This window comes from Papio anubis, chromosome 11 (genome assembly GCF_008728515.1).
Source record: "Papio anubis isolate 15944 chromosome 11, Panubis1.0, whole genome shotgun sequence".
Lineage (NCBI taxonomy): Eukaryota > Metazoa > Chordata > Mammalia > Primates > Cercopithecidae > Papio > Papio anubis.
Window position 1 is genome coordinate 67,437,148 of NC_044986.1, and position 71,711 is coordinate 67,508,858.

The 71,711-nt window shown below is 49.2% G+C and overlaps 2 long non-coding RNA genes across 3 annotated transcripts; both read left to right on the forward strand.

Moving 5' to 3' along the window:
* The first annotated feature begins 11,243 nt into the window (after positions 1 to 11,243).
* On the forward strand, positions 11,244 to 19,243 carry LOC108587616. Its single transcript, XR_004176970.1, has 3 exons — positions 11,244 to 12,487; positions 12,900 to 12,979; positions 15,855 to 19,243. It is a non-coding gene; the product is annotated as an uncharacterized LOC108587616 (long non-coding RNA).
* Positions 19,244 to 58,121: 38,878 nt separating this feature from the next.
* Positions 58,122 to 65,287, forward strand: LOC103887549. 2 transcript variants are annotated; one of them, XR_651689.4, is made up of 3 exons: positions 58,122 to 59,909; positions 63,972 to 64,060; positions 64,674 to 65,287. It is a non-coding gene; the product is annotated as an uncharacterized LOC103887549 (long non-coding RNA). The 2 variants fall into 2 exon arrangements; XR_002524329.2 differs by having other exon boundaries at positions 63,972 to 65,287.
* Positions 65,288 to 71,711: the final 6,424 nt, after the last annotated feature.

Genomic DNA, 71,711 nt, shown 5'->3' on the forward strand with positions numbered 1-71,711 from the left:
GGGGAGGGCTGCCTCTTGATACCTTCGGCAGCAATCAAAAGATCGTATGTGCTTACTGCAGCCAAATAATGTCCTTATTGGATGCTATTAAGGATACGGTTGCCATAGAAACCCAGGATCTCGACCCACCAGGTTCGGGTGCCAAACCTGGAACGTGCATTCTTCTGCAAGCTGCTGGAGGTCTGGGAGTGATGGGAGGAGAGAGGTGGCTGAGCTGGGAGGTTGTGTTGTGGTCTTCCATACCAGCCCCTCCATTAGATTGCAGCTGCCTACTCTATAAAGTCCTCCAGGATTAGCATATCTCCATGTTTTCCCCACTCTCCCCGATCTGGTAGCTGGCACACTACCCAGCTGGCCTGACTTAAGACCTCTTGGACTGTCTAACACATTCCTATCTATGTGACTCTGGGCAAATTGCTTAGCCTTTCTGTGCCCCATTTCTTCATCTCTAAAAAGGCGATAATAGTCCCTTTTTTTAGACTGATTATGAGAATTTAATGAGATAATGAATGTAAAGCGCTTAGCACAGTGTCTGGCCTGGGGTGAGTGCTTGATCAATGAGAGATATTATTACCATGGCAAGTGGAGGGTGGAGGGTCTGTCAGGGGACGGGAGCAAAATCTGGAGTCTGGTCTGATTCAGATCTGAGGCTTGCTTCTGCCTGGCTGTGTCCCTGGGCAAGTGGCAGTCTCTGTGATCCTTGGCTTGTCTTTTAGATGGAGATGAGGATGCTGATGGTACAAGCGGGATGACCATGCCTCTCAGTGTTCTAGACGGTTCCTGTCTACACCTATTTTCCAGCGTACTTATTCACAGCACACACAGACACTTGTTGGATGCTTGTTACCCACAAGGGGACCCAGGGTGTTAGGCTCAGAGGAGGTCCCAGGCTACCTGTCCCTTACTACCGATGTTGCTGCAGCCTCAGCTGTCTGGATTGGGCCAGGAAGTCACCTCATTAGCTCAGATTCCAGGTCCCCCAGGGCAACCTCATGCAGGCCTCTGCTCTGAGGTCAAAGGAACAAAAGGAGAGGCAAAGGCTGTTCACCCCCTGCCTGGCTCCAGACACCAGCTCCTGCAGGATATCATGGCCCCTTGACCCAGTCAACCCCAATTAGTGCCCTGGGAGAAAGACCTGGCAGTGGCCTCCCGGCCATGGCTTCCTGGGGCTCCCTGCGCACCTCATCCCATTCAGGTCTGGGTGTCAGCCCTGACCTAGAGGGCCTGGCTGTGCCCAAGGCCTTGCCCGTGCCCCAGTTCATTAGGACCTTTTGGACCAAGGATATTCAGATACATGCTGGCCTCATGATGGTTCACCATCTGGCCACCTGTCACTAACCAGAACCTCGGGCTCCTTATCTGTGAAATGGGTGAAATAATCCCTGCCTCACTTGTTGGATTGAATTTCATGATACACGAGAAAGGGCTTTGTAAACTCTAGAGTGATGTGCACCCCATGAGCTGTGGGTCTCATCGAGGGACTCCTAAAGCAGATGTCTGTGAGGCCAGCCCTGAAACTGTGCCAGTTTCTTTTTAGACCCTTGGCTTCTGTGATGACAGTCAAGTTTCCATGGGAACAACATAACTCCACCCATTCACACGTGTGTGAGCAGAGAGGTCCCTCAGAGGCCACGGAAGCTCATGTTGCTGTCTTGGCTCTGCTGTCAGCCTGCTAGGGGATTTAAGGCCAGTTGCCTCAGTTTCCCCATCTGTCGCAGGGCATGCTGATGCCAATTCTGTCTCTCCCACAGGTCCCTGTGAGTAACTGGAGAAGGGGTGAGGTTGCTCATTACATGGCAGAGAGAGGTGGGGAATACACGCAAGTACTCCTGAGCTGGAAGGACTTTCCCAGCTCTGGGGGCTTTGGCCAAGTTACCTCATCTCTCTATGCCTCAGTTTCCTCCATGGCCAAATGGCTTTGTAATATCTATCCTATAGGCTGTGAGGATTAGCAGTAAATTATGTGAAGTGCCTGGCTCACAGTCAGGACTTGGCAAGTGGTAACTACTGCTGTTATTATTATTTTCACACTGGCAAGGTTAAAACATTACCCAAGTGAGGGACATCATTTTTGTTTTTCACACAAGAGCTGTGCACCTGGGGGCTGATTTTATTTGAGTTTGGTGCGCTGGATAGGAAGCACAGAAAGCCTGGCCCGAGCTCTTAACTAATGTCCTACCTCCCTTGTCCCCACTGAGCAGGGAAGGCCTGAAGTTCAAGGTGATGCGGTCAGGGAGAGAAGGAGGTAGGAAGGCCAGCTCTAGGCTTCATGTTCCCTTTCCCCTAAACTGAGAATAAGTTTCCCTAGGAAAGTGGACCCGCATTCATGAGTAGACAGGTGAGCTGAGCGGACCCACTACCCTCAGTCAGTGACATTTTCTTTATTCATAGTGGTGGAATGTGGTGGTGGCTCCTCAGGGAGTTCCAGGGTCCTAGGAATTACCCCAAGGGACACATTAAATTTTCAGATGTAAGCGCTGGCAGTTCTCAGACCCTCACAAACCCCCTTCCCTGGGCCCCAGGGCAGGATGAGAAGGGGCAGAGGCAGAACAGGGCCTGTGACCTGTGGCCTGCTCAAGGTGTGAGTGCAGGGACTGGAACTAACTGAATTGGTCACAAGGGGATTACAGATGGGCAGGGGTTCCTTGGGGGCCTGGTGTTCAGGCTGGGCTGGTGGGGGCTATTTGAGAGGGGTCACAGGTTCAGAGAACCTCAATGACTGCCCCTCCTCTCTAAGCCACCCACCCTGCCCAAGTGGAACCCTGGAGTTGGAGGCTGACAGCAGGCAGGCTGGGGGAGAATGGCCCTAGAGTAGCGGCCTGCAGGCTACTGACGAGCTGCTGCCAAGGAGGCTCTGGCTGAGCCAGTGTGGCGGGGGCTGTGGGGGAAAGCAGGGCTCCTGGCCTTGGAAACTCTGTGCATCTTAGCAGGTTCTCCTGCACTTCTTAGCTGTAGGACCTTGGGCACTCAATCAAGTCAATCAACCTCTCTGCACCTCAGTTTCCTCATCTATAAAATGGGGGCCAGTAGCAACTACATCATGCCATATTAACTCTATAGAACTACAGTGAGTATTTGACAGAATCATGTGTATAAAATGCCTTGCACAATACGCAGCACAGAGCAACTTAGAGAAGTACTGTGAGGACTTAAAAAAAAAAGATCCTTTAAGAGCACCCAGGTCAGTGTTTGCCACAAAAGGGCCAAACCTATTGGCTTCAATACTCTAGGTTTGAAAGAATAAACCAGGCTTGTACTCTAATATAATTTTGGATATATTTTCCCTCCAAATCTCATGTTGAAATTTCATACCTAATGTTGGAGGTGGGGCCTAATGGGACCTGTTTGGGTTATGGGATGGGTGGTGGGTCCCTCCTGAATACCTCGGTGCCATCCTGGTAGTAATGAGTGGGTTTTCATGCTATTCGTTCCTGGGAGAACTCACTGGAAAGGAGCCTGGCACCTCCCTCTCCTCTGTCTTGCTTCCTTCCTCTCACCATGTGATGCCGACTCCCTTTCACTTTCTGTCATGAGTGGAAGCTTCCCGAGGCCTCATCAGGAGTAGGTGCTGGTGCCATACTTCTTATACAGCCTGCAGAACCATAAGCCAACTTTATCTATTTCATTATAAATTACTCAGCTGCAGGTGTTCCCTTATAGCAATACAAACAAACTAAGACAGGCTCCAAGGAAACCTGAGTGGGGAGGAGGGAGTGGGCAGGGGTTGAAGAGAGAGGCTGTGTGGAGAAGGATAGGCTTGCATGGCCTTTTCCTGGTCATGCCCAGATTTCTTCCCCTCCAACATGTCCAGGTTTTAGGAGGAGAGGGTGTCTTCTGCTGGCAGAGGTGTGGCAGATGGAAAGGACTACAATAAGGAAAGAGACAAGACCATTTCCAGCCATGTTAGAGTTACTGCGTTGCTGAGACTGGACTTGCCCTCTCCCCATAAATACCTACAGAACCAGACAAAATATGTGAAACAACTATTTTCAGACATTGACAGTAGGTAGCTGTTGACTGTGATTGTCGGGATGAAGGAAACAAATTAGGTGGACCCTGTGATCACTCCTGCCTGGAGGCACTATTCTGACTGCACTGTAAGGAGGAGGGGCCCAAGGAGAGCTGAGTGAACTCTCTCAGTTGAGGGGATGGATTGGCATTGGATCAGGCTGAGGCAGCTGGAATTTGTGGAGCAGAGAACGGATACAAGGAAGCTATGCACAGAAAGGATTTTGGAAATCTCCATAGGAATTCCCCAGATTCTGTTGCCAAGTCCTAAGACATGGCTATTTAGGGTAAAACTCCACAAGCCTAGCAAAGAGTGACTAGGGAGCTGTAAACTAAGCATTTCCCCACATTTATAAAGGCATGGAAGACCTTCAAGTTCTGACCAGTCAGACTGTAGAGTCCCCAGGAGGGTGATGTCTTAGTAATAGGCCTCAACAAGTTCAAGGGGCAGAGTACTCTAAACTCATCTTGAGTGAATTTAACAAGACTTTAGAGGATTAAAAGTCTTCTGTAAGTAGAGGATCTGTAAGTAACCTAACTGCATGTTAAAACAAAGTCCAACACTTTTTAAAAACTACAGCAAGATTAGCACTCTGCAACGTCCAACATTCAATAAAAAAAATAACAGCGTCCAGCATTCAATAAAAAATACTTGACACATATATGGGAACATTCTCAACTCATTTTATGAGGAAAGAAGTATCCTGATACCAAAACAGATAACAGATAAACGTGTTATAAGTGTAAGAAAAATTTAGACCAATATCCCTCAAGAAAATAGATTCAAAAATCCTTTACAAAATTTTAGCCAGTTGAATTTTAAATTCTGTTAAACGTCATAAGCAAGTGGGGCTTATCCCAGAAATGCAGGTTTGGTTCACCATCTGAAAAATCAATCTGTAAAATTAACCATATCAAGAAATTAAACTAGAAAAACCATATGATAATTTCAATAGATACAGAAAAAGCATTTGACAAAATTTCCATTCATCCATGATAAATATTCTTAGCAACCCAGGAATAGAAGAGAATTTCTTCAACCTAGTAAGGATGTAATATAATTAATAATGAGAAACTTATGCTTTCCCCATAAGATCAGGACAAGACAAGAATGTCCACTCATACAAATCCTATTTAACATTGTACTGGAAGATCTGCCAGTGCAATATGGCAAGAAAAAGAACTAAAAGCACCCAGATTGGAAAGGAATTTAAATAACTGTCTTTATTTGCAGATGACATAATTGTCTACATATAAAATCCAAACAGAATGTACCAAAAAACTACTAGAACATATGAATTTAGCAAGGCTTCAGGATAAAAGGTTAATATAAAAAATTTAATTGTATTTCTGTGTACTAGCAATGAACAATTAGAAAGTGTAATTTTTAAAAATCCATTTACAATAGCATGAAAATGTGAAACGCTTGGGGATCAATCCAACAAAATAGGTGTAAGATTTATGTGCTAAAAACTACAAAATAGATGAGAGAAATCAAAGAAGATCTAAATAAGTGGAGAGATATAAAATATTGTTTATGGATCAGAAGACTGAATATGGTTAAGCAGTTAATTTTTCCCATATTATTTATAAGTTTCATGTAATCCTAATACAAATTCCAGCATACTTTCTTATAAATATTGACAGGGTGATTCCAAAATGTATATGGAAATAAAATAACTTGAAATAGCCAAACCTATTTTAAAAAAGAACAAAGTTGGACAACCCATACTACCATTTTCAAAACTTGCCAAATAATCACCATAATCATGACAAATAGGTAAGTGAAATAAAATAGAGACCAGTATTAGACCCAGACATATGTGGTCAATTAATTTTTTTTTTTTTTTTGAGGCGGAGTCTCGCTCTGCCGCCCAGGCTGGAGTGCAGTGGCCGGATCTCAGCTCACTGCAAGCTCCGCCTCCCGAGCAGCTGGGACTACAGGCGCCCGCCACCTCGCCCGGCTAGTTTTCTGTCTTTTTTAGTAGAGACGGGGTTTCACCGTGTCAGCCAGGATGGTCTCGATCTCCTGACCTCGTGATCCACCCGTCTCGGCCTCCCAAAGTGCTGGGATGGTCAATTAATTTTTGACAAAAGTGCCAGGTGATTCAATGGAGAAGAGATCATCTTTTCAATAAATTATGCTGTAACAATTGGTCATCCATAAGCAAAAATGAAACACTGACTCCTACCTCACACCATACACAAAAATTAATTCCAAATGGATCACTGACCTAAATGCAATATGTGAAACTACAAAATTACTAGAAGATAATATGGGAGAAAATCTTTATGACCTTGAGTTAGGCAAAGATTTATTAGATTAGACACAGAAAGCACAAACAATAAGAGAACATTTTGATTAAATTGGAATTCATGAAATTTTAAACTTCTCGTCTTGGAAAGACTAGTAAGAAAGTGAAAAGATGGCTGTAGATTTGGAGAAAACATCTGTAAATGATAAAGAACTTGCACATAAAATATATAAAGAAACTTCACAACTCAATAATAAGAAAGTAAACAACATTTTTTAAAATGGGCAAAATATTTGGATATTCACTAAAGAAGGCACACAGATGGCAAATACATAAGTAAAAGATGTTTAACATCATTCGTTACCAGAGAAATGAAAATTAAACTGCAGTGAAATCCCACTATTCACTTATTAAAACAGCTAATTTTAAAACAACGACAAAAGCTGGAGAGAATGCCGAGTAACTGGTATTCTCATATTGCTAGTAGGGATGCAAAATAGTACAAATACTTTAGAAAGCAGATACAGCTTTTAAAAATAATGTTAAATAAATAACTTGTCATATGATCCAACAATCCTACTCCTAAATATTTACCCAAGAAAAATGAAAACATGTTCATGAAAAGACCTGCACATGAATTTTTACATCAGCATTATTTCTAGTCACTGAAACTAGAAACAATAAAATGGGTACGGTTCATTCTATATATTCATATAATGGAATACTACTCAGCAATGAAAAGGATTGGATTGATACATATGACAACACAGATAAATCTAAAAAATCATTATGTTGAATGAAAGAAGCCAAACCCCAAAGGGTACACATGTAAGATTCCATTTAGATGAAATTCTAGAATAGGCAACAACAAATCTAAAGCAGATCAGTGGTCACCTGTGGCCAAAGTCAGGAGGATTTCAAAGAGGCGGGAGGAAATCTGGGGGCTAAGGGAAACATTTTACCGCTTGGCTGTGATTTTGACCTTTGTTAGACTCATGAGCTGCCCACTTAAAATGGATGCCCTTGCTTAGATGTAGATTATACTTCAACAAAGTTGATTAACGTGAAAGGAAACGGCCACGGGTGAGCATCTACCAAGAGCCACGCACTGTGCAAGGTGCGTTCAAAGATATTCAAATATATCATCTTCGACATTGTAAGGATCTTATTAAAGCTGAGAAAGCTCAGGAGCAGAATTTGAGTGACTTTCTCAGGAGCACACAGCTGGAATGGCCGGGCTGAGCTCAAAACTGTGTTTCAGGACTGGGGATTGCCTCTCTCCATTGCTCAAAAGCCTCTTCACTTGGGGATAAAGGGTACGGGGGAGAAACTACAGTTTAGGTTCCTTGTGTTTACTTTCACCTCTGATGCATAAGCAGGAGTGACATATTATTAGCCCCCAAACACGGTGCCACATCCGGACAATGACACCAACGAAGCAGCAGGGAGAGGATGGGATCTTTGGCTGGTGCCAGGAAAGGGCATCACCAATGTTCCTGTAGAATTGTGGGGCATGTGCTGTCACTCTGGGACTCAGTTTCCCCATCTTTAAAATGACATTCTCCATCTTGGGTCTCCTGTCCTTACTTGGGGGCTGTTCTCGTCTCCACTTTTTCTCTCCCCTAGTATCCCCTCTATCACCTTATCTGCTGCTGGATTGGAAGTAAGGGAGGAGGCAAGCAAGGAAGGGTAGAATCCCTTCTACCCTTTGTTTCTCGGGTGCCTGGGGTGTAAGCCCGAAGCTGACGGTAAGAGGCTGTGACAGGACCTGGCCAGGGTGATGACTGCTGACTATGATGAGTCACCAGAGCACAGCCGCAGAGGCACTGGGGCCAGATGCTTTTTGGCGAGCAGGCACAAGAGGAGGGGCTCTCAGGTGGCTGGGGACCATAAAGGCCTTCTAACTGAGGCCCCAATTAATGCTGAAATCTCTCCAACATGTCAGACAAGCCTCTGCTTGATCAGCTCTAGAAACAGGGAGCTCACTCCTCTTGAAGCAGCCTGTTCCATGTGGGATAGATCGAGTGGGTAAATAGGTCTCCTCTTCGCATCTGTCAGGATCCCAGCAGAAAACAGACAGCCTTTGAGGAGTCCTTTAATACAGGCACTGTTTGCACAGGGTTGTAGGAGAGTGTGTGGACACTCCAGGAGTAGGGAGTGCCTGAGCTGGGACAATAAAAAATTCCAGGCTGACAAGCTTTTGGCTCCTGCGTAGACAGTGGGAAGCCACGAGGTGTTTTCAAGGGAGGGCATGCTACAATGAAGTCTGTTTTATAAAGATCACTACGACTTTACTGTAAAGGAGAGGCTGCCAGGAAGCAGGAGGTGGGGGCGGAGCAGAGGCTGCATGGGCAGGTCAGAAGGAAGATGGTGCGGGCAGGACTGGGACTGTGAAGGTGATGAGGAGGAGAGGAGGGATGTGAGAGCTTCTGAGGAGCCGAAGGATTTTGGTGAGAGATTACTTATGGGGCTTGGAGAGGGATTGGAGTGAGGCTCCAGTAAGAGGGAAGAAGGCTGGACCCAGATTGGAATATGATTTGGCAGAGAGAAGTGGTCTTTCTGAAGGGAGGGCTGGGGGAATGCCAAGGAGGACCCTCTCATAGACCAAGCCTCCTACATGGCTCACATCCTCAGACCCCTGGCTCTTGCCTCCAACACTGGACCCAGGAAGCTGTGCTTTGGGAGAATTAACCCAGTGGTATATTGGAGCTGGCTTACACCAGTTCACAAGGACCAATTATGCGCATCTCTTCTCCACAACGTGCTCGGTAATGTCATGTCGTTAGCTTGAAATTATCCATGGTAAGAATATTTACACCATGGGAATTGGCAAACACTACAAACCAGGGCATTTTCATTCCCCACCACCACAACCATGCCAGTTGTTAAACAAGTTTCCGTATACCACTGAAGTCAGAGAGCAGGAGCAGCTGTACCTAGTACCCCAGGCCGCTAGGTCCTTTTCCAGGCAAATATCTGCCCATCTGAGGCCAGACAAAGCTGCACTAGCTGCCTACCCAGAACAATGTCAGGGTAAACTGGTTTGTATGTTGGGAGCCACTGCAGCTGTGGAGAAGGGTGGGGGTTTTCCCGCAAACTTTTCAGGCTTTGGGACACTCTGTCTTCCCAGCCCTCCAGTGCATTCTCACATAGTCTTCGGATAGCTGGAAGAAGTTGGGGGAGGGCATTCTTGCCCTTTTACATTGGGAAAAATGAAAACTTCAGAGGTCAGGTGATTTGTGTGATATCACACAGGGACATTCAATCCTGTGTTTTAAAACCACCACCCTACTGAAGAAATTGCACCTTTCCAGCACCCCAGGTTTCCCTCCTGCCTATCCCTGACATTTCCCTCCCTATAAAATAAGCCACTATTCTGACTTCTATCACCTTACTTTAGTTTAGTCTGATTTAGAACTTTCTATAATTGGAATCATAAACTGTAGTATGCTGTCTCCTATGTCTCTTTCTTTCCCTCAGCACTGTCTGTGCGATTCATTTGTGATGTGGGCAGCAGCAGCTCATTTTCACTGCTGCATAGTATTCCACAATGTATCCACTCTCGTGTCTATTGACATGACTTATTTCCAGTTTTTAGCTATTATGCATAGTGTTGCTCTGAACATTCCAATACATATATTTTGAAGACCATATGCTTGCATTTATGTTAAATGTATATCCAGGAGTGGCATTGCTGGGTTTGGGATGGTTTAATGCAATTTTGATGCAACAGAGGGTTGTTGAATCCCTTTGGTATGTAAGTTGCTGAATGACACTCCCTGGGCTGGCTAAGATTTCTTCTCTCAAGGGCCTAGGGTGTGTGTGTGTGTGTTTGTGGAGAGGGAGTAGTAGACACATTCGGCAGAACTCAGATTGAATATGGAGGTGCTGCCAGAGAGGGGGAACAAAGCCTTGGGGGTTCATGGTGAAGGGATGGCCTCTCTGTGTGGGGAACCAGCAAATCAGGAGGATGTGGCCTTTGAAGGGCTTGGGAAAGACTTGAGTCCACAGAGGTGGAGGGAGGGTCTTCTAGGAAGGGGACTGCAGGGCAAGTGGGGGAGGTGGGGAAACAGGTACCTGGAGAAGAGCAGGTGTTCCCTCTTGACCAGAGGGCTGGATTCCGTGCGGGGACAGCAGCAGTTAGTGGTTGGGGCATGATCACTGATCACAAAGGTCTTGAACATAGGTCTGGGAGTTTAGGCTTTTGTCCTTAGGGCCCTGGGAAACCACTGAAGGCCTCCAAAAGGGGCAGTATGTGGGAGAAAATCTTGTGTGTCTATGTATGTATGTGGGGGTGCTGGATTCAGAGAGGGGAATCCACAAAGTTTAAACTCAGAAATGAGGAGAGAGGGGAGAGAAGGGGGAAATAAGACTGAGTGGAGGAAGGTGGCTCATATGAGGGAGAAGCCCTACGTGGGGACGAGAGCTCCTCTGTCCAAACCTCCTTTTCCAGATCCCCTCCCTCTGCAGGGGGACACATGAGCCTGAAGCACCTAGTGGCCCACCACAAGGCCACTTACCAGAGAAGCCAGTCAAGGCCCCTGCCACCCAGGATTGCGGCCTCCCTGAGGCAGGAGGAGGGACCGTGGGCAGCCTTCACTTCCTTCCAGTGTCCCATTCAATGCTCAGTCTGGGATTCCTTTGATGGTTGTTCCTTCCCTGAGGGAGCAAGGTCCCTGGACCCATTGCCAAGGTGGGGAAATTGAGGCAGAGCCATAAGAAGACCTGAGGAATGTGTGAGGAGTTGGAAGACCAGCTGTCATTTCTCTGCATCTTCCCACCAAGCTCAGGACCTCTTCCATGTGGGGAAGGAGAAGCAGGTGGTAAAGAGAGAGCTGAGAGATGAAGCCCCTCCTCGGAGACTTTGTGAAGGGCCTCCCCTGCCTCCTCACCTGCTGCTGTGCTCTGAGGCCTGAGGCCTCGCTGCAGGCACTCCACTGCTTTGCTGAAGGTGTCAATTCTAGGGTGCGGTGGGAGGGGGGTCAGTGGAGGGGAAGCTGGAGGGGCTGCATCAAAATCTGAAGGCGGGGCCCACATCCCAGTCCGTCTTCCCCTGGCTGGGGGACCCTGGTGAGTCCCCTGCTTTCTAGCCTCAGGTCCCCATCTGTTCACAGGGGGCAGCACTGACTGATCTTGGGAGACCTCGCCTCCCGCAGTCCCTTCCAGGCCTCCCTGGGGGTGGGCCTCAGGATGACTGCAGGGATGATGGATGGCAAGAGGCCATAAGGAGCCGAGAGCGCCAGACAAGTGTGAGGGAAATGAGTCGTCACCCCTCTACTTAGTGTACTTTTCAGCAGCCTGGCGATTTATTACTGGCATTATTATTAATGACATTAATAATGAGGCCAACGACACCATTCGTGGCTTGTACCACACTTTTGTTTTTCTCCGAAACACACTTCTCCATGGTCCTCACCCCTCTTTGTGAATGTGACATTTGACATCCAAATGGGTAAACTGAGGCAGAGAGCTGCTGTGTCTGATTAACCAAGGTCAGCGAGTGAGTCACTGGGGAGGGGAGGGCAGCTCTGCCAGTTCCAAGCCCAGTATTTTTAGCTCCAGACCAGGCTGCCTGCTTTCACCCCTCTTGTGTGATTCTAAGCTTTTCTTGTGTATTCCACCGGCACCTGGGCTTAACCTAAGGAGCACTGGGCTGACAAGTTTGAGTTGAAGCCACCTTCTCCACCTGCTAGCTACATGACCATGGGTAAGCTGCACCCCCCCCAGCCTCAGTTTCCCCATTTGCCACACTGGGGTGCCTAATCATCCCAGCAGGTGAGAGTTGAGGACGTTGGTGGAAGTAGCAGCTTGGGGTCCGGCACGTTGTCCAGGCTCCTGCGCTGCACCTAAGTGTCCCCCTCAGGTCAGAACTTGGCAGGTGGGGAGGAGGATATCTTTTTCTGCTTGGGCTGGCTGGAAAATCCTCTGTGGCCTCCAGTGCCAATTTTCCCAAAATTGCCCTTTGTGCGTGTTAGCGTGTGTGTGTGTTTCTGTGTGTGCACTATCTGGCTGAGGCCAGGGATGAAGTATTATTCTACAATAAAGGTCTCTAGGCAACAGGCGGTGGTATGACAGGCCAACATGTCACCACTGCCACCACCTCCCGCCCCTGCCACAAGCTGAATGATGAGAAAATCAAAGGCTGACCTTCTCCTCCGCAGCCTCCCTGGTCCCCAGCTCCTGTGGCTTTCAGGAAGGAGGAGCCTCCACGCTTGGCACCTGTGGTAACCCAACCCTGGCTGCCCATCCCAGCAGACGAGTGCCACAGATTTCAGTCCCTGACTTCCACTCCTCTGTGCCCATTTCTTCTTGCCCCTTCCCTACCCTGAGCACCACTGGCTGGGGCACCCATCCCTGCTGGCAGCCCTCCAGAACTACCTTCCCAGACTTGGGTGGAGGCCTTGCCTGGAGGGGCCCCTGCCAGCCTCTCTGTTCCTCAGGACTCGCCCTCCCAGTGGCGCATGCACCAGCTACTCTGTCATTGGAGGCTACCAATGGCCTCATCCTTCCTCCTGCCACTGGGCACTTCCCGTGCTATTCCCATCTCCCCACACTTCATCCCTCCACTCTTTATTATTTATCTCTCATTGCAAATGTCGTTTTTTCTTGGACACTTTTCCCGGCCCCTCTCTACAGGCCAGATCATTTCCCACTCCCCCTCTGATGTTCCGAGAGCTTTCGTGCTTCCTCAGAGCCCCATGGAAATCTGTTTGCATGTATGTATTTATTCAGTAATGGTTTCTTTAATGCCTGCCTCCCTCAGAGGGTAAGCTCTGTGCCAGCTCACTGTCTGCACAGGTGGAAGGAGTGCCCGGCGTTTAGCACAGTGCCCAGCCACGGGAGGTACTCATTTGGTCCACCAATGAGTGGGTCCATGAATGAATGTGGCCAGTATCGCTGCTTCTGCTCTTCAACTTGGAAACTGAGGAATAATGAGGTGGTATCACCTAGCCAAAATCCCACTTATCAGAACCAGAAAATCACACCTGGTGATACCTGGTTCTGCCCCCCATGTGGGGACAGGATCCTTATTCGGGGCAGCCAATCACATGCTTCAAATGACGGTGTTATACTCCCTTAAAGGGCAGCAAGGGAAGCCAGTAGGGGTCCTTATGTTGTTACAGACAATAGTCTGTGACGTAGAAATGTCCCTAACGCTTCTTCTGCCCTGTGCTAAATTACTGCGACCAGGAAGACACTAGAGCAGACATCTGGCAGCCCTGGCTAACTGAGAGGCCCATCTCTAAGCTCGGCAGAGCGGAGGCTGCGAGGACTCCACCCAGACTCACTTCTCCCTCTATGCCCATTCCTAATCCTTACATATCTTCCAGTGGTAGTACAGGCCCCACTTTCCCCCCAGGAAACCCTCAGTGCTTTCTCTGTCCTCTGAGTGCTGTAACCTGAGCAGTCTGGGGCTCTCCTGGAGCTCTATGAGCAGAAGGAGATGTAGGGACCCACTTGCCTGGCCCTCCTGAATTTGATACATGAATTTACGGAGGATCAGAGAGGCCAGGTGACCTACCAAAGTCACACAACTGACTCCCTTACTGGGTACAATCATGCAATTTTTAATATTTTGAGCATTTTAAAATTAAAAAAAATTTTTTTTTACCACTCTGAGGACAAGGGAAAATGAACAACCTCAGGAAATGTGGTAATAGACATCAAAATAATGCATACTTTTTAAAAAGAATGCATGCTTTTGACCCTCAGGATACAATTTGAGATGGGTGCAAAGATTTACGCACAAGGATGCTCATCACAGCCTTGTTTATGAGGGCAAAAAACTGGAAACAGCTTAAAGGCCCAACACACAGATTGGTTAAATAAATTATGGGGCATCCATGTGATGGAATACCATGCAGCCATTAAAAATGATGGCCCAGTAAAAGAGTATTTAACGACCTGGGGAAATGTTCACAAGATATTGTTAAAGAAGAAAAAATAGCAGGCTGCAGAACAGCATGTTCTATATGCCTCTGACTTTGCTAAAACAATTATTAAAAACACAAAGCCCAGGGCCCCTGAAGTTATTTATGATATTGTTTCACTGCCTCCAAGACATCAGCCTCATTAATTCCTTTCATGTGGCTCAGCAGAAAGCATGGGAATTTGATGTCTGAAGGCCTGATTCTGAGTCTGGGCTGTGCTCCTTTTTAACGGGATGACCTTGGAACTCCAGACCTCACTTTTCCTCATCTGTGAAATGGGGATAAGAGGCCTCCATTGGAATAATGTTGCACAAATGATGTTCAAGGATAGTGTATGCATGCACGAAAGATCTTGGCAAACTATACAGAGCTGTACAGATATTGAGAATAATGGGTATTTTTATTCCTTAATTAAACTTAGGACTCTGTGAGGGCCCCATGAGATGCGACATTCTTCCCTGTCACTCTGCAGCTAGTGCAGCGCCTCACACACTGCGGCGCACAGGAATGTGGGTGGGCCTGCCCCCCACCTCTAGCTCAGGCCTGTCCTTCTTCCTCTTTGGGTCATCTCTGCCTGCCCGGGGTTGGGCTTAGCATTGCCTGCACACAGAGGGAGAATGCAGCTGTGGGTGATGCTGTGGCTGGGGCTGTCTAGGGTGCTCCCAGCATCCCTGCCTCCCCAGCCCCTGCAGGACCAGGGGAGTGGCCCGATGTGGAGAGTGCACCAGGTGTGGCTCCAGGGCCAAGGCTCAGCCAGAAGGCAACAGGCCTTCAGCACCTAGTATGGACTTCATCTGACTCCTTAGGGAGTCTCAGGGCTGCAGGGGGGCTGCCTGCCTGCCACCTGTGGAGGACTTGGGTCAGGCTGAGGCTGGGCCTGCCCTGTCCTCTCCCTCCACTCCCTCGCAGTGGAGGATGGGCCAGCCACACCTCCTCTCTGCATTTTTGCTTCCTCCATTGCCCCACAGGCCCCTCCTGGAGGGGCTGGGGAAATTTTTACCCACTCTCTGAGGGAGGGAAGTGAGCCCCACTGAGGGGAGGTAGCCTGCTCTGAATCCTGTGGTCCCTGAGTTAGGCTGAGTCCCCAGGCCTAGCTCTGCCCCCTGGCCCTCTGGCCATACCCACCAGCCCCTTGGCGGAGGGAGGGACGTCAAGCCAACAGAGTCAGGAACGTGGGGGGCACTCAGGGAGCAGTCCTGTGCACTCATATTTTTGTTTTTGTTTTGTTTTGTTTTGTTTTTTGAGACGGAGTCTGGCTCTGTTGCCCAGGCTGGAGTGCAGTGGCCGGATCTCAGCTCACTGCAAGCCCTGCCTCCCGGGTTCACGCCATTCTCCTGCCTCAGCCTCCCGAGTAGCTGGGAGTACAGGCGCCCGCCACCTCGCCCGGCTAATTTTTTTTTGTATTTTAGTAGAGACGGGGTTTCACCGTGTTAGCCAGGATGGTCTCGATCTCCTGAACTCGTGATCCGCCCGTCTCGGCCTCCCAAAGTGCTGGGATTACAGGCTTGAGCCACCGCGCCCGGCCGCACTCATATTTTTGAATCATCGTTCTCTCCCCTCATACTTCGTATGCTTTTGCTCTGTGCAGCTCCAGGCTAGATAGAGGTTGGAATTGTCTGGGGGGAAAGCGGCAGAGGAAGAGACTGATACAATCTTTCAGGTGTACGGGAAGAAAATAATAAAAGTGGCACAATGTGGTGAGAAGATGCTGCAGAAGGTGCTGTTGGGCCTCACACATGACTCCCTTTGCCTGAAGATGGGCTCCTTTCCCACCTGCTGCTGGGTGACCAGCTCTTGCAACTCCAGCGACTTCCTTGGGGGCCAGAGCTGCTGCCCACAGAGAGCCGAAGGTGACAGTCTCTCCTGGTGTCAGTGCCTCCTACTTGGCCCCTTCCATAAACAGAACAACTTCACTGTGCCATGATTTACTCTCTAAACGCTCCCAGTGAGTCAGGTCAAGGCCAGGCCTTCCCTAAGACCTTCCCTTCCCTTCCTATCCTGCTCCCTCACCTCCCTCCCGTGAGGGCTTTACTGAAGAAGTGCTCCTTCGTAAAATCTTGTGCCCTGAATCCCTGCCTCAGGCTCTGCCTTGAGGGAGCGTGTCATGTCGACTCAAACCCTGACATGCCTTAGCTAAATATAACAGGCATAAACACTACACATGGAGGCTCTGCCCTAAATAGAACAGCTTCCAAGCACATTATTTTTAGCTTTAGAGAGAAAATAACTTGAACCTACCAGAAAACATACTAAAGACTGGACTGAAAGTGAAATCTAGAAATTTTCTGGTTGTACAAGCCTGGCTGGAGCTAACATACATTCATGGCAGATGCACACGTGACAAAGATTAGGTCTGTGCTGCACTCAGAGAGAACACAAACCAAACTTAGGCATGGCACATTCCAGGCAGTGTCTACTGGACTCCAGCCTGTGGCACAGGAAGTGCTGGTCAAGCCTGTGCCCAGCCTCTGACAGCCCCTTGCCGGGCCAGCACCCCAGAGTCCTTCCCAGATCTTGCTCCTAGAACCCACAGGGAATTCCCCTGGTCACAGGAAATGGCTGGTGGCTCAGGCAGCACCAAGAGCAATGTTTTTCCCCAATCTCTTCTCATCATCTTTCAAACCTCAGCCTCCTCCAGGAAGCCCACAGAAATGTTCCATCCTTTTAGCTTCTCCCTCCCTGACTGTCACCAGACTTCAACTGGCTCCATTATGAGCAGCTGGGAATAGAGGTTGGGACACTTTTTGGCCCCACCTGTGTGCACAGGATGGGCACACAGTAGAAAGGAAATGCTGGAGAAATACATACCTTCAGAGCGGGATGACTTGGGCCATCAGACATACCCTGAATTCTTAGCCATTCTTCAGGTCACAGGGCAGACATCCTCCCAAATCAGGCATCCTCCTCTGACCACATGTCCAGTGTCTGTTGGTCTGCAGGCTGGAGCTCTGTTAGTCCTGCTCTCTGCCCTATCCTAGTGCCCAGGACAGAGCCTGGTACACAGAAGTCAATCAATGCTTATGAAATGGAAGAACATCTTGAGAAGTGGCCGTCACTCAGACAAAGGGAGGATACTGCATGCAGACAGGCTTCTTGTCTTCCTCACCTATGCTGGGCCAATGGCATGTGGTGAGAAGACGCTGTAAGGTGAGCCTGCCAGGGCCTCAGGGTGGCAAGGGACAGAGGCTTGCTTAGGCTGCCGCAAGGGGCAAAGTTTATCGAGGATATCAAGATAAACCTTGTTCAGGATTCCACCTGAACAAGCCCAATAACAGCAGCTATCATTACTGTGATCATGGACTGTGCACCAGGCACCGGCTAAGCATTTTCTACACACTAGTTTACCATTGAAAAGAATACAAAGGAGCAGTTTTTAATGCTTGACATCTAACCCCCTTCCTGGTGGCCCTTCTGGGACACCAACCCATCCTTATTATGTCAAGTCCTTGGGAGAAGGGCAATTCCAGGTATTCACTGTCAGACACTAAGCGGGGGCAGATCTTTCCTCTTCCCACCCTAGAGACAGTCAGGAGGTGAGCCGATATCAGACACCCTTCCAGGACTTTGGATACCCAGGAGGTGAAGCTGGGATGGACGGAGTGGGTAGAGGTGACATCACAGCATTGGTAGGAGTCTTTGTGAGTTGGGGTTCCAGCAGGAAGCATGTGGCACACTCCTAGGGGCTATTGGAGGAGAATTCAATGAGAACAGTGAATTAGTGTATGAGCAAGGCTAAGGAAAACCACCACGGGTGATATAGTACCCTGAGGCTAACAGTGGGAGCTCTCACCACCCCAACCTGAGCGGCAAAGGGAAGGCATGGCCACACCTCTGTAGAGAGAAGCTGTAGGAGCAGCCGCACAGTGGAAGCTATGGCCTTGGTAGAGGGGCCCATCCAAGGAGCTCTTGCCCTTCCTTCTGTGTCCTGCCATGCTCTATCTTCCTAGGACACCTCCTAGGTAGTGGGTGGTGGCAGTGAGTGCACACTGTCTGGCATAAGGTCATTGCTAGTTTGCTGGTTTCTATTTCTTACATTTTCTTGGAAATCTGTTGATCATCCAAATTTCCCTGTAGCCTTTTAGGAGATCCTGTTTTGCTTGAGTTAGCTAGAGATGCTTTCTGTTGCTTACAACTACAAACTCTACAAGGCATTATATTAGTCTGTTCTTGCATTGCTCTAAGGAAATACCTGAGACTGGGTAATTTATAAAGAAAAGAGGTGTAATTGGCTCATGGTTCTGCAGGCTGTCCAGGAAGCGTAGCAGCTTCTGCTTCTGGGGAGGCCTCAGGAAGCTTTCCAATCATGGTGGAAGGCAGACAGGGAGTGAGGTGTCTCACATCGTGAGAGCAGGAGCAAGACAGAGAGAGGGAGGAGGTGCTACACACTTTTAAACAACCAGACCTTACGAGAACTCATGACAACAGCAAGAAGGATGGCGCTAAACCATTCATGAAAAACTGCTCCCATGATCCCATCACCTCCCACCAGGCCCTACCTCCAGCATTGGGGATTACATTTCAACATGAGATTTGGGTGGGGACACAGATCCAAACCATATCAGGCATCATGGTAGTTTTATTCCCTTTAACAAATAAGGAAACTGAGGCTCCCAGAAGTTTTGGTGTGGTCAGATCATACAGGCTGGCAGTGGCCTGCATGAGTCAGGTTGTAAAGGCTGTTCTGGCTGTGCTTAAAGCTCTTAGCATAGAGCAGCTGGGCACATGGGGGTCTAGAAGGCTGTTGGTCCCAGGCAGTGGAGGGCCTGGGTCACCTCATTGTCAGAGGCGTTTAAACCAGAGCAACTCCATCTCGAATAGGGCCTGGGTAAAATAAGGCTAAAACCTGCTGGGTTTCATTCCCAGTAAGTTAGCATTCTAAGTCACAGGATGAGAAAGGGGGTCAACACAAGATACAGGTCATAAAGATCTTCCTGATAAAACAGGTTGGAGTGAAGAACCTGGCTAAATCCTAATAAAACCAAGATGGCGACAACAGTGGCCTCTGGTTGTCCTCACTGCTACACTCCCACCAGCACCATGACAGTTTCCAAATGCCATGGCAACCTCAGGAAGTTACCCTATATAGTCTAAAAAGGGGAGAAACCCTCAGTTCCAGGAATTGCCCACTCCTTTCCCTGGAAACTCATGAATAATCCACCCCTTGTTTAGCACACAATCAAGAAATAACCATAAAAATGGGTAACCAGTAGCCGAGAGGGCTTAGCGCAGTCGCCATTCTTTTGTTCATTTACTTTCCTAATAAATTTGCTTTTAGTTTGCTGTATGGACCCGCCTAGAATTCTTTGTTGTGCAAGATCCAAGAGCCCTCTCTTGGGGTCTGGATCAGGCCCCTTTCTGGTAACACTTTCAGCAAGAGTTTAAGGATTACAGCTCAGCCACACCCACCTTGTCTTTGCTTCTCTCTGCGTTTGGCTGACCACTTTTCTTCCTGTCGCTAACTGACTGTCCAACCACTTGTGGCCCTGGAGCAGCTGGCAGGCAGAGTTATGCCATACCAAATAGGGCCTCGCTCATGGAACAGGCCAGAGCAGGGCTGGGTGGGGAAGGTGACTTGGCAGTTGAGTTTGAATAAACGAGTCACAGTGGTGTTGGGTGGGACTAATGCTGCTGCAAATTAGCGTGAAGGTGGAGGAAGAGCTTACAGGAGTCGGGAGGAAGGAGGATGCAGGTGGGCCCAAACCAGTCCCGCCTCGAGGGAAGGCCTGAGGCTGAGGGTGAGGAGCCCCCACACACCTGCCTTTCTCCCCTCCGGCTGGGACAGAGTGCCTCAGCCTGAAAGCTGTGATTTCCTCCCTCCCGGGGAGCCTCCCCAACCTCGTACACAGCCCCTAACCTCCCCATCGGGCCCCGACACCCCCATCAATCACTCGGCAAAAATCCCTGGCTTTCTTGCATAAGTATTAGGTGCTTTGTCAGAAATTACCTAAGTTATAATCCAATTACACAATAATTACATTGGGATGGCTTCGTAACTACGGCATTAATTAACTTTGATGGCTCTCATAAATTACTCAGGGGATTGATACAGTGGGAAGAGGGCGGGTGGAGCCCAGTGGGTGGGAAGGTGGGGCTGAGGAATCATTAGTCCTCCCTGAGTCAGGAGGCCCCTGGAGAGTGATGGGGGAGGAGAGAAGGATCCTTACCTGCCTCCACCAACCCCCAAGCACAGTGTCAGGACTGGATGTGACCTTCAAGGTCAATTATCCCAAACTTGCCTCCTCTGTCCAGTGCTTGAGCCCTTACCCTGGCAGTGTAGAAACTCTGGTATAAAAAGCCACTGACCCTTAAGGGGCATGCAGTGTAGGAAGAAACTTGGACTTCGGAGCTTTGCTTTCTCTGAACTTTAGCCTTGCCACTTGGAAATAGGCAGAAGCAGTCTCCTCACGTGATGTCGCGTGGCCTAAGTGTTCAGTGGACGCACACCCTCGAGCCTAGCTCCAGCCAATAGAAACAGGATGTGGGCCTCAGATGTAAAGCACGTGGATACTGTTACATTTTCCAGGGGCCCCATTAAAGACGTCAAAAGAAACAAACAGGTGAAATTAATTTCTAATAATATGTGCATTTAAACTAATATATCTAAAATATTATTTCAAAATATATTTAATGTAAAAAAAACATTAACAAGATATTTCTCATTCTCTTCTTATACTAAGCCTTTGAGACCTGGTGTGTCACTAAGCACCTCGCAGTCAAGCACCCAGGAGCCACATGAGGCTGGGGACAGGCAGATGAGTGCGTGCTTGGCATAAGCTTGACACTCACTACCTGCCAGTCCCCTGTCGTCATTGCTGAAGCCTATGGCCTGTCTGCTTATGGTCGTGCCTCTTCTCTAGGACAATCTTTCACACTGTGGCTGGGGAGGGTGGGGGTGCAGGCGGTAAGTGCTACCCAAATCTCCACCTGCCCAGGCAAAACAGTCCTGGATCCTCAAAGTCTTGTTGGTTGAGCACATCCAAACCATCACCAAATACAGTCTTTAAAACACAGACTGGATCCTACTTCCACTCCACCTCCACTACTGTGATCTGGGCCACCCCATTTCTCCCTGCATGACCAGGGGAGCCCCTGACCGGCCTCTGGGCTTCCAACCTTCCCCCTCCTACCCACTGCCCACCCTGCATCAACAGCAGCATCAGTGGGATGGCGCCATGGCCTCCTGTCAAGAAGAGACCATGGCAGGGGTTTGGGTGCAGATGGCTGAGCTGGGCGGTGATCCCTGGAGGTATCACGGAAGTATCTGGAGCGTGAGGAGGGAAAGGAGGAGGAGCTGATGGAAGAGTGTGTTATTGAGGCTGCCGCCATGAGCTGGGGGGTTTGCTTCTGCCAGGTCTCTCAATAAACATACAGAAGGCCTCCAGGGTTGCCCCCGAAGCAGCATGGGCACTGGAGCATTTATCCACGGGCTTGGTCCTGTGTTTGAGGGTGACTGTGCAGGAGCTTGTTCCCCTACATTTGGGGACTAAGCTCTGGTGCAGGCGCAGGGGCTCCCTAGGTGTCAGCCCTTAGGCTGAACAGGAAGGGTGTGCGGGTGTCCTGAGGATGGACCCCGTCAGCATGAGGCCCACCAGGCTGCAGCTGAGAGAGCAAGGCCGGGGTGCCGGGTGTCCGCCACACCTTTTATAATTGTTTCCTTCAGAGGCTTTCTGTTGACCTGAGAATGAAATTTAACCTCTTAAGGGCAGCCTTCGAGGCTCTGCCTAATCAGGCCTCTAAATACCTTCTCTCCTCACTCCTCACCACTGTCCCCACACCCCTATCCTTTGGCCTTCTGTCAGATTCCAGAAAATTCCAAGCTGTTTCCTGCCTCCAGGCCTCTGCACTTGCAGTTCCTTCTGCCTGCAATGCTTTCCCCAGCCTCTTCTCTCTGGCTTCTTCTCTCTGGATTTTCCTCCCAATATCACCTCCTGAGCGATGACATTTCCCCTGACCTTCCTACTTCCAGCTGCTGTGCCAGCCCTCACTCGCTAGCCACGATCTTTTCCACCATTCTTCTTCAATTACTGCACAGTTCTCAGTAATTCCAGAAATAACCTTATTCCAGGGCTTTAAAGCTCTGCATCACCAGGCCTATCTCCCACGAAGGCATGGCACTGGTCCCCGTTGTTCAGAGGTGTCCCCAGCACCTGGAGCTGGGCCTGGCATCCAGAATGAGCTCAGGAAGGACTGCCTGCTTGAGTGAGATCAGTAGGCCTCCTTCTGGCCGCTCCACCTTCCACTTTGGGTGCCTTCTGGGCGGTCTATGTGCCTCTCAGGCAGAGGGGAGCCTGGTCCTGGACCTGAGAGGAGGAGAGTGGGTCTGTCCCCTCCTTGTTCTGGGCACCGTGTCTCTATTTATGCAGCCTGAGGTCCCGCTGGAGCTTCAGCTGCACATCATCGTGATGACTGGCAGGGACTGGGCTTGGCCGTTACTGCCTCCTACTCTGGGCCTGGGGTTGGGGTTGCAGAGATTGAGGGTATCGAGGAGGGGCAGGAGATAGAGAGATGAGTGTACCCCACAGACTGGGTGGGGCAATCAGAGACAAGGGGCAGTTTGCTGAGAGCCAGCTGTGCGTGTGAGGCAGGAATTTCAGGAGTCCCTTGAACTTAGGAGTTGGAGGGTGGGGCTCACAGAGCCACTCCCCTCTGTAATCCAGAGGTCAGACCCCTTCTCAGCCTCTGCTCCCACTTCCATGAGAATAGCCTCTGCCTTCCCTCCATGGCCTAGTTGAAGGTTGAGCTTGGCACCCCTTTGACTTACCCCAAAGAGTCCCTTGTCCGGGGTGTCTGTGAGTTCCACGGACTTCCCTAGAGATGTAATGGAGGTGACAGCAGCCACCTCCTTCGGCCCACCAGGAAGACTATCATAAGAGAGACAGACAAGGCCCACTGTGGGTTGGTGTGTACAGCAGCTGGGTCTTTCCCTCACAGCTGGTGGGGTATGAACTTGCACAGCGACTTTAGAAAAACTGTCCTGTAAGTTGCACATACACAGACCATGAGCCAGGCCTTCCACTCCTGGGCACACGCTAACAGCAGCACTATGCAGAATTGTCAAAAATGGGAATGACCCACATACTCTTCCAGGTAGAATAGGTAAGTAAACCGTGAGCTGCTCAGCCAGCGGAATACTCTATGCGATGAGGATAAAAAAGCTGTAGCTACAGTGCAGTAACATGGCTGAATCTCACAGAAAAAATGCTGAGTGAAAGAAGCCAGACACGAAATAACACACCTGGATGATTCTGTTTCTGCGACATTAGAGGCAAAGACGATCTCTGCGGTGGTTGCTTTGTGGGGAGGTAGTTTCCTGAGAGAGGCATGCAAATCCCGCAGTGTCCTGTGTCTGACCTGGAAGTTTGCTCTGCACATCTTCACCTTGAGATGATCCGTTGAACAGTGGCAGTGTGATTGTGCACTTTGTCTTTTGTCTTTGTGTGTTATCCTTCAATAAGACATTCAAAAGAAAACCCCATGAGCTCTGTCTTCTCTAGCTGAAACTCCTCCTCTGTCTGGGCACCACTGGGTTCGATGGTCTTTTTTTTTTTTTTTTTTTTTTTGAGACGGAGTCTCGCTCTGTCGCCCAGGCTGGAGTGCAATGGCGCCATCTTGGCTCAATGCAAGCTCCGCCTCCCGGGTTCAAGCCATTCTCCTGCCTCAGCCTCCCGAGTAGATGGGACTACAGGAGCCTGACACCACGCCCGGCTAATTTTGGTGTATTTTTAGTAGCGATGGGGTTTCACCATGTTAGCCAGAATGGTCTCGATCTCCTGACCTCATGATCCGCCCACCTTGGCCTCCCAAAGTGCTGGGATTACAGGCATGAGCCACGGCGCCGGGCCCGTGGTCTGTTTTTATCTCCTCTGTCCCCACCAAGTGTCAGACTCTCAAGCTTCCTCTTCACAAGCCTGCTCCGGCCCTCCGCATTCCCCCAGGATCTGCCATTTCTTGCTGGCTAATTATGTAGAGCATTTTAGATTTGACCAGGATCCTGCCCCCGAATAACAAACTCAGATCCAGCATCAGGCACAGCCTACTAAGGGGCACTGTGAATAGGACGCAGGCTCTGTGAGAAGGCAGCTCAGGGACCATATTTTGTGATATTAACATGTTCCTCGGAGTCTCATTCCTCAACCCAAGAGGCAGACCAAGGTATTACTTTTCCAAATAAATACAGCGCGGTCCTCAAGAGGAATTCCCGGGGCGACTGTTGAGAAAGTAAAAGTGCCTCCTTCTCCTTTGTCTTGTTTTACAGAAAGGCAGACAGGATTGGGGAGGGAGGGCTGTGGGCATGGCACTGGCTGAGATAGGACCAGCGCCAGGATGCCTGTTCTGGGTACCTAGTGCTGCCTCCTCTCTAGCGCCTGGGTTCAGGGCGGGCGGTGGCCGGGTTGTGGCCGCATGCTGTTTCCTTTTCCGGAGTTTGCACCCCTGGCAGGAGGTCTGTTGGGCAGGAAATGCCCAAGCACCCACACCCAGGCTCATTTGTTTGAGGAGCTGAGCCTGCAGGCACACACTGTACATCTCAGACACTGTGGACACTTGGGCAAACAGGAGAGCTGGGGGAAGGGCACCCCGCCAGACACTGGGCACCCCAGATGCCATTAATTCAGGCCTCTACACCCTGGAGAGTTCCTGCAGCTAAACATGTTTTACATCAAACTGCGTTCTCCTCCCTCGAGATCCCACAGCAAAGTGGGATCCTGGGCCTCGCTGGTCCAGGGCGGCAAAGAAATAGGGAGGAGAGGAAATGAAATGAGGCAGCACACATGTTAGCCCTGGGATTAAGATGGGACCTCCTTCTCGGTCTCTTGTCACAGATTGCTAAATATTGTGGGCCTTCGGTATTGGCATGTGGCTAAATATTTAACAGCCTGATCTCCAGGAGGTGGAGGGGAAGCCCTGCTTTGTAATGTGTGGAGACTTCTGTGGTGTAAATGCTCCCACCACGGCCAGTTTCCAGCTACCAACCGTCAACTGGTTCTCAAAATTGCTGAAGTTTTAACAACCAGCTCTCTTGCACAGATGTAACCTGGCTCTAGCAAGTCCTGGGGAGGGGACTTGGCCTTTGAACCCTCCACAAGCTAGCAGGTTCTGGAATTTGTCTGTAAGGCCACAGTAAAATGTACAATAGAGGTTCCAACATATTCTCTTAGACCAAGGTGTATAGTGTGCCCCTGTGCTTCTCCCAAGGCTCTTCGGCTAAGTTTGCCTACGGCATGGAGGAGTTGCAAGTAGGGTTGAACTAAACATATGGAATATTCTCTTTTTCTTTCTCTCTCTCTCTCTCTCTCTCTCTTTCGACAGAGTCTCATTCTGCTGCCCAGGCTGGAGTGCAGTGGTGCGATCTCAGCTCACTGCAGCCTCTGCCTCCCAGGTTCAAGCAAATCCCAAGTAGCTGGGATCACAGGCATGCGCCACCATGCCCAGCTAAGTTTTGTATTTTTTAGTAGAGACAAGGTTTTGCCATGTTTGTCAAGCTGGTCTTGACCTCAGGCGGCTCAAGGGATCCACCCGCCTCGGCCTCCCAAAGTGCTGGGATTACAGGTGTGAGCCACGGTGCCCGGCTGCATGGAACATTCTTGTTCAGAAAAAGTACCAGCAGAATTAGAGAGCATACTAGTCATCATTATATCAGAAGTGCCTCTTTCAGATATTAAATTAAAACTGACTTTTTAAGAACATCCAGTGCTATTTTAACCCCTTCCAAAACAGAATGTACCACAGTTGGCCAGCGCAGTCCTCCCATGATTGTCTCACTGGATTCCCCAGCAGTGCCTTAGATTGTGACTAGTCGCACTTCACAGGCAATCTAGCGAGACTGTGCACTTTATCATCCAAACCAGAACCGTTTTGAGACTGTCAGGCAGTACTTGTTGTGCTAGGGCAACAGGTGTAAGCAGGCTCCTTCCCAGCCCCCATAGGTGAGGAGGCAGGCCCTGGCGAGGTTCGCTGACCTGCTCAAGGCCACGCAGCTGCAAGCAGGACTGAGTGCTCCTCTGGGCTGCACAGGGAAGCAGCGTCCTCGGGCTGACTAAGGGTAGGTGTGCGTGTTCCCCTGGATCTACAGACTCCTTTAGAGTCACAGGGGTTGTGGGCACTTTTCCCTCTGTGGAACCCAGCTCTTTGGAGCCTTTCCTGAGAGCCAGTTCTGAAGGGTGAAGGCCTGGAGTGCCCGTGGTGAGGATGCGAACAACGGGGTGCGCTGGCACAGGGAGGGGAAGGCAGCCTCCGCCTGCTCACCATTCTCTCTCTTTGTTGAGAGGCTCCGTCCACAGACTCTGGCACCAGTACAGGGTAGCCTGACTTTGGAAAGCTTGCTGGGCACTGCAAGGTTGTGGCGGGAGAGGGCAGGGAGAGGCTGCTGGTGCGTTTCCTTTCCTCTCTCTCCAACCCCATAGACCCGACATCACTACACCTGGCTTGGCCATCTGATTTGCAACAGGGGGAGTGGCTCCAGGAAGCGACATCTCCCAAGCCATTATTTGCCTCCCTCTTTGTGCTGGGTGGAGAAGGGGAAAAGATCCTTACTGTGGCCAGGAATGGACCACACCTGTCAGGCCACCCTCTATCCTTCCATTAATGGAACTCAGTCCTCATCCTGGAGGATCACAGCCAGGTGCCTCAGCACCTCCTCCAGGAAGCCGTCCCAGAGTCCTTCTTCCAAGGAAGAATAAAGCCTTCTTCCCTGCAGTCTCAATGCCTTTGTTGTGCCTAGTTACTGGACTGGGGTGTGTAAATGCCTCTCTGTCCTACTAGAGGGTGAACCTCTTATAGGCAGTCCCTCTACCTTGTCTAGTTCTCTCTCCTCCCAGAGCCCTGTGCAGAGAAGACATTCAGCAAATAGGCAGGCGGTAGACTGGCAGAGTGAGCAAGCCTAGGACTTGGTGTGGCCCACACCTGGGAGATTCCACTTTTAATAATCATTCATTTATTGAATACTTACAACCTGCTAGATGCAGTCTTAAGACATGACACATATTCCCAGCTTTCATCACTATGCAATATATTCATGTAACAAAAGTGCTCTTGTATCCCCTAAATCTATTTTTTTTAAAAAAGACTCCACACATATTAACTCAATTAACTCTAACAATAACCCTAGGGCAGAAGGTACTGTTATTTTTCCCACTTGTCAGATGGAAAAGCTGAGGTTCAGGAGGGTTAGGCATTTGCCTACCTCACGCAGTTTGGGGGGAATACAGTGCAAGGCTGTGGGATGCAGAGGCAGAATGCTTGTGTCTATAGCCAGGCTCTGCCATCTAGGGCAATTAACCTCTCTGTGCCTCAGTTTCCTTGTGAGTCAAATGGGACTATTAATAATTTATTTCCCATTCCCAGGAGGAAGGCCTCCTTCTCCCAGGGTTTGTGGGAGGATCAAAGAGGATAATGGATGTGGACGCTCTCTGTAAATTGCTGGATGTTGTACAAATGTCAGGCATTAATATGTGTTGACTTGAATACTCTGTCTCACAGCCCCTCTGGTCTTCAGAAGACATGGTTCTTCCAAAATCCAATCCCTTGGGATAAAAACTGGCATTTCCTAATCCCTTCCAAGCACAGAGGCAATTTGATGTCCACAAAAGACTTCTTGGGAGAATTCAATGGCCTGATGAAAAGGAAGTTGTGGGGTAGGTGTCTATCTTGCGAAAAACATTAACCAGGGCCCTGTCTTCAGTATGGTTGTCCCAGAGGGGATTTTCCCCCTCTTTTTCTTTGGAAAAAAAATTTAAGAATTACTAAATAATGAAAAGATTAGAAAAAGCAGACTGGCATAAACACGAAAATTAAAATATCCTATGATATCCCATTAGCAGAGAGAATTGTTCTCAGTTCTGGGTGAAGTTTCTGGATTGTTATGATACTAGATAGAGCCAAGCACCCAGAAATTCCCAGATCACAACTCCCCTTCTCCAACCCTGTGCAGAATTCTGATCGAGGAACTTGTATACAAGAAACAGTGGCCAGATGAGATTCCAATTGCTACTCTCTGAGTAGATTTATGAATAAATGTGGAACCCTGGTAAGGGTTAGGATGGAGAACATGGCCCAGGCCTGAAGCCTTTGAGGGGCTTTCTACCCCTTTCCCACAAAATCAAAGCCAGCAGCCTCTTTGGGGCAAGACCAACCTGCTCTCTGCAGCCTGGGACAGGGTGGAGGAAGTGCTCCGCTAGTGGCTGCTCAGTGCAGTGACCTTGCCCCCTAGTGAAGGTGGCCACCAAATATGCTGGGCTTGGACCATTCTCAATTAAACTCCTCCTCGCTTATGAGGTAGAGGAGAGGAGAGGGTGGAAAGAGGGGCCAAAGTGTGGAGACGGGTGGGAGTTCCCTCCACGAATAACTCCGGCTCACACTTTATAGATATCCATCCAAACTTTAATTATCTTTTGACAAAAATATATTTCTATATCATTTGTAATTAATTTTATTTTGAATGGTTAATGCATGCATGTGATAAATAAGTCTAACATTACAAAAGAGAACAGAATGGAAACTAAATTCCCCTCCCCTCCCTGTCTCTCCACCCTTCATTTGCCCTGAAGGGAACCCTACTATTAGCAGTTTTTTGAGTATTTCTAAAGACATCACGTCTAAAGACGTGATGGTGTGTATGCATCATTCTTCATGGCTCAAGGTATTCCACTGTGTGGAGGCACCCAGAATCATTTGACTAAAGCTTTATCATTAGGCAATCAGGCACTTCTTAAGAACACTTGATTAACATTTAGATACACAACCTGGAGGCATTTCTTCAGATTAATACTTAGGAGGAGGATCACTGGGTTGAAGATTATGCCTGTGTTAAAGAGTCTCAGGTTTGACTGTCCAATCGTTCCCACCTGGAGATGTGCCACTTCTCACTCATACCCACAATATACCATCATGATGCACTTTTCCCTGACACACAAACCAGCACTGGATTGAGCGAATCTTTGCTAATTTGCAAGGTGTTAAATTGCATCTTATTATTATTTGAGTTTGCATGTCATGAATTATTATTAGTGAATTATTATTAGTGAATAATTAGTGAAGTTGACAATTTAATTCCTAAATTTAGAAAATTTAGAAAATTTTCCTCAGTTTAGAAAAGTTTATTTGCTCTTTGGATTTGTGAATTCCTAGTTTATCTTTTCCCAGGGGTTTGAAGTGCTCTTTGTATTAAGACTGTTAACCCTTTGTCTCTCATATATGGTAAAAATGTTTTTTTCCAGTTTGTTATTTGCCTTTTGGCTTTGTCGCAGCATTCTTGGGAAGAATGTAATAGATTTTGGGGTATTTAAATAACTGATATAAAATGGTACTTTCCCCCTTTTCTGAGAATCAAACAGAAAAAATTAAATTGAAGGGAGACAAGCAAGATTTGACACTGACTTAGGAAGGACTTCAGTTACAGGGCTTTCCAGATTTTAAATAGAGTGAGTGATCCTGGGCCACTCACAGTCTGTCTCTGGGCTCCCAGCTCGACCCACCCAGCCCTGCTGCTCCCCACCATGATGCACAGCCACCTGAATAGCTTGTCCTCTGGTCATGCCTGAAGAGCGTTTAGGCCAGTGTTGGACTCACAGTACACCTTTAATAAATAGGAGCTGTGGCTGATTCTTCCATTCACTTGACGGATATTTCTTGAGTGGCAATTATGTCCCAGGCACTGTTCTGGGTCTTGGGATGCTGGAGTGAACAAGACAGACACAAGTCCCTGTCCTCTGGTGGAGCTGACATTGTAGAGAGGGGAGGGAAGTATTGCTGCTACTTGTTGTTAAGGGGTACTGGGTGGGGAAGGCTCAATTCTAGAAAGGACTTTAGAAATGACTTAGTTCAATCTCATGATGTGACCAGATGGGGAAACTGAGGCCCAGTGACAACGTGACTTGCCAAGGTTACCAAGCCAGACAGTAGTAAAGATAGAATTAGAATTGAGGTCAGTAAAGGCCGAGGGTACCTCCCAGGCACTGTTTTTGTACAGGTAGATGGGTTCATTGTTATGAATTAAACCATCTGACACAGAGCTACTTTGGTAGGGAGTGATGGTAAGATGTCAGCTGGCCAGAGATGAGGGGAGGTAGTGTTCTGGAGGGGCTGCAAGGCAGGATGGGGAGTGGGACACAGACAGACCCTGGCTCCCCTGCATTTGGAAGATGTTTGCTCACCTACCATCCTACTTGTAGGGACAGAGAGAGAGAGAGAGAGAGGACTCAAGTGTGGGGCAGAATGAGCTGCCGTGAGCCAGCTTCACCTGAGATGGTTGCACCATGAACCATGGGGCCCTGGGGACCAGCCCAGCTCAGCTGACCCTGCTGCAGAACTGTGGGCATGTCGTCTCCTACTGCCAAGCTGGCTGTGGGCCGTGACCCGTTGCTGCCCTCTTCACACTCAGGTGGGCTTCATGCCTTTAGCACTACAGGAGGCCACTCTTGTCAGGTCCTTGGTTCCCCACGCTTTAGGATGTGACCTGCTTGACTTGTGCCCCTGAGGCACTGAGTTGGAGCCTCCTCCCCAGGTGAACAGGGACCTGAGAGGCACCCAGCTAAGTTCCCTGACTATGCATCCTTAGGGCACTTGGTGAAGGGAGGTAGTTGTACCAGCAAGTACTCAATAAATAATACTCTTTGCCTAATGAATGAAAATGATGATAACAATGTCCAGTCAGGCATCCCAGCCCATGGAGATGTGAACATGAAGCGTCTAGTTTTCCCCCCAGTAACTGTCGATACCCTGTTAACACCCCCACCCGGGAGGATCGAGCTCCATTAACCATAGCCTCCTGACTTGTTTATTAAGTAGTCTTACTCCCATTCTCTAAAAGCCAGTTCTGTTTATTTAAATCCTGCAGGCTCCCATTTAATTCAAGGCTCTCGCTGTCCTACTCCCCGTCTTTCCCAGGAGGGAAAACGCTCCCTTCCTTTCTAGATTCCAGTCTCCTCTGATATTGGTGGGTGGTAGGGTTGGACAGGATGGGGCAGGCACTGGAGGGTTGGCTGCCTGGGCTTGTCTGGTGGCCGTGTGGGGAGCTGGGCCCCACACTGGTGGTCCTCTGGATGACCACGTGAGCCCTTGCTTTCCTCTCTTCTCAGCTGCAGCCTTGAACATCATCCTCTGGACAACAGGATGCCCCTGTCCACTATCTCCATCCTGGCATCATCATCATAAGAATCGTCATTTACTGAGTGTGCACTATGTGCCAAGTGCTGTTCACACCTCAGTGCTCATGCTGGTGACAACCCTGTGAGATAGTCCTAGTTTTTCCCCATTTCACAGGTGAGAAAATACACACTTAGGAGTTGTAGCAACTTGCTCAAGGCCTCTCAGAAGCAGCATTTATACCCAAGCCTGCCCACTTCTAAGGCCCAAGCTCCACAAAGCCTCTGTGGCTGAGCGTGGGGCTGGTTCTCCTTGTGGTGGGAGAGCTGGCTTTTATCAGGGGTCCCCCAGGAACGTGCTCTGTCCCCAAAGCCCCTCTTTCCCCAGGAGGGTCAGTTGAGATGAGACTCCCTATATGCTGAAACCCCTAGGGCAAGGAGCAGGGTTTCTAGGTTCTGGGCTAGGAATACCACTGGCACATTTAGGCCAGAACAAGAAAGAATCTCCTGATCAATGGTTCTTGTTGGATTTGAGGAAGGGGGTCCAGGGGGCTTTCTGGGCCATGTCTATGATGCCCTCTTGCTCCTCCTGGCCCAGGAACTCCCAGTGGGGCTGGGGCTGGGAGGTGTCCATGAATCAGGGGGCAGAGGAAAGGGAAAGCGTGTGGGGGGGCCGGGAAGGAGTGCTGAGACCCGCCTCACGGTAGGGCACACTGCTTCCTCGCAGGCCTTGCCCCATTAGCTCAGGGTTAATTACACCAGCGGGGCAGGGATGCGGTGGCAGGCAGAAAAGCCTTTCTGGGCATGTCCTGGCCTCACAGTTGACGTGTGGAAGCCGCACTTGTGTCTCCTGACCAGGATCCCTTTGTTATGGTGAGGCAGGGAGAATGAGACCTTTTTTCAAAGCAGACATGGGTCCCTCCTTCAGGGACTTTACCAACACCCCCTACGCCTACCGCAGGGCCTAGCTCAGACCCTCTGCTCAGACCCTGGCTACCCTCCCCCATCCCTGAATCACTCATGAGACCTCTTTGCACAGAAGTATCATGGTCACAGGGATGGGTGGACCCAGGAATGGATGGGTTCACCCTTGAGGCACAGGTTTTGCCTGTACTGAAAACATCCAGTTTGAGTTCCGCCTGCACCCTTTGAAGTAGGTAATGCTATGAGACACCTCAGGTCACTCAGCCACACCTCTCCCTCCTGGGCTGACCAGCTCTATGCAGGCTTGGTAGCCTCCTGATACAGTTTGGAGGCTTGGCCCTTCCAAATCTCATGTTGAAATGTGATCTCCAAATGTTGGAGGTGGGGTTAGTGGGAGGTGTTTGGGTCATGAGGGCAGATTCCACATGAATGGCTTGGTGCCCTCCCCTTGGTAATGAAGGAGTTCTCACTCTATTAGTTAACCTGAGAGCTGGTTGTTAAAAAAAACAATGTGGCACTTCCTTCCTCTCTCTTGCTCCCTTTCTAGTCATGTGATGCTGTCTCCTCTTCACTTTCTGCCGTGAGTAAAAGCTCCCTGAGGCCTCACTAGATGCAGATGCTGGTGCCATGCTTCTTGTACAGCCTGAAGAACCGTAAACCAAATAAACCCCTTTTTAAAATAAATTACCCAGCCTCAGGTATTCCTTTATAGCAACACAAAATAGACTGATGGACCCCTTCAGGTGCAACCCGACAGTGACTCACCTCATTCCAGGTTCGAATGAGGCCCCCTTGTCATGGTGTGAGACATCTGCAGGAATCTGTGTGGCACTTCTGCATGTGCAAATCAGAAATGTGTCAATATGTGTGCAGACACCTGTGTGTGTGTGCACATGTCTCTCCTGTTTCTCTCTGTCTCTGTGTGTGTGTGTGCACATGTCTCGTGTGTGTGTGTGTGTGTGTGTGTAAAGGGCAGTTAATGCCCACAGTCAACCCTTGACCAATGGGAGATGAAAACCAATGAATAAACACTTCCTGTGTTTATTGCCCTCGGGGACTGTCTTAGCTCAGGCTGCTATAACAAAATACCTTAGGCCAGGTAATTTACAAGAGAAAGTTACTGTTCACAGTTCTGGAGGCTGGGAAGTCCAAGATCAAGTGTGCCAACAGAATCAGTGTCTGGCAAGGGCTTGGTCTCTGCTTCAAAGATGACACTTGTTGCTGCGTCCTCATATGGTGGATGGGGTAAATAAGCTCCCTCAAGCTTTCATTAGGGCACTAATTTCATTTATGGGGGTGACCCCCATGACCTAATCACCTCTCGAAAGTCTCCCTTCTTAATACCACTTAATCCTTGGAGGGTAGGTTTCAACATATGAATTTTGTGAGGCGGAGGGGGTTGGACAAAAACATTTAAACTGTAGTATTCCTCCCCTGGTCCCCCAAAATTCATATCCCTCTCACAGGTAAAATACATTAATTCCATCCCAGTAGCCCCACAAGCAATAACTCATTTCAGCATCAGCTCAGAAGTCTAAAGTCCAGAATCTTATCTAAATATCACCTAAATTAGATATGGCTGAAACTTAAGGTACCTCTATCCTGAGGCAAATTGCTTTCCAGCTGTGAACCTGTGAAATTAAACAAATTACGTGCTTTCAAAATGCAACGGTGGGACAGGCATAGGATAGACATTTCCATTACAAAAAAGAAATAAGAAGGAAGAAGGGGTAACTGGTCCTAAGTAAGTCCAAAACCCAACAGGGAAAACAACATTAAATCTTAAAGCCTGCAAATAATGTCATAGACTTGTTGTCCTATTTCTGGACCAACTGAGGTAGGGGTTGGTCCCTGTAACTTTGGGTGGCTGCACTCCCATGGCTGTGCTAAGCACAGCCCACACTGCAGCTCTCATGGGTTGGAATAATATGTGTGTGGTTCTCCCAGGGTAGAATTACCTACTGGTGGCTCTACTGGCCTGTAGTCTAAGGGGCAGCTCTGCCCCCATGGGTTCACTGGGCATCACCCTAGTGGAGGCTCTCTGTGGTGGCCCTGCCCCTGTGGCAGTTCTTGGCCTGGGACCTGAGGTTCTCCAGGACATCCTTTGAAATCTAGGTGGAGGTAGTCCTGTCCCTACAGCTTGTTCACTCTGCACACTCCTGGAGACGGCACTGTGTTGATGCCACCATGGTTCCTCATCTGTGCCTACCAGAGCGTTGGCCCAAGCCACACCTGACCTCTCTGGAGCCACAGTTGGGTGGCCAAGGAGCACTGTGCAAGAATCTGGGGAGAAGAATCTTGAAACCATTCTGCCTTCAATGCCTGGACATTCTGGTAATGGGAGTGGCAGTCCTGAAGACTGCCAAAACATTTTGGGGATTGTTCATCCATCGTCTTGATGAATAGCATCTGGCCAACCTTCACTTCGCCACACACTGTTGGTGTTATCTCTCAAACACACTTTTACGTCCTTTACAACCTGGCCAGGTGAAGAATTTTCCAAATCTTTAAGTTCTGCTTCCCTTTTGACTATAAATTGCATCTTTAATTAATTTATATCTTCTTGTGTTTTTACTACAGTCAAGAGAAACCATGCCACATCCTCAATAACTTTGTTTAGAGATTTCTTCCACTGAATGTCTTGTTTCATTGCTCAGAAGTTTTACCTTCCACAAAGCACTAGGACAGGAACACAATACTACTAAATTCTTTGCCTTTTTGTAACAAGGATCACTTTTCCTCCAGTTTCCAATAACATATTCTTCATTTCTATCTGAGACTTCATCAGAATGGCCATTACCATCCATATTTCTATGAACATTCTGTTAATGATCACTTAGCTCCTTTCTAAGAAGACTGAAGCTTTCTCTTCAGTCCTTTTCCTCTTCTGAGCCTTCACCAGAATCACCCTTTCCAGTTCATTCATGGCAGTACTGGCCTTTTCCAGCATGTACTTCAAAACTCTTCCAGCTTCTATGCACTACTCAGTTCCAAAGCCACTTCCATTTGTTACAGTATCACCTCACTTCTGGTACCAATTTATGTCTTAGTCTGTTCCAGTTGCTGTAACAAAATTCCTTAGACTGAGTAATTTATAAACAACAGGAATCTATTTCTCACACTCTGGAGGCTAGGAAGTCTAAAATCAAAGTGCCTGCAGATTTGGTGTCCTGTGAGGAGGGCCTGTTCCTCATAGATGGTACCTATAGGTGTCTTCACATAGTTCCTCATAGATGGTACCTCTACGTGTCCTCATATAGTGGCAAACAAGCTCCCTCAAGCCACTTTTTATAAGGGCACTAATCCCATTCATGACCTAATCCCTCCTTAAAGCCCCACCTCTTAATACCATCACTGTGGGTGTTAGGTTTCAACATTTCAGTTTGGGGTGGGGGACATAAACATTCAGCCTATGTCAGGGACAATTCTGAAACACATTTATAAGTCTTCTCAGAGTGCCAATTACCTATCGTAGTTGCCAGTCTGGTAACACATCGTTGTATTTGCTCCCTCCTTCTCTATGTCGCTCACTATGCCTCTCACACCTGCTCCATGGGATGACCTTACCCAAACTACCTTTAAGCTAAAATTTTCCCCAGGTTCTGCTTCCAGGGGCACCCAGGCTAAGTGCCAGCCTGCCCTCAGAAAGCAGCCCCCCAGGAAGAAATCTGTAGCTAGGTCACCATTAGTCAGACAACAACAAGGAACTAATTGCTGCTGGTTAGTGGGGTGGTGAATACTCCTGGTTTGCAGGAGCATCACACACACTAAGATGTACAAGGAAATTACATGACAAGGCAGTCCAAATTTCCATTGCACCAGCGCATCTCTTCCAACTCAGGCTCATGGTTTCGTATGGAGTTCTCTAAGACCAACTGAAAGAGCGAGACAAAATTCCGGCTTGGTTCCCAAGTAATTAATGCAGCATGTCAGTGCTAGTCCTGCACTACAGTCCCACTCAAGTGGCTTGCAGGGCAGCATTGAGAGGAACTCCTCCCTTTGGCAGATTTGCATGCAGTGCATTTGGTCATCCACTCTGTGCAGGGAGACAGGCTTGTGGTACACATATACACAGTCTCTAGGTAAGTGACAAATAGCTTAGCTGATTGGTCAAGATCATAGAAGGGAGCAAGACTGGATGACTGGATACAAGGAAGGCTGGAGAAAGCCTGTGGATGGTCAATGGGAGTGAGCCCAAAGTGTGTGGATCTTTGAGTCTCACATTAGTGCCCCTTATAGAGAGGTCCTCAATAGCCCAGTGAACAGGATGACTGGTTCTATGGAGGAGTCCCTCTCCATGGCCACTCCAGGGAGAATACTAATTTTAGGCAAGGGCCAAGGGCTACCAGCCTACATCTGGAAGAGTCTGGGGACCAAGGGGACTACAATAGATGCATTTCCTTCGGAGTAGGACGTAGGAGGGTAAACTGAATTCACCCCCCGAGGCATCTCTCCCCATGTCACCAATTCCACCCTAGTTGTAAACACAGCCCTAGGGGACTGGTTTGGCCCCTGCTTTAGGGAGAGCTCTTTTCTACCCAACATAAAACTTACTCTTGCCTGCCCAGACTCCCAAAGTCCTGCCATAGTCCAGAAAGCCCTCAGTGATCCTCTCCTTCTTGGCCATGTGCTATTAATTAACTCATTCATTCATTCATTCATTCATTCACACAACAGATACTTATCAAGCTTCCATGCTCCACACCCTGCATAAAGGCTCTGAATATGCAGGAGTGAATGAAAATGGCTGTGACCCTACCCTTGTGGAGATTATTATAGTCTTTGGGGAGAGGTAGACATTAATCAAATGATCACACAAATAAATATAAAATTACCCTTGGGATTAGTGCTAGGAAGAAGTCCATGATTCTCTGAGGACGGATAGTCTGTGGGGCTCCCCTAGCCTATCAGGGAAGGTTTCCTTGAGGAGGTGATGACTCAGCCACCTGCTGAAGGATGAGTAGGGGTGTATTAGTCAGGGTTCTCTAGAGGGACAGCACTGATAGGATAGATGTATAGGTGAAGGGGAGTTTACTAAGGAGAATTGACTCACATGATCGCAAGGTGAGGTCCTACAATAGGCCGTCTGCAAGCTGAGGAGCAAGGAAGCCAGTACAAGTCCCAAAATCTCAAAAGTAGGGAAGCCAACAGTGCAGCCTTCAGTCTGTGGTCGAAGGTCCAAGAGTCCCAAAGCTGAAGAACTTGGAGTCTGATGTTTACGGGCAGGAAACATTCAGCACGGGAGAAAGATGTAGGCTGGAAGACAAAACCAGTCTAGAATTTTCAGGTTCTTCTGCCTGCTTTTATTCTGGCCACGCTGGTAGCTGATTAGATTATGCCCACCCAGACTGGGGGTGGGTCTGCCTTTCCCAATCCACTGAATCAAATGTTAATCTCCTTTGGCAACACCCTCACAGACACACCCAGGATCAATACTTTGCATCCTTCAATCCAGTCAAGTTGACACTCAATAGTAACCATCACAGGGGGTACCCAGGTGAAGTGGGGGAGGCAAAGAAAGAGATCTTGGTCCCAGATCTCTGCACCTGGATGCACTCCCTCCTGAAACTGCTTCTCACTGCTTCCAGACCTGTGTCCTGTGTCCCCACGCTTCTTCAGGAAACTGGGCTCAGAGAGGTTAGCACGTGGGGGTCACGATGAGATGGTCTCTGATGGAAAGTAAAATTTCTCTAATGGCAAAGATCATGGAAACAGAGACCCAGGGGGCAGAAAGCCGAGGGTAATACAGACTCTTCCCAGAAAGAGGGTCCCCAAGGGACCCTGAGTTACCCACACAAGGATAGTTTCCACATAGGGAGGCTTCTCCGGCATGAGTGGCTCCTTTTGCTATTCTTTGTAAGAATAGCAATGGTCCCATCTCTCTCTCTCACTCTGGTCACTCCAGATGGTTCCAAAGCCTTTCCCCATGGGCCTGACTACTTCACTGGTGCTAGTGATCTCCCACACTTTCCAGGAGTGCCCTTCGGGGAGCTCAGCCTGTGTCCTGTTGGGGAAGCAGGAGCCCAGCGGGGCTGCAGAGCCCATGGTTCTCCCTTCCAGGTCCCTGCTGCGTGGTGTGTGGACAGGCAGCATCTGGGGCCTGGCCATCCCCTGGTCCTGCCTCTGCCACTGTCTTGCTTTGTGACCTGGAGCCAGACCTGCCCCTTTTGCGGCCGCATGAGGGGAAAGTCAGTCCTGTTTCTCACTGTTGCCAGGTCTGCATGTATTTGGGTCTGAAAGACAGACAAGACAAGGGCAACCGTGTGTCAGGAGTAGGGCAGTTCTCAGCAGGGCAGGCTCCAGCTCTGCAGGCAGCGAGGTGGCCGTCCTGTGTCCCCAGCCAGGGGATCCGCCTTGGGGAGGGCAGCCTTGCCCCTTCCCCAGCAGCCCTGTTCATCCACCTCTCAAAACTCCAGGCTGTCCCCACCCGACCTGGAAAGGGTCAAGAGGAGAGACCTGAGAATAAAGGAGAGATTTCCCTTTGTGCTCACTCTCCCTAAGGAGAAAAGCTTAAAGTTGGGAGGCGGATGGCGCCTCCTCTCTCCTCTGTGAGCCGGGAGCCCAGATCCTCTGCCCACTGGCTCTGCCTCTACTCACCCATTGGTCTTAGCTGCCCTCTCCCAAGCCCATCCCTGTGTGGCCCCATGGGTGGCGCCCAGGAGATACTGAGGTCCCAGGTGGAGGCTGACTGGCATCCCCACAGCCCTGCCTTTGTGTGTACCCTCATGCCCATCCTGGGCCCGTGGCTGTGTCTGGGGCCTTACCCTCTCAATAGCCCTGTGCTCTCCTGGGCTGTGTCAGCAAGGAGCTGGTGACAGGAAGGATGAAGGAAGCTGGTGCTCCTTTAGGGAACTCTCTTATATAAATGGGGAAACTGAGGCCCCAAGAGGGGCAGGCGTTATGACAGCAGAGATCAGATGAGGAAATGGCACTGGCCTGGAAGTCCACAGACCTGGATATGTATCCAGCCCCATCTCACACTGACTTCTGCCTTCTGGGCCTCAGCTTTCCCTGTCCCTAGAATGGAGATCACAGTCCCAGACCTGCCTAAAACGTGGTGTGGGTCTGGGTCTGATGAGATCCTGTTTGCATGATCTCGGCCAGCCGTCAAGTGCTGTGCTGACTGAAGCCAGGCACAGGGCCTGAAATCTGGGACTCTGGGCTCCCAGAACAGTGCCCCTTCCTCAGCTCTTCAGGCCCTGGCTGAGTTTCAGAGCCTCGGAGATGAGGAATGGGGTGAGGAAGAAGGAAAAAGTTCATAGGGATGAGCCCTGGATGCTTGGCCTCTGTGGGGAAGTTCCCCATATGGTTTCCAGAGTGACAGAGGCCCCAGCAGGCCTAGCCCAGGGCAGAGCCGGGGTGGGTGAGGCTGGAGCAGGCCTCTCCTATGTCCTTGGTGGGACTAGAGCCTATCATGGGCCAGAACTCGAGCCACGTGCCAGGGTGGGACAGATGCGCAGGTCTGTCCTCAGCCTTCCAAGCTCCTGCTCGCTAAGTAAACACCTGTGCGTGGGCTCATCGCTCACCTCCCTAATGAGCTCATCGCTCACCCGGCTCTCCATCACTCTCCATCCATCTTCACCTTGCTGCCACGGCTCCATTGGGCAACTATTTTTGCACTTCCCAGTAAGCACTCCCCTGGTTGGGGGAGCCAGGGCAGCCAGGGCGGAGCTGAGCTAGGGCTGGGCTTGATTGCTGCTACCTGGAAGTCCACGGCCTGCCTGTGGGCACTTCTGGCCACTGCTCCCCAGCCCCCCAATAGCAGTACTATGTTGCAAAGGACATTCAATGTAGTTCAGTGAGCTCCAGTGCCCTCCCTCCGCCACTCAGTAGCTGTGGGACCTAGGGGGAGCCATTTCTCCCCTCTGGTTCTCAGTTCGTGAAACAAAGGCACAAGTATGATGCGGGCTCAAGCCCTGACTCCCTGGCCTGAGTTCCTGGGCCTCAGTCATCTGTGCTGGACCCGAGGGCTGGACTTAGGCTCTGAGTAAGCCGATGGGGCCGGGGCTATGGGTGGAGAGAAGAGGAGATTTGGGGTATGCATGTGCATGTGATGGGCAGCCCCCTCCCTGACCCTGCCCCCTGCTCGCTAAAGAAAGACCCCCAGGCACCTGGTGATCCTGAGCATGCAGATCCCAGCCCTTTGCATTGTCTCCATCACTACCTCCAGACACAGCAGAGCACCTCACCTGAGTTCAGGTGGGAAATGCCTGTGAGGGTTGCTTCATTGTCACCCCATCTCCCACGGGCAGAAACAGAGGCTCAGAGAGACTCACACATGTGCCTGAGGCCACACAGCTTGGCCAGGGCCAGAGCTAGGACACGACCCTAATGCATCCGACTTCAGAATCTCGCCACCCTGCCCTCCCAGCCTGGCATGGGGCAGAAGGCTGGGCAGGCTAGAGAACTGCAGCCCCTCCTGAAGGAGCTACTCAGTGATCCTCCCTCTCCCATGGCCATTGTTCTCTTGAAAATTAAGTCATCCCACTGGGCCCCTTAAGCCTTTTTGGAGCTGTCTGTTCCCAAGGCCTCAGCCAGACGGCAGCTGGAAGTCTGTTAATATTCATTGAATCTCTCCAGGGTGGCTGGGAGCCCGCCTTTTAATTGTCTCATCTCTGTCTATCCCTTTATCGAGAAAGAGACTAAGAGGCAAGAACAATCAGTTATCTCATTATAGATCAAGGCCTAGAAAGGGGAACTCCTCAACTAGGGTCCTCCTCCCCATGGAGGGAGGGGCTCGGTAGTGGGAGGAAGGGGCTCAGTCCTTCAGCCTCATGCCAAACTCATTCCCACCAGCGTGAAGAAGAGGTTTGTCCACGGCATTTGTGGTCCAAGTAGTATAGAGCTGGGGAGTGACATAGTTGGGGATAACTGGGGGGACAAAAGGGAGGTCAGAAGACACTAATGTGTAGGCCCCAAATCTCACTCCCCACTTTTCACTGCTCCAGAAAATGCAAAGAATGTAGAACTGGAATTTAGAGATTATCTTGTTATCTAACAATCCATTCATCCATCTGTCCAACCACCCATTCATCCATCATTCATCTACCCATCCAACCATCCCTCCATCCACACATCCATCCATCTACACATCCATCCATCTGACCAACAATTCGTCCACCAATTCCTCCACTGGCCCAGGAAGAAACCGGCATTTGTCAAGCATATCTTACTTTTCAAAGCAGCTTTCTTTCTCTTACCTCATTGGATCATCCCAGCTGTTTGGTCCCATTTGACAAATGGGAAAAATGGGGCCCAGGGAGAAGCAGGGACTTGCTCAAGGACAGACAGAGCAGAGCAGTTTCCAGGATGGAGGCTCAGTATGAAACCTGCAGGCGGGATTGTGCACAAGGGGTGGACTGAAGGGCAAGTGGGGGCTGAAATCCAGTCCCTGCTGTGTCCACCAAGTGGTGGGGAGCTGTGCCTGCTCAGAGAAGAGGAGCCTTTTTCTTTGGCATGCCATCTGGGCAAGCTATGACCCCAGCCAAGGGCCTGCGTTTGGGGATTCTCAGGGAGAAGCTGTGCAGGCTATTGGCAGCCCTGAGCTGATCTTCAGCTCAAAGAGAGCCTGTGGAGAGGAGTAGGCAGGAGACCGGCCCAGGAGGGAGGGACCCCAGGTCCTGTGGCACCACGGCTCAGCCAGCCCAAGGATGGCAAAGCATCTCCCTCCCTCCAGGCCAGCCACCAACCGCATGCCAAGTGGGTTGTCTGCACTGGGGATTCCAGGTGGTGACTCTTTAGAGTCATATGCTCTCGGGAGAGTGCCAGCTGTTCGGATTACTCTCTGGTTGGCAATTTTCTTTTTGGTGCTTGTGTTTTGTTTTGACCTGCTGTTAAATCAACTTTATTGAAGTAAAATTTAAATACAACAGAATGCACCCATAAAAATGTACAGTTCTGTGGGGTTTGACAAATGTGTATACTCATGTAACCAGTACCACAGTCAGGAGATAGAACATTTCTATTACAGTCCCTTGCAGTCATGCCTCAACCCGATGGGAACCCAGAGAGCAAGCTCTGGTCTTCGTCCTATTACTAGTGACTGTCTAGATTTCTAGGATTTCATAGAAATGAAATCACTCGGTATGTACTCTTTTGTATCTGGATTCTTTTGCTTCACATCATATTTTTGAGATGGATCCATGTCGTGTCCTGTGTCAGCAGTTTCATAGCATTCCACTGCGTACTGCAATCTATTTCTCCCTTCACCTGCCAGTGGACATTTGGGTTGTTTCTAGGCTTTGGCGATTTGTGTACAAGTATTTGTGTAGACACAGGTTTTTATTTCTCTTGGCTAATATCTAGGAGTGGAATTGCTGGGTAAAGGACAGTAATATATTTAGACTTATAAGAAGCTGTTACTCCTTTTCCCAAGTGGTTGGATCATCTTATGCCATCACCAGCAATGTGCGAGAGCTCCAGTTGACCCACATCCTCATCAACCTAGCGTATAGGCCATTCTAATATAGGTACATTGAGATTTCATTGTTGTTTTCATTTAGGAGCCTATTTTGGGGACCCACCCCTTGCCTTGACTGCCCTGCCCTCTTGACTGTGGGATCTTCTGGGACACGGATTGACTCACTGGTGTCACCTGAGGGCCCACCAGTGTTGGGTAAAAGTGGCAAAGGGCGGAGCTAGGGTGTTTTTGGAAAGAGGGAGGGATCTTTCTGAGCCTCAGTTTCCTCATTTGGCAAATGAGCACCTTCCTTGACTTGCCTGGTCCATAGAGCAGGTTTGCATTAAAAATTGAGTGAGCTGACAAGGAATGGATTTGCTTTCAGGACATTCAGCACCAGGACTAGTGGGGGCCCATGACAACCCACACCGGCTCCTATTTGCTCTATCTTCAGTCCCAAGAAATGCTTATTGTCATGTCCAGTGTGCAAATGTGGGGACTGGGTCTCATCCAGGCCAAGTGGCACCAGGTCCGTGTGGCTCCAAAGCCTGCGCTCATCACTTCAGTACGAACCACACTGCTGCAAAGTCACCCAGGCTGGGACAGGGCCTGATAGTTGTCACGGTCACAGATGAACATTAACCAGGATGTGCACATGCCCAGGTTCCTGCCGCCATTCCGGCAGCTCTTCCGGACGCTCTGGTCCCTGGGGCTCGAACACCGCGTCTGTTGCTCCATTATCCTAAGCGGCCTCCCTGGATCCCATTACTTCACTGCTGTTATTATTTATTCATCGATGGAGCCCTCAGCTTGTGGATGGGCACTTACCTTGATGGCCTTGACAAGGGGTCAGGGGCCCCACTCAGAGCCTATTAATCACCAGCCGCGCCGGCGGGGAGTCTGTGTCCCCTGAGAGAGGGGAGATCATGTTGCAGCCACAGAAGGCCTGTTGGCTTGTCCATTTTCTCACAGAGGAATCCACCGCCTGGTGTTTTAGAGCTAGATGAGCTGCACAGACAGGGAAACTGAGGCTAAGAAAGGGTAGGGCCTTCCCCAAGGTCCCACATCTCATCCATGTGCTATCTGAATTCTCTCCATACATAAATGCACAATGATAACTCCATTTATAGGGGCATCACTTTACAATTTGTGTCTATTTTCCTATTTGATGGTGATAACAACTCCTCGAGACCAATAAGGGCTTTTAATCAGCTAGCTAGCTACAGCTAGATGATATAGATATAGAAACTGAAACTCAGAAATTAAGGAATGCCAGGGTGTTGATAAATCACAAAGCTGGGAGTAGTACCCAGGTGTCCCTGCCCCAGTCCAGTGCTCTGGTTTCGGCCAGGAAATGTGGGATGCGTACCAGGGTCCTTCTTGTTCCTGCTGATTCCCTATGAACAAAAGGAGTCTCTGGTTGGCTGGAATAGAAACTGAGGATGCAACCCAGCCGGAAGGGGGCAGAAAAGAGGAAGTGACTGGGGGGTCCCTGGGTACCAGTTACCTTGCTTTAAAGGCAGCTCACGGTCATGAGAAGAAAACTATCTGCAGCAGCCAGCACCCACTGCACCCTTCCCATATGCCACAGGCCACTTTACACGCACCTGAACACAACCCCAGGAAGCAGTTGCCATTACTATCATCCCATTTTACAAATGAGATAACTGAAGTTTTGACTGGCCCAAATCAGTTGCTAAGGAGTGGAGTTAGGATCCAACACCAGGCAGTCAGAGTCCAGAGCCTGAACCCTTAGCCACCACCCTAGCCTATCGGAGTGAGTTTAGGGGGTCAGCAGGAGAAAGAAGCAGAGGTGCAGGTGCTTGAGCAGACCAAGTCACCATGGGGCCAGGGATTAGCATCTCCTGGAAGAAGTGGGCCTGAGCAGGACTTCTAGGACCTTCAGAGACACAGTGCAGGCCATGAAACCGGCACCCACTCTGGAGCCAGGACCAGCATTGTTCTTGCTGTTTATTTGCTGTGTGAGCTTGTGTGAATCACCTTACCTCCTGGAGCCTCAGGTTCCTTTCCATACAACTGGGGCCAATAATGGCCACCTACTGATACTGTGAAGATGAAATGTGACTAAATGGCAGCTTGACAGCCATGGGAGAGACAGAGGAAGAGTGGCTTCCATCTCAGGCCATAGTCCTCACTGAGGGGGCCTTGTCCTCTTTGCCCTCCCAGCTCCTTCAGGGTTGAGGGCCTGGGCCCAGGCTAGGCTCAGTGGCTTCCTGAGGGAGAACAGGGAGCTGGTGGTGCGTTTGGATTATTTTTCCTGGAGGGAGTTATTTTCTGCTGATCTAGGTCAGCTCAGCCAGAGGGCAGTGTGAGTTGCTATATTAGTCCATTTTCACACTGCTATAAAGAATACCTGAGACTGGGTAATTTATAAAGGAAAAAGGTTTAATTGACTCATAGTCTGCACGACTGGGGAGGCCTCAGGAAACTTACAATCATGGCAGAAGGCAAAGGGGAAGCAAGGCACATCTTCTCATGGCCCAGGAGAGAGAACAGTGGGGGAACTGCCAAACACTTTTAAAACATCAGATCTCATGAGCACTCACTCACTATCACAAGAACAGCACGGGGGAAACCGCCCCCATGATCCGAACACCTCCCACAAGGTCCCTCCCTCCACACTTGGGGATTACAGTTCCAGATAAGATTTGGCTGGGGACAAACCATATAAATTGCCTTTCAGTCTAGCTGCAAAAAAGCAGGTTGGCCCAACCTGTTGCAGGGTGAAGAACCCAAGAAACCAACCTGGGTTTGGAGCTGGAGAGGGGCTGGCTTAAAACTTTGTACCCTGGCTCCTGGTTGCCCAGAGTGGGGAGGTCTTGATAAGGACCCTGAGATAATGGTCTGGAAGTTGAGAACAGAGTCATTGGGGCTCCTGGCTCCTTGCAGATCCAATCTAAGGGCTGTGGCACCAGGCTGCGTGCTCTGGATGAGTCCCTTCCCCTCTCTAGGCCTTAGACATGATTGTTGTCATGGTGAGAGCTGGGGAGGGTGTGGGAGGATGGAGATGTGCACATAGTAGGTCCTCAGGAACTCGGCTGATGATGAAGCTGCCCCAGCTCGGGGTGAAGGCTGTGGGTGCCCTGTTTCCTTGGCCTTAGCCATGGGCAGGTGGGCCAGTACCTCGGGTAACTGTCAGGGACTCTGGGAGATCCTGGCCATGCCTCATCCTGGCACTGAGGCCTGCAGTGATTTCCTCACTCATTCTTACAAAAGATCCCTGGAGGTCTCAGGACCGCACTAGCTCATGGTGACTTTATTTTTATCTGTCATTGTCTTCTGAGTGATTCCTTTGTCACATCCTATGTTCCTCCAATTAGAGTGTGAGCTCCCTGGGTCAAGAAGGGAAACAGAGGCTGGGTGTCCTGTCTCCCAAGTCCCAGTCCCAACCTCTCCCCTCGGCAACTGTGTGATAATGAGTAAGTTGATGAACCTCTCTGAGTCTCAGTTCTATCCACAAGATGGGGATAAGGCCTGCTTTGCTTTCTTCTCTGGGCTCAAGTACACTAAAGAGGACTGAGATCAACTTTACCTGGAGCTCCTCAGCTGGGCCCAGTTCGGGAAACAGGTGAGCTGGGTGCAGCTACCGGCCTCAAGGGACTTGCACTTGCGGAGGAGGATGGAGCCACACTCTCGATGGGGGCTGTGGGGAGCCCTGAGGTTGGGGGAGAGTTTTCTAAGTGAGGGTATCAGGGAAGGCTTCCTGGAAGAACCATGAGCAGGACAGGTGGGCAAGGCCATGGTCAGGTGCGTGCAGGGCTATCAGGGATGCAAACTGGAACTGCAGCTTACAGAGCGTGCCAGCACCAGGGCTACACAATGTCACCCCAGACCAGCAAGCAGCCCACAGTGCAGCCTTGGCTCCACCCTCCTGGAGTGCACAGTGTGGTGGGGGAGACTGACGCTAATCACAAACTCACCAAGCAATGATACGCTTTACTGGGGATGGGGGTGGTGTGGGGAGAAGGAAAGTGCTGTTTTTAAGGGAACGGCAATTATCTCCTGAATGTTTCCTATGTGCCAGTCACTTTGTGCAGATTACCTTGGTTCATCCTGACTCAGGTGGACATTGTCAGTGTCCCACAGGAAACCAAGGACCAGAGAGGTAAAGTAAGTTGCCCAAGTTTGCACAGCAGGCAGGCAGCAGAGCTCCACTTGAACCCAGGCCATCTGGCTCCAGGATATCGCCTTACTATAACCACGGAACAATCCTGCCTCTCATGTGCCCACCACAGGCTGCTCTCTCTGGTATATCTGGCTCTCTCCCGTCCCCCTCTTCTTACCACCAGGATGCTGCAGCAGAACAGAGCTTGTTTCTGAGCAGCGCAGGACAGAGGCAGCGTGTTTGCAGGTGTTGCCGCAGACCTTTGCTAGATGGCACCCATCCCTCTCCCTAGACTCCAGGAAGAGCCTCAGTGCCTGGCAGGGAGTGGGAGAGGAGAGCGAAAGGACCAGAAAAAGCATTGAGGATTGGTAGGTCCCCAAGGAGGTACGCTGTCACTGCTTTCCTGCCTCCCTCACTCCCACCCACTTGGGGACTTTCAGGACAGAGAGAATCTGCATCTGCCCCTCCCCTGTTCACCCTACCTGGTGGGGTCCCCCAAGTTTCTCTGTGCCCAGCATCGCATGGGAGCAGAAGAAATGAGAGCAGTGTGGGTCGTGGCAGGGGACTCAGGTCAGGCTGGTAATGATGCAACAGGGGCTGTGGGTGCAGAGATGGGACAGGAACAAGGATGTGCACCTGTGCTAGAGCTGGTTCAAGGATGCCAGGGAGCAGCCGACACTGAGGCATGGGAGTCTCAGCACACGAAATGCCGGGGAAAGCAGGAGGACCCTGAATGGCCTTCGATTACATTCCTGCCTCCCAGCAGAATAGGCACTTATAGTAGAACTTAAGTTCAGTGACACAAAAATACAGTCACTTTTTTCATGCCCTGATTTCAGCAACTCAGAATCACCATGAAGGAGACTTATGGGGCACCACGAATCTGACCTCAGTGGGGAAGTCAGGGAAAGCTTCCTGTAAGAAATGATGAGTGGCCTGAGTTCTGAAGGAAGAGTAGGAAATAAGAGGAATGGAAAGAATATCACAGACAGGAGGAACAGCATGTGCAAAGGCCCTATGGCAGGCAGAGCTTGATGGGAGAAACAATGAGGTACTTCCTCCTGCTTTGTGCAAACTGCCTGCTTAATCCAGTTGGGAGCCAGGACTGCAGCCAGTACAGCTGCTGGTAATTAACATGGGGACCCAGGAGAGTGGGGCTCTCAGAACACCCCATCCTTGGTTTTCATCTGCTCAGACTGTGTTTTTGCCAACTCTGGGACTCCTGACACCTGCACAGACTCTGAATATGAGGAGCAGAGGAGGAGCCCTAGGCGACACCCTTATTGTCCTGCTTGGGAGACCAAGGACAGAGAAGACAAGCATTTGCCAAAGCCTACCAAGTCCACATGGGAACAACCACTGCAGAGCTGAGACCCTATCCTGCAGCGACAAGTCTCCTGCCTTCAGAGAAGAGAACAAGTTCTAGCTGTTCCCCAGCCCTACTCAGGCCTGAGAGGTTTCTAGTAGTCAGAGTCAGGAGGATACGATGATGGCCACCCTGGGTGGAGATGGGCCAGCCAGAACTCACAGCCACCCACTTGTGCTGGTCATAACCCCACCACTCCCGTGGTGGCCCCTTCAACAGCCAGGAGGGCCGAAAGGAACAGGCAGCCAAGCTGTGCCTGATGCTGGCTGCCCCGTCTGAACCCCCACCTATACCTGGAGCCCACGGTCCCTCTGAGGTTATGGGGGGACAGTGAAATGCTCAAGGTCAGCAGCAGGCAAGTAGCTCAGGAGCCCAGACCACCAGACTGGCTCCACCTGTGCTAGAAGAGCAAGCCCTTCCTTCTCCACCAGGGCCTCTGCCCTCCTGGCCCCAAGGAGCAGGTGGCCTATCCAAGGAGAGAGGCATAGATGGGGCGACACAAGCATCAGCCCCCTGGGCTTGCCGGGTAATTATGCATTAGGAGCTAATGTTAATAAAGGCTCCAGGAAAGGGGTTTTAATTCCAGATCTCACCACCAGATTATTGCACATGAGGGAAATATCAGAGCCCCAGACTGTCTCCATCCCTCGCCCTCCATCTCCAAGCAATCTGCTGCGTTTATTAATTCTGACAGAATTTTCCCAGGCTGGGGAGAAAAGGAGAGCAGGAGGGAAGTATGTTGGGGGTGGGGAGGTAAAGGGAGACGTGGGGCATGGCAATTTGGAGCAGACCTTGGGCCTTCTACTCCCTCCTCAACCCTACCCGCCTGCACAACCGCAAGGCACCCCTGGGGCATGCAGCACACAGCTCTGCCCAGTCCCAGCTCCGCACTGCTGCCTCCAGAAATGGGACCCCTCCGGCAGCTTTTACTGTCTCTCCTTCGTGCTCCTCTCACTTCCCCCTCTTTCTCATCCCTTCCTCCTCTAAGAATCAGAGTCTGACTTTCCTTCCCACCTGAACCCCACCCCAGTGGCTCCAATTCCTTGAGTTACTTACAGTGATGCTGAGATTCACCTTCTAAGAATTTCTTCCTGACATAAACCAAGTAAAAGGAATATTGGAAAAAATCTAAATATCTGTCAAAGGACATTTATTTTCTAAATTATAGTACAACCATGCACTGGAACACTCTATATGTAACGAAATGGAATAATCTATAAGGTATATTGTTGAGAGGAAAAAAATCAAGGTGCAGAACAACATGTAAAGTGTACTACATTTTGGGTAGAAATACACACACACACATGCACACACACCCACACATACACATTGATGTGCATGCATAGAATATGACCTAATTCCTTATAAAGATGCTGTGCAGACAAAAGGAGATAATGTTTATAAAATACTTGGTACAGTGTCTGTTACGTAGTAAACGCTCACTTAAAGCTTGCTGTTGTTATCACTTGATATCTGACTTTTAAGTTGCTTCCCACTCTACCTTGAAGGCTCTCTGGAAAGGACATTTGCGTGAATAACACTTGAGAAGAGGATGGGTTACAAATGAGAGGAAGCCAGCATAGGTTTTGGGGGGCAATAGGAGGCCATAAGCTGGTAAAGCCACACAGGGGCTCTGACTGGACCCCTAGATGGTGCCCACCACTTCAGGAGCCTCAGGAGGTGACAAGGAAACCCAGACCCACAGCAGGAAGTTTTAGGAAGATGGAACTCAGTGTAGAAGAAGCAAGCACCATTACAGCTAATTTCCTGGGGAAGTGGTGATCTCACCATTACATCAGACATCCCAGCAGAGGTGGGCCACCACTTGCTTAGGCAGCTGAAGAGGAAATAGTTATGTAGCATGAAGATGCAGCCAATCTCTGTAACATGGTTCTAAAGGTCTGTGATCATGAGTGCAAGCTCTTAAGGTCTTCAGGAAAACCCCAGGGCATTTGCGGAAACGCAGATCCCCATACCCCCACTTACAGATGTTCTATTCGGCTGCGGTGGGGGCCCAGAAATCAGAATTTGTGGAAAAACAAAACAAAACAAAAAAACAAACAAAAAACTACACTAAGGCAATATGGTATTGGCAGAAAGATAAGACACGTAGAGTAATGGAACAGAATAGAGAGTTGAAAAATAGACCCACATAAATATAGCCAATTGATTTCTGACAAAGGTGTAAACGTGATTCCATTGAGAAGGGATAGTCTTTTCAACAAATGGTGCTGGAACAACTGAATATCCACACGGAAAAAATGAACCTCAACCTAAACCTCATAGCTTATACAAAAATTAACTCAAAGAGATCATAGATCTAAATGTAAAACATAGAACTCTAAAATGTTTACAAAAATAAAACATGGGAGAAAACATAGGTGATCTAGGGATAGCCAAAGAGCTCTTAGACACAATGCCCAAAGAAATGTCTAGAACAGCAAAAGTAGATAATTTGGATGGTATCAGAATTAAAGAGGCACTGTTAAAAGAATTGAAAGGCATACTACAGACTGAGAGAAATCACATACAGTACTTGCCAAAGGACCTATATCCAGAATATATTTAAAAAGCTCTAAAAACTCCACAGTAAGAAAATAAACAGACCAACTAAGAAATGGATGAAAGAATTGAACAGACACATCACTAAAAAGGACATGAGCCTGGCTGTATTAGTCAGGGTTCTCTAGAGGGACAGAACTAATGAAAAAATATATATATACACACACACAGAGATATGAATATTTTACATAATTATATATAATGAATATATATTCATATATATTGTATATATTAAGTGAAATATATATACATATTCATGGGAGTTTATTGTGTGTGAGTATTAACTCACACAATCACAAAGTCCCACAATAGGCCATCTGCAGGCTGAGGAGCAAGGAGAGCCAGTCCAAGTTCCAAAACTGAAGAAGCTGGAGTTCGATGTTCGAGGGCAGGAAGCATCCAGTACGGGAGAAAGATGTAGGCTGGGAGGCTAAGCCAGTCTCTCTTTTCACGTTTTTCTGCCTGCTTATATTGTAGCCATTCTGACAGCTGATTAGATCATGCCCACCCAGATTAAGGGTGGGTCTGCCTTCCCCAGCCCACTGACTCAAATGTTAATCTCCTTTGGCAACACCCTCACAGACACACCCAGGATTAATACTTTGTATCCTTCAATCCAATCAAGTTGACACTCAGTATTAACCATCACAAGTCCACCCTGTGTCAATTTGAACCCATACACATCTCCCTAGATCATACATAATCTTCAAAGAAAGACAATAATAAGGTCATAATTACCCCTAACATAATACAACTATCCTTTGTACAACTGGAAATGCACCAATCCCCAACCCAAATACCGTTACATAAAGTTGACGATACTTAAATGCCAATGTGAAGTCAATAAATCTTATGTCACATGATAAAGGAGAAAGGAAATAAAATGAAGATATTTTCTTAGTACAAGTGTATACATGCACAAACATGTTTTTAACAAAAGAAGGACAATTACAGTACCCGTTTCTGCAGCTGGTCACTTGGTTGTGGCTGGTATTGATGACTAACTTCTTCTATTCTGTATTCCCTTTGCCTTTAGCAAGCACCTCAGCCGATCTTGGTTTTTTGCCTGGTGGAGTGACGCAAACCTTCATTTCTGAAGAGTCTGGGTCTTTTGTAGTCCTGCCTGGATTGGGATGTTGTAGTTTCCTTTTGACCTTAATCACAGGGCATGGTAATACTAAGAGATGTCCTAATGGATCTCCTATATTCTATGCACGCTCTTCCTTACCCTCCGTTGTGGAGTAATAGACTGATTTCTACTTAATAGTCTGGATCAGTCACCCCAGCCAACACTATAACTCCCTTCTCAGCCTATTGACTTAAAGGTAGGAGGATCCCAAACTGTCCAGGTGGCAACCTTAACTTCCAGCTTAATGGAATCGTTGTTGTGTCTCTTGGTGGGAATGTTCCTCCCTCTGGAACTAAGACCTCCAGGCCAGCAAAACATAATGTCGTGGGAAGAGGAAGCTAACATTTTGCTAGTGGATCACTAGGGGTGATGCTGAGTGGTGCCACTTCCACTTCCACTCCTTGATTCCTGGACCCATGAATCCTGGCTATGGGAGAAACAGTACCATATATTGGATGCTGATTCAGAGCATACATCTCCTTCCAGAGAACTTTGCTCCAGCCCTGCAAAGTATTGTCACCTAGTTGGCATTGTAATTGTGACTTCAAAAGGCCATTCCACCATTCCATCCATCCAGGTGCTTCGGGATCATGGGGAACATGGTAAGACCAGTGAATTCCATGAGCATGAGCCGGCTGCTGCACTTCTTTAGCCATAAAACCAATGCCTTGGTCAGAGGCAATGCTGTGTGGAATATCATGACAGTGGATAAGGCATTCCATGAGTCCACGGATGGTAGTCTTGGCAGAAGCACTGTGTGCAGGATAGGCAAACCCATATCCGGAGTAAGTGTCTATTCCAGTGAGGACAAACCTCTGCCCCTTCCATAATGGAAGAGGTCCAATATAATCAGCCTGCCACCAGGTAGCTGGCTGATCATCCCCAGGAATGGTGCCATATTGAAGGCTCAGTGTCGGTCTCTGCTGCTGGCAAATTGGGCGCTCAGCAGTGGCTTTAGCCAGGTCAGCTTTCATGAGTGGAAGTCCATGTTGCTGAGCCCATGCATAACCTCCATCCCTGTCACCATGGCCACTTTGTTCATGGGCCCATTGGGCGATGACAGGGGTGGCTGGGGAAAAAGGGCAAGTGGTGTCCACAGAACGGGTCATCCTATCCATCTGATTATTAAATATTTCTCTACTGAGGTCACCTGCTGGTGAGCACTCACATGGGATACAAATATCTTCACAGTTTTTGACCACTCAGAGAGGTCCATCCACTTACCTCTTCCCAAAATTTCTTTGTCTCCAATTTTCCAATCATGCTTCTTCCAAGTCCCTAGCCATCCAGCCAAATCATTGACTACAGCCCATGAATCAGTACATAATCACACATCTGGCCACTTCTCCTTCCATGCAAAGTGCACAGCCAGGTGCACTGCTCGAAGTTCTGCCCACTAGGAAGATTTTTCTTCATAGCTGTCCTTCAGGGATGTCCTGGAAAGGGGCTGTAGTGCTGCAGCTGTCCACTTTCAGGTGTACCTGCATATCATGAAGATCCACCTGTGAACCAGGCCCTAGTCTTCTCTTCCTCTGTCAACTGATCATAGGGAACTCCCCATGAGGCTATCAGTGCAGGCTGGGGGAAAGAAGGCAGGGTGGCAGGAGTGGAGACCATGGCTATTTGAGCCACTTCTTCATGTAACTTACTTGTGCCTCAGGACCTGCTCGAGCCCAATCATGTATATACCACTTCCATTTGATGATGGAATGCTGCTGTGCATGACCCACTTTATGGCTAGATGGGTCAGAAAGCACCCAGTTCATGATAGGCAGTTCAGGTTGCATGGTGACTTGATGACCCATCGCCAAACGTTCAGTTTCCACCAAAGCCCAGTAACAGGCCAAGAGCTGTCTCTAAAAGGAGAATAGTTATCAGCAGAAGAAGGCAGGGCCTTGCTCCAAAATCCTAGAGGCCTCCACTGTGATTCATCTATGGGGGCCTGCCAAAGGCTCCAAACAGCATCCCTATCTGCCACACCTCAAGTACCATTGGATCTGCTGGGTCTTATGGCCCAAGTGGCAGAGCAGCTTGCACAGCAGCCTGGACCTATTGCAGAGCCTTCTCCCGTTCTGGACCTCAGTCAAAACTGGCAGCCTTTTGGGTCACTTGATAAATGGGCTAGGGGAACACACCCAATGAGGAATGTGTTGCCTCCAAAATCCAAATAGGCCCACTAGGCATTGTGCCTCTTTCTTGGTTGTAGGAGGGGTCGAACGTAGCAACTTACCCTTCACCTTAGAAAGAATATCTCCACAGGCTCCACACCACTGGACCCCCAGAAATTTTACTTAGGTAGAAGTTCCCTGAATTTCAGTCAGATTTATTTCCCATCCTCTGGCACACAAATGTCTCACCAATAAGTCCAATGTGTTTGCTACTTCTTGCTGACTGGATCCAATCAGCATAATGTCATCAATGTAATGGACTAGTGTGAATCTTTCAGAAGTGAAAAGCGATCAAGATCTCTCCAAAGAAGATTATGACACAAAGCTGGAGAGTTGATATACCCCTGAGGTAGGACAGTGAAGGTATATTGCTGGCCTCGCCAGCTGAAGACAAATTGCTTATGGTGGGCCTTATGGGCAGAAATGGAGAAAAAGGCATTTGCCAAGTCAATGGCTGCATATCAGGAGATGTGTTAAATTTGCTGAGGTAATGAAACCACATCTGGTAAAGCAGCTGCAATTGGAGTCACCACTTGGTTAAGCTTATGATAATACACTGTCATTCTCCAAGATCCGTCTGTCTTTTTCACAGGCCAAATGGGAGAGTTGAAAAGGGGTGTGGTGGGAATCACCACCCCTGTGTCTTTCAAATCCTTGATGGTGGCACTAATCTCCCCAATCCCTCCAGGGATTCGATATATATATATTTTTGATTTACTATTTTTCTAGGTAGAGGCAGCTCTAATGGCTTCCATTTGGCCCATTCCACTGCAATAGCCCTCACCCTACCAGTCAGGGGGCCAATATGGGGGTTCTGCCAGCTGCTAAGTATGTCTATGCCAATTATGCATTCTGGCACTAAGGAAGTGACCATAGGATGAGTCCCAGAACCCACTGGACCCACTGTAAGTCAGACCTGAGCTAAAACTCCATTAATTACCTGACCTCTGTAAGCCCCTACTTTAACTGGAGGACCACAATGACGTTTTGGGTCCTTTGGAATCAACGTCAGCTCAGAGCTGGTGTCCAGTAGTCCGCAAAATGTCTGATCATTTCCCTTTCCCCAGTGCACAGTTACCCTGGTAAAAAGTCAGAATTCTCCTTGGGGAAGGATGGGAGAAAGATTCACTCCATAAATTGTCGGTAATGTAGTGGGGTCCTTCCTCAAGGAAACCTGGCCTCCCCTTCATTCAAGGGGTTCTGGGTCTGTAAACTGGCTCAAGTCTGGAAATTGATTGAGGGGCCATTATTCTCTCTTTTTATAATTCAAATTAGTCTTTTGTCCACTTGACCCAGAAGTTTTCTGTTTGTATGATTTAAGTAGGAATGCAGTAGGCTTCCTATCAATTTCACTTCTAGGAGCACGGTGATTAATTAGCCAATGCCAGAACCCTACACGAGTCAGACTATTCTGATTGCCACTTTGCCTCTGCTGTGCATTACAGTAGGTATGCCCACCTTGCCTTTGACAGTGGAGTGCTACCACTTGGCCCCTTCCATCTCAGGATCCAATTATTCCCATTGTATTTAAGGGCTATTTAACTGTAGCACACCTCCTCATGGGTCACATTCTCAGCCTCACTTCTAGGGGCCTGCAGGGACTTTAGTCTAGTTATAAGTCCAGAAGCCTTCCTCTAGGAGTGGCCCTGAGGAAAATCAACGTTATTTTGCCTGGCAACTGCCGCTTTGTAGTTGAGTGACTGCTGTTCCCACCATTAGATCTGACATACAAGAGAAGAGCAATTATAGGGCTCTTCAAAGATGCAGGTGCTACCCTCACAAAACTATTTCACGAGGCATTGGTCGAGAGTATATCTTCTGGACCCTCCCAGCTGGGATGCGTAGGTATAAACTGACTAATCCACTCCACTATCCCAATCTCCCTAAGCCCTTGGACCCCTTTCTCTACATTAAACCAAGGGAGATTAGGCATTTCCAGCTCGCTCACAGTGGATCATCTTTTAATCCATATTTTCAGCTAACCAAGCAAATAAACTATTAGAACTTTTTTTTTTTAACCCCTTGAGCTACAACATTAAATGCAGAGTCCCTACTTAGTGGGCTCAAATCAATTAAATTCAGCCTGATCCAACTCTATGTTCCTTCTGCCATTATCCCACACCCTTAGTATTCATTCCCATGCCTGTCCTCCAGATTTCTGTTTATATAAATTAGAAAACTCAAGCAGTTCTTTTTAAGTGTAGCACACTTCCTCATGGGTCACACTCTCAACCTCATCTCTAGGGGCCCGTGGGGACTTTAGTTATAAGTCCAGAAGCAAACATGGGTGTTCGGGATGGCCCTGAGGAGAAGCAACATTATTTTGCCTGGCAACTGCCTCAGGGGAGGCCATCAGTGTTGCCTTAGGCAGTGCAAGGTGTATCTCCTCAGACAAAGGTGGAAAGGCTGACAGCAGCATGGATTGGGGAGGGGATGTTGCCACTACTGGGGATGGGGAAACTGTTTCTTCTGGCAAAAAAAGCTTCATCAGAGTTTATAAACTCAGTGTCCCCAGCTTCATCAGGGTCCTCCCACACATCCCCATTCCAAGTTGCAGGGTCCTATTCTTTTCCAGTCAATGCCCTCGCTTTAACAGTAGGCACCTGGCAAGACTGTGCATGCACCTTTTGTTGCAGGTCAGCCACTCTCATAGTAAGAGCTTATGTCTGTTTTTCCATAATGTCAGCTCTTTCCCTACAGGAGATAAGACTCTGAGTTGACAATCTTAGCAGATTTGTGGCTCAGTATCTGCTTCTGAAGCTGGGAGACAGAATCCCTGAGTTTATAATTTTTTTTCCATCACTTTGTCCACTGAACTTAGCTTCATTATGTTCCTTGGTTCCCCACATATGTCAAAGATATTATGTATGAGTCACTAAACTCCTTGCCTCTCAAAAGCAAGGAATTAGGAGTGTCAAATACTGTTTAAAGAGTTACTTTGCATAACTCTCTAAACAGTTCACACCAAGGACTATCAGTGTTCTCTATACTATTGGAAGTAGAGTCCTTAGCATTTGGGGTCTAATCATATGAAGCAGCCAACTCCAGGAGCCCCCAAACCAATGAAATAACTCCATCCTTAATGTTCTGTTTCTCTAGAACCCTCCTGGCACCAAAATCTGTATTAGACAGGGTCCTCTAGAGGGATAGAACTAACGGAATATATATACACACATGTATATATGATGTATATATATTTCACAAGGCATTGTGAATATGTAAATATATATTTATAAAAATACATATTTGTATAATATATATTTATAATATATAAATATATATTATATATCTATAAATATATATTATAAATATATATTATTTATATAATATATATTATATAATATATTTAAATACATTATTTATATGTAAATGTATATAATATATACTTATATATAAATAATATATTTATATTTATATTATGTAAATATAAAGGGGAGTTTACTAAGTATTAACTCACAGGATCACAAGGTCCCACAATAGAACATCTGCAGGCTGAGGTGCAAGGAGAGCCAGTCCACATTCCAAAACCGAAGAACTTGGAGTCTGACGTTCGAGGGCAGGAAGCATCCAGCACGGAAGAAAGACGTAGGCTAGAAGGCTAGGCCAGTCTGTCTTTTCACATGTTTCTGCCTTCTTATATTCTAGCTGTGTTGGCAGCTGATTACATTGTGCCCACCCAGATTAAGGGTGAATCTGCCTTTCCCAGCCCACTGCCTCAAATGCTAATCTCCTTTGGGTAACACCCTCACAGACACACCCAAGATTAATACCTTCTATCCTTCCATCCAATCAAGCTGACGCTCAGTATTAACCCACACAGTGGCAATTAAGCGAATGAGAAAATGTTCAACATCTCTAGTCAATAAAGAAATACAAATAGCCATGCACAGTGGCTCACGCCTGTAATCCCAACACTTTGGGAGGCTGAGGGAGGCAGATTGTTTGAGCGTAGGAGTTCAAGACCAACCTTGGATACATAATGAGACCTCATCTCTACAAAAATAAAAAATTAGCCAGGCATGGTGGCGCATGCCTGTGGTCTCAGTTACTCAGGAGGCTGAGGTGGAAGGATTGCTCGAACCCAGAAGGTTGAGGCTGCAGTGAGCTGTTATCGTGCCACTGCATGTCTGCTTGGGCAACGGAGTAAGACCCTGTCTCAAACAAACAAACAAAAGAAGAAGAAGAAGAAATGCAAATTAATCTGCTGTGGTTTGAATGTGTCCCCCTCCCCTCCAATTCATGTGCTGGAAACTATCCCCAGTGCAACCCTGTTGAGAGGTGATTAGGTCGTGGGGGCTCTGCCCTTATGAATGAACTAATGCTGTTATCCCAGGAGTGGGTTAGTTATTATGAGACTGGGTTTATTATAAAAAGTGAGTGTGATCACCTCTTGCTTTCTCTTGCATGTGTGCTCCTTTGCCCTTCCACCTTCCACATGGGATGACACAGCAAAAAGGCCCTCCTCAGATGCTGTCACCTTGATATTGGACTTCTCAGGCTCCAGAACTAAAAAAGTTTGTGAGAAATAATTTTTTTTAATAAACCACCCAGTCTATGTTCTATGATAACAACATGAAATGGACAACATCTGTAAGAATGAGTAAAATAATTTTAAAAAACCACCATACCAAGTCCTGACAAGGATGTGGAGCAACTGGAATTCTTATACAATTCTAGTGAGAATACAAATAGTGCAGCCACTCCAGAAAACAGTTTGGCACGGTCTTATAAAGTGAAACGTACAACTACCACTTCACCAAGCAAGCCAACACTTGCGCCTTTGCCCTAGAGAAATGGAAACTTATGTTCACATAAAAACCTGTATGTGAATATTGGTAGAAACTCGACTTCACAATTGCCCAAACTGGACTCAGTTCAAATATTCTGCAGTGGCTGAATGGATAAACAAACTGTGGTAGAGTCATGCGATAGAATACTAGTCAGCGATAAAAAGGACCAGGCTGCTCGAACTTCGTGCAGCAGCTTCTATGAATCTCAAAGGCTTACGCTGAGTGGAAGAAGCCACTATCACAAGGTTACCTTCTGCATGATTTTATCTACACTACCTTCTTGAAAAGCCGAGAGTATAGTGTTGGAGGGCAGATCAGTGGTTGCCATAGGGATGTGACTATAAAGGGATAGCATGAAGGGGTTTTGGGGAGTGATAGGACTGTTCTGTACCCTGATTGTGGATTGTGATGGTGGTTACACGAACTTATATATGTGAAAATTCACAAAACTGGTGATTATTTCTCAATGTATAGGTATATCAAATTATCAAGTTATAAAGCTTAAACATATGATGATTTTAATTGCCAATTATACCTTAATAAAGCTGGAAAAAATTTACAGAACTGCACACCAATTCTATGTATGATAATTTTAAAGTAGAATGAATTAAAAAAGAAAAACACCTCTCAGCTGGTCCAAGCATCACAGTTTGATGGCTGCATTCTTGAGTCCAGTACTCACCTGTTGCTTAGCAACAAAGCTTGGGCCTTTCCACCAATCACACCTTGAGCTCCCAAATCAAAACAAAAGTTTCTTGAAGGTAGGGGCCAGGATTCTTGGGCCTCTGTGGCTCCATGGCTACTCTCAGATCCTCCCTCCTTTTCTTTTTTTTTTTCTTCCTCCCTCCCTTGGTTCCTTCCATTCTTTCTTTCTTTCTTTCATTTATGGGAGCACTCCCCAGGAAGATGCTCAACCAGGAGCTCATCTTGTCTTCCAGGCCTGGGTCCCCTCCATATGACCTGGCAGGAAAGCAGTGGCTGGCTTGGACACAGCCACTGTGAGAGATAATAAATGTCTCTGAATCTTCTTACTCAGTCGCCCCAGTGGAAAGATTGGAAGATCAAGGCTCAGAAGGATGCCCTGTTATTCTGGAAGTTAGTGGAAGGGTCAGGACTGGAAGCCAGCACCCTGACCTGAAACGTGGGACCATTCCCATCAGCACTCATAAGCAGGTTTGCTCCACTCCCCTGTCCCCCACCTCCAGGCTCCAGGATGCTATTTAGTGTTTTCCCCGTTGTTTAATAAGAGTCACTTTCTTGCAGATAGCTCCCCTAACTTCTTCTCTTTGCCACCAATCACTTGTATGCTTCAGACCTACAGGGCTAGACAGTTGCACTGGGAGATCCCCCAAGATCTTCAAAACCAATTCACTCCAAACTGATCTCTTCTTTCCTTGAAATCACCTCCCCCTTCCCTGGTTCCCGGTTATTTCTGTTTCCTAAGTCAGAAACCTGAAGTCCACCTGGATTCCCCCCATCTCTCCCTCCACAGCCAGATCTGCTTCTGGAAACACTCTTGAATGCATCTTCTTTTTTGTGTCCTTTCAGCCACTACTGAGGTCCAGTCCTCACTACCTCTGGGTGGTGCCCTGGACTCTGGCCTGTCCTCCACAGGACCACCAAAATATGATCTGGTGGCGCCTCGCCCTGCAGGTGAACCCATCTGGACTCGCCCTTGCTTGGCGAGAAAACAGCCAATGTCTTTACTTCCGTCAGCCAGGCCTTTGCTGCCTGGCCCCAGCCTATAGCTCCAGCCTTGCCACCTACCCCACACTGCCTGGCTACTCCTGATGGAGCACTGTGCATGCAACTCCTTTCCTTCGGGATGCTCTCCTCATCCCTCACCCACCTGCTCTTGCCTGGCTAATCCCCAGGTAGTGGGCAGAATGCTGGGCTCCATACCTAATCCCTAGAACCTATGAATGGGGGAGAAAAAGTATTTGGAGGTGTAATTAAAATAAGATCTTCAGATAAAGACATCACTCTGTATTATCCGGGTGGGCCCTAAATTCAATAACAAGTGTCCTCGTAAGATGAGGCAGAGGGAGATTTGATAGAGATGGGGAGGAGGCAATATGACTTCAGAGGCAAGGGCTGGAGTGATGTGGCCACAAGCCAAGGACTGCCAGCCACCACTGGAAGAGTGGAGGAAGCTGGAAGAGTCAAGGAAGAATTCTGCCCCTGAGCCTCCAAGGGAGCACTGCCTTGCTGACACCTCAGTTTCAGACCTCTGGCTTCCAAAACCATGAGATAATAAACACCCATTGTTTGAAGCCACTGAGTTTGTGAACTAGTTACAGCAGCTACAGAAAACTACCATACTCAGGGTTGAGCTTCTCTGTGACATGCTCCCAGGCCTCTTAGGGAGAGTTGCTCCTTCCTCTGTGGTTTCACTTGTCCCACTGGTAGGGGTGTCAGGAAGGGCTGAAGGCTATGGCTTCTAACCCAGGCTGTCACCAACAGGGAGAAGGAGCAAGTGTTCTCTGTGTGTGTGTTGTGGGGGAAGTAGTTTGCCCTGCCTGAACGAGCCAGGTGTTTGCATATCCTACTGGATATGTCTTCCCACTGGCCACGTGGGCACCGAGAGAGATGCATAGGAATGTGTGTAGCAGCAAGCAACAAACCATCCAATAGCTCCTAATAACAACCATTAGAAACAGCCCTTGTGTATTTTGAGGATGGGTAAATGATGGTGGTATAGCCACACCCTGGAATACCATACGGCAGTGAAAAATGGAGTCATAACTGCATACAAGATGGAAAAAATCTACAAAATACAATGTGGGCAGAAAAGGTACTGTAGAAGAATACATGCAGTGATCTTGATATAAAGAATCAATGTGGGTGAGTGCAACATGATGGTTTAGGGGTATGGAAAGAAAGGCAAGGGAATGACAGGCCAAATTGGAGACCGTGGCCATCTCTGCAGGGCAGCTGGGCAGATCAGAAAGGGACCGTCTAAGCAGTGCTTGTCAAACGTTAATGGGCACGCATCACACAGAGGTCTGCTTAACATGCGATTCTCATTTGGTGAGCCTCAGGTAGGGCCTGAGAGTCTGTGTCTGCTACAGGCTTCCAGGTGAGGTTGAGCCTGTGGATCCAGACCACATTTTGGGTAGTGAGGATGAGCCAAGAGGCAGTGATGGCCCAGCCTGGGGATGCTTGACCCTTGCCGAACGTCGGAATCACTCCAGGAGCTTCTCAAAAGCACTGACGCCAGGTCAGCTGGAGACCAGTTATATGAGCAGCCCTGGGTGCAGAGCCCAGGTGTGGCTATGTGGATAGCTCCCAAGGACTGCACAGTGCAGCAGGTGGAGGCCCCTACTCCAGTCTGGACCGGTGTTCATTTTCTCTTCGTCTTCTAGGCTTTTCGTGTGTACTATCTGTATTCCTTTGTACGTATAAGGCTCACACAAAATATAAAATGTGTTAAAAAAGAGTGCAAATTAAAAAAAAAAACAAAAAAAAAAAAACAAGCCAGATCTATGGGGTCTGGGAGGAGAAAGAACAAGGAACTAAAAAGGATTCTTAGGCCAGGCACAGTGGCTCATTCCTATAATTCCAACACTTTGGGAGGCTGAGGCAGGTGGATCACTTGAGCCCAGGAGTTCAAGACCAGCTTGGGCAACATGCTGAAACCTCATCTCTACAAAAAAATAAAAAATTAGCCAGTGTGGTGGCATGCACCTGCAGTCCCAGCTACTTGGGAGGCTGAGGCAGGAGGATCACGTGAGTCTGGGGAGCTTGAGGCTGCTGTGAGCTATGATGGCGCCACTACACTCCAGCCTAGGCAACAGAGCAAGACCCCATCTCAAATAATAAAAAATTAACAAGATTCTTAAAAACCGTTTTAGTCCACAGCAAAGAATCCTGTCGGCTGTTAGGCCTATTGGTCGGCACAGCCGGCAGCCATTGTGTTGTTGGCCAGTCAGCCCCCTATCTGTGATAGTCAGAGTCAGCCAGGCAACCGCACGGTAAGTTAAGCTGTGGGTCAGTCCAGCAACCAGCAAGTCAGTCTGAATCCCTGAGCAGTTCGTTCTTCCTGTTCCCAGTCAGCCAGGGCATCCACTTGTTAGGACGGTGGTTTTTGCTCTGTCCATCAACGTGTAGTCATTGTTGTCAGGTGTCGGTGAGTTACCACCACCCAATCCCACTGTCAACTGTGGTTGCGAGGGTTGGTGGGAAAGGCCCATGGGTGCATGGAGGGCTCAGTGGTCGGCATGTCAGCCGGTCAGCCAGTCAGGTCAGTCAGAATGGCAGTTGGTGAGAGAGTCAGTCAGCAATGAGTCAGCCAGCCAGCAGCCTGCCAGACAGACTTTCTCTACTTCAGCCAGCCTGTTGGTGAGACGGTCTTTAGTCAGGAAACCCCTGAGTCTGTCAGTCAGACCCCAGTCAGACAGATAACCTGTCAGGCCTGAGTCGTGTGAGACAGCCAGTTGGTCGGGCAGCCCCAGGCTGGCAGTTAGCTGCACCATCCATCAGTCAGTCACTGAATGGGCCAGTCACCACACCAGTGCCTCAGCCAATTGGGGAGACAGCCTTAGCCGGTGCCCAGGGCTCCGCTCAGACATGCTCTGCTGGCAGTCCCTGCGTGGTTGGTCTGGCCGTCTATCTGTCTGTCTGTCATGCAGGTAGCTGTGAGTCAGGCAGCACCCCAGCCAGCCAGGCAGCTGCAGGACGAGCTCACCCTCCCCACACTGAGCCGGTTCATTAAGAACCCTGCAGACTGGGGAGAACTCCAAGACCCTGTTCAACAGCAGTGAGGCTCTGTTACTATTATTAGCGAAGAGCGCTCCGGAGGTTCCGGAAAGTGGAAAAGGCCATCAATAGCCCTGCCCTGCTTCCCCCTCCACACCTCTCTCTCCATTAATGAGGTTCCTGCCACAGAGAAGGGGCGCTTCCCGGAGGCCGGAATTGGAGGAGGGGGCAGAGGGTGGGGGAGTGGTTCCAGTCAGCCCTGCTGCCATCCCCATGGGGGGTGGGTGGGAGTGGAGCCCGAAAAGGAGACCCTTCTCCCTGGCCTGGCCCTGCCCACCTTCAGGGTCTGTGTCCCCCTCTGAGCTGCCATCTCTGAACAAGCCAGGTGGCGGGCGTGCAGCTAAGGTCCACACAGGGTACAGGGATTTTATGTCAGCTCTTGTGTTTATCTGCTGTGACTCAAAAAGAAAGGAGAAAACACAGTTGCAGAGTCTACTTTTCGGTTCATGGAAGTTCCCGTCTGTGATTTTATTTCAGATCACAGCCCTCCTGAAAGGTAGCAGCATCCCACTACAGGCACTGAGGTTCGGAAAGAGAAGCGTTTGCCAGAGGTGGATTCCATCCAGGTGCGCATGACTCCAGCGTGCATAGCTTCTCCTTACTGGGCTGTCTCTCCGGTGCTGGCAGAGGGCTTTCAATTTCCAGCTGCACTCTCCCCTTCTTTTCCACGGGGCTGGAGAGGACATTTCTGAGGTCTCTCATGCTCTAATGTTCTCTGCTGGACGTATGTTCTGTTATGAACTTGCTGTTGGGACCCGCTATGCCTGGGGCCAGACCAGAAGCGGAGGTAGGGGCTGGAGAGCAGCGCTCCTTGGCCTTGGGTCTGGGGTAATGGGCCCACTCTTTTATAAGCTTCTGGACTTACGGAGCTGAAGGGAGCCTGATGCTTACTTGGTCTGCATCCAGTCTCATCAGAAGCAGAATCTTTCCAACAACCATGCAGTCAGCACCTACCTGTGCTTATACATTCCCAGTGACAGGGAGCTCACTACCTCTCCAAGGAGCCTTTTCTATTGTGGGGCAGCCTCGGCCCTTGTAAAGTCACTCCACATTGTAGGCCCTCACCTTTAGGTCTCAGTCCTGCATTTTGGTGCCACCCAGATTAAGCCTCATGCTTCTTAAGAGAGCTGCCCTCCTATTCAGACTTAGGGAAAGACAACGGGATTTCCTGTTTCTCAGTTGTTTCAGTTGCGTGCAAGGGAAAAGACAGAATGCTGGAGAAGAGTGGAAAGAGCAAGGCTCTTGGGTCAGTGTGGTAGACTGCTGGCACTGGTGGCTTCAGTTTAGCACGCCTTGCTGTATCTATGGCTCTAAGTAGCGCCCTCCAACATTGACTTACTCTCGGCAGTGGGATAGTAGCAAACTTGATGTAAGCAGAGACTTGTAAAGATGCCTGGTTTTTCCCACGTTCTCTCCTGGACCCCGGCCACCTCCGTGAGAACAAGCCCGGGACAGCCTGCTGGAGGGATGTGAGAGACACGTGGAGAAGAGCTCATCATGTTCCAGCCAAAGTCATCCTACAGCAGCCAGCACCAGCTCATCCTTCAGCTCACCACAGACACCTGAGAGATTCCAACCCATGTTAACTGAGGCTGGTTTAGATTAGCCAAACTGCCCAGCTGACCCAGAGACTCATGAGAAACAACAGTTGTTATTTTCAGTGACTAAATTTGGGGGCAGTTCGTTACACAGCAATAGCTCACTAAGAAAGACACTCAAAAATCTCCAAGGATCAGCCTTGCTTCCGCTTTTCCTAGCAGTGTGACTTCAAGTAAACCATAGAAGCTCTGGAAGTCTCAGTGTTCTCATCTGTTAAGTGGGGCTACTAAATCCTGCTCTTCCTCCTTCAAAGGAGGCAGTCAAAAGAGTAATAGGTAGGGAAGTACATTGCTCACTAGGTGGAGCATAAAAAGGGGCCGGGCTCAGGAAGGTCCAGGGATTGGCTCAAGGGCGGGTGTCCCTGCAGCTGCATGTCAGGGCTCTGCTAAGCAGAGGGCAGTGCAGTATATTAACCCAGCTCACCTCGCTGTCCAGAAGCAAGCCTGGCAGGCTGAGTGATGGGGTCAACTGCAGACTTATTTACAGACACAGCCCTTTTGCCTTCTCTTCCTCTGTAGGCCCTACTGGCAGCATACAAATGAGAATCAATAGGCCAGTTATTAAACCGTAAATATCCCTCCCCTCAGGCTCTTGGGCCAAGAGCTCTGAGCCTCTCAGCTGAGAGGGGTGCCGAGGGTGCCTCACATGCAGTCTGCCTTATACCCCAGCCCAGCCCACCACCCCAGAACAGAGGAGAGACTGCCACTACCTTTCTGGGTAGAGAGGAGGCCTGATTCATGCAGAACCAAATTAAAGGAGCCCTCAAACCACCATGCAACATCTATTGTTTAGGAAGGGAGGAGAGCCACGTGAGTATGGCACAAACCCTTTACCTACCTAGGCTGAAACTCAGAATGCTTGAGTCAGAAGGGGGCTGAGAAGTCCATCCTGCATATTCTGTGGATGCAGAGACAATTCAGGGGCCCAAAGAGGGGGCGACTCATCCGAGAAGATATGCCCAGAAAGTGACAGAATCCAGACTCAAACCCAGATGTATGGCCTATGAACTGTGCCGTCATCTAAGACAGAAGAGGAATTATGGTGCACAAGTAGGGAAGGGACATAAAGGGTGAGGCAGTTAATAAGGTCCAGGGAGACAGGACTAGCAATGAAGCCAGGGAAAAGAAAGCTGCTTAAAGGAGCTAGGGGGAGATGAAGGGAGGGAAAGAGAGTGTTAGGTGAGCAGGGGCTGGTGAACTGGGAAGTTTGGTAGTTTGGTACAAGAGAGGAGAATATAAAGACACACACACACACACACAGCAGACAGGGGGAACTGGTAGGCTTCCTGCATTCCTTAATTGTGGACATCATGGAGGCTGCATTTAAGCTGGGCCATGGAGGATGAGTAATTTGAGCTGGGCCATGGGGAATAAGTAGGATCTATGCTCACTTAACCCTCTCTATATATGGAGCAGAAAGGAATGAAGGGCAATCCAGGAGGAAGGGCCAGAATAAGCAAAGGCATCCATGGTGGTAGCGATGATAATGATGATGATGATGTTGATGGCAATGATGGTGGTGGTAATGAAGATGATAATAATGATGATGGTGGTGGTGATAATGATGGTAATGGTGATTAAGATGATGATAATGATGGTGATGATACTGATGGTGGTGATGGTGGTGGTGATGATGAGAGTGGGGATGATGGTGCTGATGAAGATGATAATGATGATGAAGATGATGGTGATGGTGAAGATGATAATGATGGTGATGATGGTGATGGTGATGATGATGGTGATGGTGATTATGGTGATGATAATGACGGTGATGATAATAATGGTGATGGTGGTAGCTACCACTTTTTTTTTTGAGACAGAATCTCGCTCTGTCACTCAGGCTGGAGTGCAATGACGTGATCTTGGCTCACTGCAACCTCTGCCTTCCAGGTTCAAGCGATTCTCATGCCTCAGCCTCCCGAGTAGCTGGGATTACAGGCACCTGCCATCATGCCCAGCTAATTTTTGTATTTTTGTAGAGACGGGGTTTCACCATGTTGGTCAGGCTGGTCTTGAACTCCTGACCTCAGGTGATCTGTCCGCCGTGGCCTCCCAAAATGCTGGGATTGTAGGCGTGAGCCACTGCGCCTGGCCGGTAGCTGTCACTTTCTAAAGGACTTTCCGTGCACCCTGAGCTGTGCCAGGGCGTTTTACATCCTCCACATTATTACGTTCACATAACAACTCTATTGGGCACCAGGGTCAGTGCAGGCCCAGAGCTGCCAGGCGCTTTCCATCTATGTAAAGGAGAGTGGCAGGTGACTGATAGGAGGTGGCCAACTCTTGGGGGAGTCTTGACCACCTGGCTAAGGCACTGGGACTCCATCCTAAGGGCAAGGAGGAGCTGTCGAAGGTTTCTGAGCAAGACATTGTCTAATCAGAACTGTTGCCCACCTATTATATTACCAGACCCTCAGTCAGGGCTGGGGGAACTCAGAGGGGCAAGATCTCTGTGAACTAGGGCTTCCTAGAGGAGGTAGCCTTTTGTGGGTTCAGAGTTTCCCCACCTGAGTGTGGTTCCTTTCGTCAGCTCTGGCCCTGCCAAGAGCCCTTAGCCTTTCTTCCAGGCTGCTCTGTAGCACCGAGTGCCTTGGATTCATTTCTGGTGAGAGAGGTTGTTTCCCAGACTCCTATGCTGAGTTCACGTGAAGGCATCTAGCCAACTACCTGGGAGCTGCCACCCACTCCAGGGACACAGCAGAGGGTGGAGCATGACAAGAAGTCCCTTCCCATCTCCCCAGGCCTGGGGGAGGCCCAGATTCCCAGGGGCAGCAGCGCCTCCCCCTGGCTCCACGTTAGAGTCACCTGGGGGCCTTTCAGGTAACACATGCCAAAGACCTACCTGCACCTGCTGAACTGAATGCTGACCCCTGTGAGTGAGGCCCGGACACGGATATATAGATATACACTTGATGTCCTGCTGACTCATTCAGAGAGCTAGGGTTAGAAATCACTGGGAATTGCACCCCAGGCCGACCCTGGATCCCATTTGCTCATAGGTGATCTCAGAAGTGCTTCTCTGTCTAAAGGACAGCTGGCATGGGCTGGACAGGGCTGGTTCAGCTTTGCCTATGGTGGCCCTATAGGAAGGCATCCTTTACTTCCTGGTGTTGACAGCTCTTGCTACCCTGAGCATCCTTGCTGTGAACAAGTCTCTGAGGCTGGGCTAAGCTCTGGGCTGGGAAAGCCCGTGAGCAGGATGGGCAGAAGGTCCCTTCCCAGCCAGCCTCCTGCCCCCTGCCCACAGAGCCTCCCGAGTATCCCAGGGGCAATGGCTGATACCCCTCTGCGCCCACATCCTTGGCTGCTCAGTGGTTCAGGTCCCTGGCACCATTTGGCTTGTATTCCAGGAGTTTATGCTTCTCCTGCTCCCTGAGGACAGCAGCTGAGTCTTCTGTGTGTGAGACAGACGGGGAAGAGCAGAGAGTGTCGGGACCACAACCCAGGGACTGGACAGCCGGGTTCAAGCCAGGTTCTGCTTTCTACTAGCTGCGTGACTGTGAGCAACTTCTCTGGGTCTCAGTTTTCTTGCTGGTGAAACAGATGATTATAATGATAAAACTCCTCCCCCATGAGGGTGCTGAGAGGCGTGGAGGGGGTGATTCTCGACAGTTGCTCAGCAGCGTGGCTGGCACAGGGCAAGCACTCAGGGTGAGCTAGTATTTTTCTCTGCATCTTGCCCATGGCCTTTCTGCACATGGATGCTTGCCAAAGGTGGGCTGCAGTGAATAGGAGTGAACACTAGGATGTTTTTCCCGCCCCAGATCTGAGCTCTTCTTCTGTATTTGGAGGTTATTCCATGCCTATCTGCTGCTATAGAAAATCCCGGCTCCTTGCTTTCCCAGCCTCCCTTACAGCACAGTTGCAGACCCATTCCCTGAGATCTGCCTGTGGAGTGGGCCACGATGCACACCAGCGGGACCCTGGAAAAGCCGTTCTGGTGGTAGGCAGCAGAACAGCTCCCTGAGCCTCCAGGGGAGCATAGCAGTGGGCAGCACGTGCAGCTCCCATGGCCCTGGAGGCAGAGCAGGAGGTGGCTTCCCCTGGAGGCTGGCAATGTCCTTAGACTGGTTTAGTGGCATGGCTGCTTGGCCTTCGGTCTGGCCACGGTGCTTTCCAGCCCTTCCCAGTGATTCTGTGAGTCCCTGGATTCCGTTCAGTACATCCTATTTCTGCTCAATCGGTGTTGATTGCTTCTGCCTGCATCTAGGACTCTACATTAGTCAGAGGAGGGTGGAGTCTCTATTGTACCCATTGCCGGACTCCGACACTGGTGAGATCCTGCACCAGGCCCTGCAGGCTCATCTGTGGCTGAGGGGAGCCAGAGCCAGGACACACACTGCTGATGGTGTGAGCACCACATCTGTGGCCACCCTGCACTTCCACCAGAGGACCCCAGTGGAGGCCACTCCAGAGTACTGGCCATGGCCCCCCCAGAACACTGGCCACAGCCCCCAGAGGGGTCAGGCACAAACTCCGACATAAGGGGGTCACTTGTGATAAAAAATGCCCTGAATCCAGGAAGGGGCTGTAGCTCACGACCACCTGCAGACAGAGAGACCTTGGGAAAGGCAGCTGGCCTAGGAGTAGAATTCCTGCCTAACTCCAGCCTGAGCAAGGGCCGTGTTATCACAGAACAGTGATGAGAGCCTCTGGTGTTTACACTCAGCTGTACCTTTTCCCCTCCTTTTCTCATTTCTGCCCATCCTACAGAGGGGAAATGGGAGCTCAGAGGCTCACACCGGCTTTCCCAAGGTCCCATAGCAATGAGAAGTAGAGACCAGTCCCAATCCAGGTGTTTAATATCAAGGCTGAAAGGAATGTCTGAGGACACTGAGGCCCAGGACAGGGGTGGCCAATGAAGCCTATCAAAGGAACTCAGATTTTGAACTTTCATTAAAAATGAACAAAAGACCCCCTGAAATACTCTCTTATGACTTTGGAATGGGGCACCCTGCCATGGGAGAGAGTGAGCTCCCTGTTGGTGGAGGTGTGTGAGGAAAGGTGGAAGAGGTGGGAACCACTGGGTGAGGATGCACTGAGGGGCAAGGATTTCTACCGACTACAGGGTCTGCCATCTCCTGGGGGCCAGTGGGTCTCTATAAATGGAGCTGAGGGCTTCCTGAAAAATGCCTGTCTTGTTGCAATCTCTGTTGTCCCTCTGCTTTGAGCATTTGGCCAAGAGGACAGAGATCCACATAAAGTGGCCTGATTTTAAATGGGGTGTCTTGAGCTGCCTCGAAAGGTAGAGAAGAGCCCCAGAGTCATAAAGAATCCTGCCCCCAACACAGTCCTGCGCCTCTACACACGTGCATACTCTAGCTTACCGATGGAGAAACTGAGGTGCAGAGAGGGGAAGCAAGGGGACCCAAGGCAGCTGGAAGTGGAATGGGATGAAAACCCAAGTCTTTGACACTTAGTCTAGGGCGGTGGTTCTCGGAGTGGGGTCCCCCACCAGCAGCCTCAGCAAGCCCTGGAAACTTGTTGGAATGTAACTTCTCAGGGCCCACTGACTCTGAAACTCTGGGGACAGGGCCCATAGTCTGGGTTCCATCGAGTCCTCTGGGGGATTCTGATGTGCGCTAAAGCCAAGAACCATCGACCAGAGTGCTTTTGTGTTTCAGCATTCACTGACTGGAGGCCCATGAATGAGGCCCTTCCTGAGATGTGCCTGGCGATACCCTGCTTTCTAAGCCATAAGAGGAAACGTGACCCCTCCTGGCTTATAGGCTACACATGTTTTATCTCAATGAGGTTGACATCCCCAAGCTCAGATATGTGGAATGACCTGGCAAGGTCACACGGCAGTGTGGTAGTTTCTCTGGAAATGGAACTCACAGCTTCCAAGTTTTCAGCCTGTGGTCAAGTGGATCTTTTGGATCTGATTCCCCCTACCCCAGTCCACCTGACATCGTAGGGCCCTCATCCCAACCTGAACCATGCAGAAGACCCTGCAGAAGGCCATAAACCATGCAGAAGGCCACAGCACTCCCTGCCCTAGCCAGCAACAGGCTTTTCTCCAGGAGCCCTGGCTGCTCCGGGCAGTGGGGGCTGGATTGGTTTATTTATTGCTATCATTAATTAGTTTTGTTGGGGATAAAAGACAGGTCCCTGGAGAAGCCCAGTGCATTAGAGCCCATTATTCCATCATTGCTCTGGACTTGCCGGCAAGAAGCGCAGCCCCTCTTTGCTGTCAGCGTCGCACAATTAATTAGCCTGCAGGCCGAGCGGCAGCTCTCACACACCCGCTGGGTGGAGAGGGCTCTGTTCTAGCATCTAGTGTCCTCTAGAGCTTTTTTGCCTCAATTCTAACTGGGGGAGATGTTGGGAAGATCCTCCTGAGGAGGGGCACTGCAATAGCTGGGTGTAGAAGGAAGGTGGGGATTCCTGGCCAGGTGGAACCCTTATCCTAATGATACTATTATTGAGTGCATTCTATGATGTGTCAGACACTGGGCTAAGTGCTTAGAGCACATATTTAATTCTCACAAATGTCCCGTGGGGCACGTTTTTATTTGCCAGATGAAGAAATTGAGGCTCTGCTAGGGGGATTGGCTTATCCAAGAACCACAGCACAAAATGGTAGAGTAGAACTTCAACCCGGGTCTGTGTGGCTCCC